Source organism: Cetorhinus maximus, chromosome 24, assembly GCF_964194155.1.
Source record: "Cetorhinus maximus chromosome 24, sCetMax3.hap1.1, whole genome shotgun sequence".
NCBI classification, from domain to species: Eukaryota; Metazoa; Chordata; class Chondrichthyes; order Lamniformes; family Cetorhinidae; genus Cetorhinus; species Cetorhinus maximus.
In genome coordinates, this window is record NC_135902.1 from 1,613,293 (window position 1) to 1,677,918 (window position 64,626).

Consider the following 64,626-nt stretch of genomic DNA (forward strand, 5'->3'; position numbering starts at 1 on the left):
ATTTTACAGAGAGAGAGGGTTAGACTGGGTAATTACAGAGAGGGTTAGACCTAGTTATTACAGAGAGGGTTAGACTGGGTTATTACAGAGAGGGTTAGACTGGGTTATTACAGAGAGGGTTAGACTGGGTTATTACAGAGAGGGTTAGACTGGGTTATTACAGAGAGGGTTAGACTGGGTTATTACAGAGAGGGTTAGACTGGGTTATTACAGAGAGGGTTAGACTGGGTTATTACAGAGAGGGTTAGACTGGGTTATTACAGAGAGGGTTAGACTGGGTTATTACAGAGAGGGTTAGACTGGGTTATTACAGAGAGGGTTAGACTGGGTTATTACAGAGAGGGTTAGACTGGGTTATTACAGAGAGGGTTAGACTGGGTTATTACAGAGAGGGTTAGACTGGGTTATTACAGAGAGAGGGAGGGTTAGACTGGGTTATTACAGAGAGAGGGAGGGTTAGACTGGGTTATTACAGAGAGAGGGAGGGTTAGACTGGGTTATTACAGAGAGAGGGAGGGTTAGACTGGGTTATTACAGAGAGAGGGAGGGTTAGACTGGGTTATTACAGAGAGAGGGAGGGTTAGACTGGGTTATTACAGAGAGGGGGAGGGTTAGACTGGGTTATTACAGAGAGAGGGAGGGTTAGACTGGATTATTACAGAGAGAGGGAGGGTTAGACTGGGCTATTACAGAGAGAGGGAGGGTTAGAGCGGGCTATTACAGAGAAAAAGCGTTAACCTGGGTTATTACAGAGAGAGAGGGTTAGACTGGGAGATTACAGACAGAGGGAGAGAGAGAGAGAGAGAGAGAGAGGGTTAGACTGGGTTATTACAGAGAGGGTTAGTCTGGGTTATTACAGAGAGAGAGAGGGTTAGACTGGGTTATTACAGAGAGAGAGGGTTTGACTGGGTTATTACAGACAGAGATGGGGTTAGACTGGATTTTACAGGGAGAGAGGGTTAGACTGGGTTATTACAGAGGGGGTTAGTCTGGGTTATTACAGAGAGAGAGGGTTAGACTGGGTTATTATAGAGAGAGAGTGTTTGACTGGGTTATTACAGAGAGACATGGGGTTAGACTGGATATTACAGAGAGAGGGGGTTAGACTGGCTTATTACAGAGAGGGTTAGACTGGGTAATTACAGAGAGAGAGAGCGTTAGACTGGGTTATTACAGAGAGAGAGGGTTAGACTGGGTAATTACAGAGAGGGTTAGTCTGGGTTATTACAGAGAGAGAGAGAGAGGGTTTGACTGGGTTATTACAGAGAGAGATGGGCTTAGACTGGATTTTACAGAGAGAGAGGGTTAGACTGGCTTATTACAGAGAGGGTCAGACTGGGTTATTACAGAGAGAGAGAGCGTTAGACTGGGTTATTACAGAGAGAGGGAGTGTTAGACCAGGCTACTACAGAGAAAAAGCGTTAACCTGGGTTATTACAGAGCGTGGGGGTTAGACTGGGTTATTACAGAGAGACAGAGGGTTAGATTCGGTTATTACAGAGACAGACGGTTAGACTGGGTTATTACAGAGAGAGGGAGAGAGAGAGAGAGGGTTAGACTGGGTTATTACAGAGAGTGAGGGGGTTAGACTGGGTTTTTACAGACAGAGAGAGAGGGTTAGACTGGGCTATTACAGACAGAGAGGTTTGAACTGGGCTATTACAGAGAGAGAGGGTTCGACTGGGCTATTACAGAGAGAGATGGGGTTAGACTGGATTTTACAGAGCGAGAGGGTTAGACCGGGTTATTACAGAGAGGGTTAGACCGGGTTATTACAGAGAGGGGTTAGACCGGGTTATTACAGAGAGGGTTAGACCGGGTTATTACAGAGAGGGTTAGACCGGGTTATTACAGAGAGGGTTAGACCGGGTTATTACAGAGAGGGTTAGACCGGGTTATTACAGAGAGGGTTAGACCGGGTTATTACAGAGAGGGTTAGACCGGGTTATTACAGAGAGGGTTAGACCGGGTTATTACAGAGTGGGTTAGACCGGGTTATTACAGAGAGGGTTAGACCGGGTTATTACAGAGAGGGTTAGACCGGGTTATTACAGAGAGGGTTAGACCGGGTTATTACAGAGAGGGTTAGACCGGGTTATTACAGAGAGGGTTAGACCGGGTTATTACAGAGAGGGTTAGACCGGGTTATTACAGAGAGGGTTAGACCGGGTTATTACAGAGAGGGTTAGACCGGGTTATTACAGAGAGGGTTAGACCGGGTTATTACAGAGAGGGTTAGACTGGGTTATTACAGAGAGGGTTAGACTGGGTTATTACAGAGAGGGTTAGACTGGGTTATTACAGAGAGGGTTAGACTGGGTTATTACAGAGAGGGTTAGACTGGGTTATTACAGAGAGGGTTAGACTGGGTTATTACAGAGAGGGTTAGACTGGGTTATTACAGAGAGGGTTAGACTGGGTTATTACAGAGAGGGTTAGACTGGGTTATTACAGAGAGGGTTAGACTTGTTATTACAGAGAGGGTTAGACTGGGTTATTACAGAGAGGGTTAGACTGGGTTATTACAGTGAGGGTTAGACTGGGTTATTACAGAGGGTTAGACTGGGTTATTACAGAGAGGGTTAGACTGGGTTATTACAGAGAGGGTTAGACTGGGTTATTACAGAGAGTGTTAGACTGGGTTATTACAGAGAGTGTTAGACTGGGTTATTACAGAGAGGGTTAGACTGGGTTATTACAGAGAGGGTTAGACTGGGTTATTACAGAGAGGGTTAGACTGGGTTATTACAGAGAGGGTTAGACTGGGTTATTACGAGAGGGTTAGACTGGGTTATTACAGAGAGGGTTAGACTGGGTTATTACAGAGAGGGTTAGACTGGGTTATTACAGAGAGAGTTAGACTGGGTTATTACAGAGAGAGTTAGACTGGGTTATTACAGAGAGAGGGAGGGTTAGACTGGGTTATTACAGAGAGAGGGAGGGTTAGACTGGGTTATTACAGACAGAGGGAGGGTTAGACTGGGTTATTACAGAGAGAGGGAGGGTTAGACTGGGTTATTACAGAGAGAGGGAGGGTTAGACTGGGTTATTACAGAGAGAGGGAGGGTTAGACTGGGTTATTACAGAGAGGGGGAGGGTTAGACTGGGTTATTACAAAGAGAGGGAGGGTTAGACTGGATTATTACAGAGAGACAGAGGGTTAGATTCGGTTATTACAGAGACAGACGGTTAGACTGGGTTATTACAGAGAGAGGGAGAGAGAGGGTTAGACTGGGTCATTACAGAGAGTGAGGGGGTTAGACTGGGTTTTTACAGACAGAGAGAGAGGGTTAGACTGGGCTATTACAGAGAGAGAGAGGGTTGAACTGGGCTATTACAGAGAGAGAGGGTTCGACTGGGCTATTACAGAGAGAGATGGGGTTAGACTGGATTTTACAGAGCGAGAGGGTTAGACCGGGTTATTACAGAGAGGGCTAGTCTGGGTTATTACAGAGAGAGACAGGGTTAGACTGGGTTATTACAGAGAGACATGGGGTTAGACTGGATTTTACAGAGAGAGAGGGTTAGACTGGGATATTACAGAGAGAGAGGGTTAGACTGGGATATTACAGAGAGGGTTAGTCTGGGTTATTACAGAGAGAGACAGGGTTAGACTGGGTTATTACAGAGAGAGAGGGTTAGACTGGGTTATTACAGAGAGAGAAGGTTAGACTGGGTTATTAAAGAGAGAGAGGGTCAGACTGGGTTATTACAGAGAGAGAGGTTTAGGCTGGGTTATGACAGAGAGAGAGGGTTATACTGGGTTATTACAGAGAGAGAGGGTTATACTGGGTTATTACAGAGAGAGAGGTTTAGGCTGGGTTATGACAGAGAGAGAGGGTTAGACTGGGTTATTACAGAGAGAGAGGGTTAGACCGGGTTATTACAGAGAGGGTTAGACCGGGTTATTACAGAGAGGGTTAGACCGGGTTATTACAGAGAGGGTTAGACCGGGTTATTACAGAGAGGGTTAGACTGGGTTATTACAGAGAGGGTTAGACTGGGTTATTACAGAGAGGGTTAGACTGGGTTATTACAGAGAGGGTTAGACTGGGTTATTACAGAGAGGGTTAGACTGGGTTATTACAGAGAGGGTTAGACTGGGTTATTACAGAGAGGGTTAGACTGGGTTATTACAGAGAGGGTTAGACTGGGTTATTACAGAGAGGGTTAGACTGGGTTATTACAGAGAGGGTTAGACTGGGTTATTACAGAGAGGGTTAGACTGGGTTATTACAGAGAGGGTTAGACTGGGTTATTACAGAGAGGGTTAGACTGGGTTATTACAGAGGGTTAGACTGGGTTATTACAGAGAGGGTTAGACTGGGTTATTACAGAGAGGGTTAGACTGGGCTATTACAGAGAGTGTTAGACTGGGTTATTACAGAGAGGGTTAGACTGGGTTATTACAGAGAGGGTTAGACTGGGTTATTACAGAGAGGGTTAGACTGGGTTATTACAGAGAGGGTTAGACTGGGTTATTAAGAGAGGGTTAGACTGGGTTATTACAGAGAGGGTTAGACTGGGTTATTACAGAGAGGGTTAGACTGGGTTATTACAGAGAGAGTTAGACTGGGTTATTACAGAGAGAGGGAGGGTTAGACTGGGTTATTACAGAGAGAGGGAGGGTTAGACTGGGTTATTACAGAGAGAGGGAGGGTTAGACTGGGTTATTACAGAGAGAGGGAGGGTTAGACTGGGTTATTACAGAGAGAGGGAGGGTTAGACTGGGTTATTACAGAGAGAGGGAGGGTTAGACTGGGTTATTACAGAGAGAGGGAGGGTTAGACTGGGTTATTACAGAGAGGGGGAGGGTTAGACTGGGTTATTACAATGAGAGGGAGGGTTAGACTGGATTATTACAGAGAGACAGAGGGTTAGATTCGGTTATTACAGAGACAGACGGTTAGACTGGGTTATTACAGAGAGAGGGAGAGAGAGGGTTAGACTGGGTCATTACAGAGAGTGAGGGGGTTAGACTGGGTTTTTACAGACAGAGAGAGAGGGTTAGACTGGGCTATTACAGAGAGAGAGGGTTCGACTGGGCTATTACAGAGAGAGATGGGGTTAGACTGGATTTTACAGAGCGAGAGGGTTAGACCGGGTTATTACAGAGAGGGCTAGTCTGGGTTATTACAGAGAGAGACAGGGTTAGACTGGGTTATTACAGAGAGACATGGGGTTAGACTGGATTTTACAGAGAGAGAGGGTTAGACTGGGATATTACAGAGAGAGAGGGTTAGACTGGGTTATTACAGAGAGGGTTAGTCTGGGTTATTACAGAGAGAGACAGGGTTAGACTGGGTTATTACAGAGAGAGAGGGTTAGACTGGGTTATTACAGAGAGAGAGGGTTAGACTGGGTTATTAAAGAGAGAGAGGGTCAGACTGGGTTATTACAGAGACAGAGGGTTAGACTGGGTTATTACAGAGAGAGAGGTTTAGGCTGGGTTATGACAGAGAGAGAGGGTTAGACTGGGTTATTACAGAGAGAGATGGTCAGACTGGGTTATTACAGAGACAGAGGGTTAGACTGGGTTATTACAGAGAGAGAGGTTTAGGCTGGGTTATGACAGAGAGAGAGGGTTAGACTGGGTTATTACAGAGAGAGATGGTTAGACTGGGTTATTACAGAGAGAGAGGGTTAGACTGGGTTATTACAGAGAGAGAGGGTTAGACTGGGTTATTACAGAGAGAGAGGGTTAGACTGGGTTATTACAGAGAGAGATGGTCAGACTGGGTTATTACAGAGACAGAGGGTTAGACTGGGTTATTACAGAGAGAGATGGTCAGACTGGGTTATTACAGAGACAGAGGGTTAGACTGGGTTATTACAGAGAGAGAGGTTTAGGCTGGGTTATGACAGAGAGAGAGGGTTAGACTGGGTTATTACAGAGAGAGATGGTTAGACTGGGTTATTACAGAGAGAGAGGGTTAGACTGGGTTATTACAGAGAGAGAGGGTTAGACTGGGTTATTACAGAGAGAGAGGGTTAGACTGGGTTATTACAGAGAGAGAGGGTTAGACTGGGTTATTACAGAGAGAGAGGGTTAGACTGGGTTATTACAGAGAGAGAGGGTTAGACTGGGTTATTACAGAGAGAGAGGGTTAGACTGGGTTATTACAGAGAGAGAGGGTTTGACTGGGTTATTACAGAGAGAGAGGGTTAGACTGGGTTATTAAAGAGAGAGATGGCGTTAGACTGGGTTATTACAGAGAGGGTTAGACTGGGTTATTACCGAGCGTGGGGGTTAGACTGGGTTATTACAGAGAGACAGAGGTTTAGATTCGGTTATTACAGAGAGAGACGGTTAGACTGGGTTATTACAGAGAGAGGGAGGGTTAGACTGGGTTATTACAGAGAGAGGGAGGGTTAGACTGGGTTATTACAGAGAGAGGGAGGGTTAGACTGGGTTATTACAGAGAGAGGGAGGGTTAGACTGGGTTATTACAGAGAGGGGGAGGGTTAGACTGGGTTATTACAGAGAGAGGGAGGGTTAGACTGGATTATTACAGAGAGAGGGAGGGTTAGACCGGGCTATTACAGAGAGAGGGAGGGTTAGAGCGGGCTGTTACAGAGAAAAAGCGTTAACCTGGGTTATTACAGAGAGAGAGGGTTAGACTGGGTTATTACAGACAGAGGGAGAGAGAGAGAGAGAGAGAGAGAGGGTTAGACTGGGTTATTACAGAGAGGGTTAGTCTGGGTTATTACAGAGAGAGAGAGGGTTAGACTGGATTATTACAGAGAGAGAGGGTTTGACTGGGTTATTACAGACAGAGATGGGGTTAGACTGGATTTTACAGGGAGAGAGGGTTAGACTGGGTTATTACAGAGGGGGTTAGTCTGGGTTATTACAGAGAGAGAGGGTTAGACTGGGTTATTATAGAGAGAGAGGGTTTGACTGGGTTATTACAGAGAGACATGGGGTTAGACTGGATATTACAGAGAGAGGGGGTTAGACTGGCTTATTACAGAGAGGGTTAGACTGGGTAATTACAGAGAGAGAGCGTTAGACTGGGTTATTACAGAGCGAGAGGGTTAGACTGGGTTATTACAGAGAGGGTTAGTCTGGGTTATTACAGAGAGAGAGAGAGGGTTTGACTGGGTTATTACAGAGAGAGATGGGCTTAGACTGGATTTTACAGAGAGAGAGGGTTAGACTGGCTTATTACAAAGAGGGTCAGACTGGGTTATTACAGAGAGAGAGAGCGTTAGACTGGGTTATTACAGAGAGAGGGAGGGTTAGACCAGGCTACTACAGAGAAAAAGCGTTAACCTGGGTTATTACAGAGCGTGGGGGTTAGACTGGGTTATTACAGAGAGACAGAGGGTTAGATTCGGTTATTACAGAGACAGACGGTTAGACTGGGTTATTACAGAGAGAGAGAGGGTTAGACTGGGTTATTACAGAGAGTGAGGGGGTTAGACTGGGTTTTTACAGACAGAGAGAGAGGGTTAGACTGGGCTATTACAGACAGAGAGAGGTTTGAACTGGGCTATTACAGAGAGAGAGGGTTCGACTGGGCTATTACAGAGAGAGATGGGGTTAGACTGGATTTTACAGAGCGAGAGGGTTAGACCGGGTTATTACAGAGAGGGTTAGACCGGGTTATTACAGAGAGGGTTAGACCGGGTTATTACAGAGAGGGTTAGACCGGGTTATTACAGAGAGGGTTAGACCGGGTTATTACAGAGAGGGTTAGACCGGGTTATTACAGAGAGGGTTAGACCGGGTTATTACAGAGAGGGTTAGACCGGGTTATTACAGAGAGGGTTAGACCGGGTTATTACAGAGAGGGTTAGACCGGGTTATTACAGAGAGGGTTAGACCGGGTTATTACAGAGAGGGTTAGACCGGGTTATTACAGAGAGGGTTAGACCGGGTTATTACAGAGAGGGTTAGACCGGGTTATTACAGAGAGGGTTAGACCGGGTTATTACAGAGAGGGTTAGACCGGGTTATTACAGAGAGGGTTAGACCGGGTTATTACAGAGAGGGTTAGACCTGGTTATTACAGAGAGGGTTAGACCTGGTTATTACAGAGAGGGTTAGACCGGGTTATTACAGAGAGGGTTAGACCGGGTTATTACAGAGAGGGTTAGACCGGGTTATTACAGAGAGGGTTAGACCGGGTTATTACAGAGAGGGTTAGACCGGGTTATTACAGAGAGGGTTAGACCGGGTTATTACAGAGAGGGTTAGACTGGGTTATTACAGAGAGGGTTAGACTGGGTTATTACAGAGAGGGTTAGACTGGGTTATTACAGAGAGAGTTAGACTGGGTTATTACAGAGAGAGGGAGGGTTAGACTGGGTTATTACAGAGAGAGGGAGGGTTAGACTGGGTTATTACAGAGAGAGGGAGGGTTAGACTGGGTTATTACAGAGAGAGGGAGGGTTAGACTGGGTTATTACAGAGAGAGGGAGGGTTAGACTGGGTTATTACAGAGAGAGGGAGGGTTAGACTGGGTTATTACAGAGAGGGGGAGGGTTAGACTGGGTTATTACAGAGAGGGGGAGGGTTAGACTGGATTATTACAGAGAGGGTTAGTCTGGGTTATTACAGAGAGACAGAGGGTTAGATTCGGTTATTACAGAGACAGACGGTTAGACTGGGTTATTACAGAGAGAGGGAGAGAGAGGGTTAGACTGGGTCATTACAGAGAGTGAGGGGGTTAGACTGGGTTTTTACAGACAGAGAGAGAGTGTTAGACTGGGCTATTACAGAGAGAGAGAGGGTTGGACTGGGCTATTACAGAGAGAGAGAGGGTTCGAATGGGCTATTAGAGAGAGAGGGTTGGACTGGGCTATTACAGAGAGAGAGGGTTGGACTGGGCTATTACAGAGAGAGAGGGTTCGACTGGGCTATTACAGAGAGAGATGGGGTTAGACTGGATTTTACAGAGAGAGAGGGTTAGACTGGGCTATTACAGAGAGAGAGAGGGTTGGACTGGGCTATTACAGAGAGAGAGGGTTCGACTGGGCTATTACAGAGAGGGCTAGTCTGGGTTATTACAGAGAGAGACAGGGTTCGACTGGGTTATTACAGAGAGACATGGGGTTAGACTGGATTTTACAGAGAGAGAGGGTTAGACTGGGATATTACAGAGAGAGAGGGTTAGACTGGGATATTACAGAGAGGGTTAGTCTGGGTTATTACAGAGAGAGACAGGGTTAGACTGGGTTATTACAGAGAGAGAGGGTTAGACTGGGTTATTACAGAGAGAGAGGGTTAGACTGGGTTATTAAAGAGAGAGAGGGTCAGACTGGGTTATTACAGAGACAGAGGGTTAGACTGGGTTATTACAGAGAGAGAGGTTTAGGCTGGGTTATGACAGAGAGAGAGGGTTAGACTGGGTTATTACAGAGAGAGATGGTTAGACTGGGTTATTACAGAGAGAGAGGGTTAGACTGGGTTATTACAGAGAGAGAGGGATAGACTGGGTTATTACAGAGAGAGAGGGTTAGACTGGGTTATTACAGAGAGGGTTAGACTGGGTTATTACCGAGCGTGGGGGTTAGACTGGGTTATTACCGAGCGTGGGGGTTAGACTGGGTTATTACAGAGAGACAGAGGTTTAGATTCGGTTATTACAGAGAGAGACGGTTAGACTGGGTTATTACAGAGAGAGGGAGAGAGAGAGAGAGAGGGTTAGACTGGGTTTTTACAGACAGAGAGAGAGGGTTAGACTGGGCTATTACAGAGAGAGAGAGGGTTGGACTGGGCTATTACAGAGAGAGAGAGGGTTCGAATGGGCTATTAGAGAGAGAGAGGGTTGGACTGGGCTATTACAGAGAGAGAGGGTTGGACTGGGCTATTACAGAGAGAGAGGGTTGGACTGGGCTATTACAGAGAGAGAGGGTTAGACTGGGCTATTACAGAGAGAGAGGGTTGGACTGGGCTATTACAGAGAGAGAGGGTTCGACTGGGCTATTACAGAGAGAGATGGGGTTAGACTGGATTTTACAGAGAGAGAGGGTTAGACTGGGCTATTACAGAGAGGGTGAGACTGGGTTATTACAGAGAGGGTTAGACTGGGTTATTACAGAGAGGGTTAGACTGGGTTATTACAGAGAGGGTTAGACTGGGTTATTACAGAGAGGGTTAGACTGGGTTATCACAGAGAGGGTTAGACTGGGTTATCACAGAGAGGGTTAGACTGGGTTATCACAGAGAGGGTTAGACTGGGTTATCACAGAGAGGGTTAGACTGGGTTATTACCGAGAGGGTTAGACTGGGTTATTACAGAGAGGGTTAGACTGGGTTATTACAGAGAGGGTTAGACAGGGTTATTACAGAGAGGGTTAGACTGGGTTATTACAGAGAGGGTTAGACTGGGTTATTACAGAGAGGGTTAGACTGGGTTATTACAGAGAGGGTTAGACTGAGTTATTACAGAGAGGGTTAGACTGGGTTATTACAGAGAGGGTTAGACTGGGTTATTACAGAGAGGGTTAGACTGGGTTATTACAGAGAGGGTTAGACTGGGTTATTACAGAGAGGGTTAGACTGGGTTATTACAGAGAGGATTAGACTGGGTTATTACAGAGGGGGTTAGACTGGGTTATTACAGAGAGGGTTAGACTGGGTTATTACAGAGAGGGTTAGACTGGGTTATTACAGAGAGGGTTAGACTGGGTTATTACAGAGAGGGTTAGACTGGGTTATTACAGAGAGAGGGTTAGACTGGGTTATTACAGAGAGAGGGAGGGTTAGACTGGGTTATTACAGAGAGAGGGAGGGTTAGACTGGGTTATTACAGAGAGAGGGAGGGTTAGACTGGGTTATTACTGAGAGAGGGACGGTTAGACTGGGTTATTACTGAGAGAGGGAGGGTTAGACTGGGTTATTACTGAGAGAGGGAGGGTTAGACTGGGTTATTACTGAGAGAGGGAGGGTTAGACTGGGTTATTACAGAGAGAGGGAGGGTTAGACTGGGTTATTACAGAGAGAGGGAGGGTTAGACTGGGTTATTACAGAGAGAGGGAGGGTTAGACCGGGCTATTACAGAGAGAGAGGGTTTGACTGGGTTATGACAGAGAGAGATGGGGTTAGACTGGATTTTACAGAGAGAGGGAGGGTTAGACTGGGTTGTTACAGAGAGAGGGAGGGTTAGACTGGGCTATTACAGAGAAAAAGCGTTAACCTGGGTTATTACAGAGCGTGGGGGTTAGACTGGGTTATTACAGAGAGACAGAGGGTTAGATTCGGTTATTAGAGAGAGGGTTAGACTGGGTTATTACAGACAGAGGGACAGAGAGAGAGAGAGAGAGAGAGAGAGGGTTAGACTGGGTTATTACAGAGAGAGAGAGGGTTAGTCTGGGTTATTACAGAGAGAGAGGGTTTGACTGGGTTATTACAGAGAGACATGGGGTTAGACTGGATTTTACAGAGATTGAGGGTTAGACTGGGATATTACAGAGAGGGTTAGTCTGGGTAATTACAGAGAGAGACAGGGTTAGACTGGGTTATTACAGAGAGAGAGGGTTAGACTGGGTTATTACAGAGAGAGAGGGTTAGACTGGGTTAATACAGAGAGAGAGGGTTAGACTGGGTTATTACAGAGAGAGAGGGTTAGACTGGGTTATTACAGAGAGAGAGGGTTAGACTGGGTTATTACAGAGAGAGAGGGTTAGACTGGGTTATTACAGAGAGAGAGGGTTAGACTGGGTTATTACAGAGAGAGGGGGTTAGACTGGGTTATTACAGAGAGAGAGGGTTAGACTGGGTTATTACAGAGAGAGAGGGTTAGACTGGGTTATTACAGAGAGAGAGGGTTAACCTGGGTTATTACAGAGCGTGGGGGTTAGACTGGGTTATTACAGAGAGACAGAGGGTTAGATTCGGTTATTAGAGAGAGAGAGGGTTAGACTGGGTTATTACAGAGAGAGTGGGTTAGTCTGGGTTATTACAGAGAGTGTTTGACTGGGTTATTACAGAGAGAGATGGGGTTAGACTGGATTTTACAGAGAGAGAGGGTTAGACTAGGTTATTACAGAGAGGGTTCGTCTGTGTTATTACAGAGAGAGAGAGGGTTAGTCTGGGTTATTACAGAGAGAGAGGGTTTGACTGGGTTATTACAGAGAGACATGGGGTTACACTGGATTTTACAGAGATTGAGGGTTAGACTGGGATATTACAGAGAGGGTTAGTCTGGGTTATTACAGAGAGAGACAGGGTTAGACTGGGTTATTACAGAGAGAGAGGGTTAGACTGGGTTATTACAGAGAGAGAGGGTTAGACTGGGTTATTACAGAGAGAGAGGGTTAGACTGGGTTATTACAGAGAGATAGGGTTAGACTGGGTTATTACAGAGAGAGAGGGTTAGACTGGGTTATTACAGAGAGAGAGGGTTAGACTGGGTTATTACAGAGACAGATGGCGTTAGACTGGATTTTACAGAGAGAGAGGGTTAGACTGGGTTATTACAGATTGGGTTAGACTGGCTTATTACAGAGATGGTTAGTCTGGGTTATTACAGAGAGAGAGAGCGTTAGACTGGGTTATTACAGAGAGTGAGGGGGTTAGACGGGGTTTTTACAGACAGAGAGAGAGGGTTAGACTGGGCTATTACAGAGAGAGAGAGGGTTGAACTGGGCTATTACAGAGAGAGAGGGTTCGACTGGGCTATTACAGAGAGAGATGGGGTTAGACTTGATTTTACAGAGCGAGAGGGTTAGAGCGGGTTATTACAGAGAGGGTTAGAGCGGGTTATTACAGAGAGGGTTAGAGCGGGTAATTACAGAGAGGGTTAGAGCGGGTAATTACAGAGAGGGTTAGAGCGGGTTATTACAGAGAGGGTTAGACCGGGTTATTACAGAGAGGGTTAGACCGGGTTATTACAGAGAGGGTTAGACCGGGTTATTACAGAGAGGGTTAGACCGGGTTATTACAGAGAGGGTTAGACCGGGTTATTACAGAGAGGGTTAGACCGGGTTATTACAGAGAGGGTTAGACCGGGTTATTACAGAGAGGGTTAGACCGGGTTATTACAGAGAGGGTTAGACTGGGTTATTACAGAGAGGGTTAGACTGGGTTATTACAGAGAGGGTTAGACTGGGTTATTACAGAGACGGTTAGACTGGGTTATTACAGAGACGGTTCGACTGGGTTATTACAGAGAGGGTTAGACTGGGTTATTACAGAGAGGGTTAGACTGGGTTATTACAGAGAGGGTTAGACTGGGTTATTACAGAGAGGGTTAGACTGGGTTATTACAGAGAGGGTTAGACTGGGTTATTACAGTGAGGGTTAGATTGGGTTATTACAGAGAGGGTTAGACTGGGTTATTACAGAGAGGGTTAGACTGGGTTATTACAGAGAGGGTTAGACTGGGTTATTACAGAGAGGGTTAGACTGGCTTATTACAGAGAGGGTTAGGCTGGGTTATTACAGAGAGGGTTAGACTGGGTTACTACAGAGAGGGTTAGACTGGGTTATTACAGAGAGGGTTAGACTGGGTTATTACAGAGAGGGTTAGACTGGGTTATTACAGAGAGGGTTAGACTGGGTTATTACAGAGAGGGTTAGACTGGGTTATTACAGAGAGGGTTAGACTGGGTTATTACAGAGAGGGTTAGACTGGGTTATTACAGAGAGGGTTAGACTGGGTTATTACAGAGAGGGTTAGACTGGGTTATTACAGAGAGGGTTAGACTGGGTAATTACACAGAGGGTTAGTCTGGGTTATTACAGAGAGAGAGAGGGTTAGACTGGGTTATTATAGAGAGAGGGTTTGACTGGGTTATTACAGAGAGACATGGGGTTAGACTGGGTTATTACAGAGAGAGAGAGGGTTAGACTGGGTTATTACAGAGAGAGAGGGTTAGACTGTGTTATTACAGAGAGAGAGGGTTAGACTGGGCTATTACAGAGACAGAGGGTTAGACTGGGTTATTACAGAGAGGGTTAGACCGGGTTATTACAGAGAGGGTTAGACCGGGTTATTACAGAGAGGGTTAGACCGGGTTATTACAGAGAGGGTTAGACCGGGTTATTACAGAGAGGGTTAGACTGGGTTATTACAGAGACGGTTAGACTGGGTTATTACAGAGAGGGTTAGACTGGGTTATTACAGAGAGAGAGGGTTAGACTGGGTTATTACAGAGAGAGAGGGTTAGACTGGGTTATTACAGAGAGAGAGGGTTAGACTGGGTTATTACAGAGAGAGAGGGTTAGACTGGGTTATTACAGAGAGAGAGGGTTAGACTGGGTTATTACAGAGAGGGTTAGACTGGGTTATTACAGAGAGAGATGGGTTTAGACTGGATTTTACAGAGAGAGAGCGTTAGACTGGGTTATTACAGAGAGAGGGAGGGTTAGACCGGGCTACTACAGCGAAAAAGCGTTAAACTGGGTTATTACAGAGCGTGGGGGTTAGACTGGGTTATTACAGAGAGACAGAGGGTTAGATTCGGTTATTACAGAGAGAGACGGTTAGACTGGGTTATTACAGAGAGAGGGAGAGAGAGAGAGAGAGAGAGAGAGGGTTAGACTGGGTTTTTACAGACAGAGAGAGAGGGTTAGACTGGGCTATTACAGAGAGAGAGAGGGTTGGACTGGGCTATTACAGAGAGAGAGAGGGTTCGACTGGGTTATTTCCGAGAGAGAGGGTTAGACTGGGTTATTACAGAGAGAGAGGGTTAGACTGGGTTTTACAGAGAGAGAGGGTTAGATTGGCTTATTACAGAGAGGGTTAGACTGGGTTATTACAGAGAGAGAGAGCGTTAGACTGGGTTATTACAGAGAGAGGGAGGGTTGGACCAGGCTACTACAGAGAAAAAGCGTTAACCTGGGTTATTACAGAGCGTGGGGGTTAGACTGGGCTATTACAGAGAGACAGAGGGTTAGATTCGGTTATTACAGAGAGAGACGGTTAGACTGGGTTATTACAGAGAGAGGGAGAGAGAGAGAGGGGGTTAGACTGGGTTATTACAGAGAGTGAGGGGGTTAGACTGGGTTTTTACAGACAGAGAGAGAGGGTTAGACTGGGCTATTACAGAGAGAGAGAGGGTTGGACTGGGCTATTACAGAGAGAGAGGGTTCGACTGGGCTATTACAGAGAGAGATGGGGTTAGACTGGATTTTACAGAGAGAGAGGGTTAGACTGGGTTATTACAGAGAGGGTTGGACTGGGTTATTAGAGAGAGGGTTGGACTGGGTTATTAGAGAGAGGGTTAGACTGGGTTATTAGAGAGAGGGTTAGACTGGGTTATTAGAGAGAGGGTTAGACTGGGTTATTAGAGAGAGGGTTAGACTGGGTTATTACAGAGAGGGTTAGACTGGGTTATTACAGAGAGGGTTAGACTGGGTTATTACAGAGAGGGTTAGACTGGGTTATTACAGAGAGGGTTAGACTGGGTTACTACAGAGAGGGTTAGACTGGGTTATTACAGAGAGGGTTAGACTGGGTTATTACTGAGAGAGGGAGGGTTAGACTGGGTTATTACAGAGAGAGGGAGGGTTAGACTGGGTTATTACAGAGAGAGGGAGGGTTAGACTGGGTTATTACAGAGAGAGGGAGGGTTAGACTTGGTTATTACAGAGAGAGGGAGGGTTAGTCTGGGTTATTACAGAGAGAGGGAGGGTTAGACTGGGTTATTACAGAGAGAGGGAGGGTTAGACTGGGTTATTACAGAGAGAGGGAGGGTTAGACTGGGTTGTTACAGAGAGAGGGAGGGTTAGACCGGCTATTACAGAGAGAGGGAGGGTTAGACCGGGCTATTACAGAGAAAAAGTGTTAACCTGGGTTATTACAGAGCGTGGGGGTTAGACTGGGTTATTACAGAGAGAGCGGGTTAGACTGGTTTATTACAGACAGAGGGAGAGAAAGAGAGAGAGTGAGGGTTAGACTGGGTTATTACAGAGAGGGTAAGACCGGGTTATTACAGAGAGGGTAAGACCGGGTTATTACAGAGAGGGTAAGACCGGGTTATTACAGAGAGGGTAAGACCGGGTTATTACAGAGAGGGTTAGACCGGGTTATTACAGAGAGGGTTAGACCGGGTTATTACAGAGAGGGTTATACCGGGTTATTACCGAGAGGGTTAGACCGGGTTATTACAGAGAGGGTTAGACCGGGTTATTACAGAGAGGGTTAGACCGGGTTATTACAGAGAGGGTTAGACCGGGTTATTACAGAGAGGGTTAGACCGGGTTATTACAGAGAGGGTTAGACCGGGTTATTACAGAGAGGGTTAGACTGGGTTATTACAGATAGGGTTAGACTGGGACTGGGTTATTACAGATAGGGTTAGACTGGGACTGGGTTATTACAGAGAGGGTTAGACTGGGTTATTACAGAGAGGGTTAGACTGGGTTATTACAGAGAGGGTTAGACTGGGTTATTACAGAGAGGGTTAGACTGGGTTATTACAGAGAGGGTTAGACTGGGTTATTACAGAGAGGGTTAGACTGGGTTATTACAGAGAGGGTTAGACTGGGTTATTACAGAGAGGGTTAGACTGGGTTATTACAGAGAGGGTTAGACTGGGTTATTACAGAGAGGGTTAGACTGGGTTATTACAGAGAGGGTTAGACTGGGTTATTACAGAGAGGGTTAGACTGGGTTATTACAGAGAGGGTTAGACTGGGTTATTACAGAGAGGGTTAGACTGGGTTATTACAGAGAGGGTTAGACTGGGTTATTACAGAGAGGGTTAGACTGGGTTATTACAGAGAGGGTTAGACTGGGTTATTACAGAGAGGGTTAGACTGGGTTATTACAGAGAGGGTTAGACTGGGTTATTACAGAGAGAGAGGGTTAGACTGGGTTATTACAGAGAGAGAGGGTTAGACTGGGTTATTACAGAGAGGGTTAGACTGGGTTATTACAGAGAGAGATGGGTTTAGACTGGATTTTACAGAGAGAGAGCGTTAGACTGGGTTATTACAGAGAGAGAGCGTTAGACTGGGTTATTACAGAGAGAGGGAGGGTTAGACCGGGCTACTACAGCGAAAAAGCGTTAACCTGGGTTATTACAGAGCGTGGGGGTTAGACTGGGTTATTACAGAGAGACAGAGGGTTAGATTCGGTTATTACAGAGAGAGACGGTTAGACTGGGTTATTACAGAGAGAGAGAGAGAGAGAGAGAGAGAGAGAGGGTTAGACTGGGTTTTTACAGACAGAGAGAGAGGGTTAGACTGGGCTATTACAGAGAGAGAGAGGGTTGGACTGGGCTATTACAGAGAGAGAGAGGGTTCGACTGGGCTATTAGAGAGAGAGGGTTCGACTGGGTTATTTCCGAGAGAGAGGGTTAGACTGGGTTATTTCCGAGAGAGAGGGTTAGACTGGATTTTACAGAGAGAGAGGGTTAGATTGGCTTATTACAGAGAGGGTTAGACTGGGTTATTACAGAGAGAGAGAGCGTTAGACTGGGTTATTACAGAGAGAGGGAGGGTTGGACCAGGCTACTACAGAGAAAAAGCGTTAACCTGGGTTATTACAGAGCATGGGGGTTAGACTGGGCTATTACAGAGAGACAGAGGGTTAGATTCGGTTATTACAGAGAGAGACGGTTAGACTGGGTTATTACAGAGAGAGGGAGAGAGAGAGAGGGGGTTAGACTGGGTTATTACAGAGAGTGAGGGGGTTAGACTGGGTTTTTACAGACAGAGAGAGAGGGTTAGACTGGGCTATTACAGAGAGAGAGAGGGTTGGACTGGGCTATTACAGAGAGAGAGGGTTCGACTGGGCTATTACAGAGAGAGATGGGGTTAGACTGGATTTTACAGAGAGAGAGGGTTAGACTGGGTTATTACAGAGAGGGTTGGACTGGGTTATTACAGAGAGGGTTGGACTGGGTTATTAGAGAGAGGGTTAGACTGGGTTATTACAGAGAGTGTTAGACTGGGTTATTACAGAGAGGGTTAGACTGGGTTATTACAGAGAGGGTTAGACTGGGTTATTACAGAGAGGGTTAGACTGGGTTATTACAGAGAGGGTTAGACTGGGTTATTACAGAGAGGGTTAGACTGGGTTATTACAGAGAGGGTTAGACTGGGTTATTACAGAGAGGGTTAGACTGGGTTATTACAGAGAGGGTTAGACTGGGTTATTACTGAGAGAGGGAGGGTTAGACTGGGTTATTACAGAGAGAGGGAGGGTTAGACTGGGTTATTACAGAGAGAGGGAGGGTTAGACTGGGTTATTACAGAGAGAGGGAGGGTTAGACTTGGTTATTACAGAGAGAGGGAGGGTTAGACTGGGTTATTACAGAGAGAGGGAGGGTTAGACTGGGTTATTACAGAGAGAGGGAGGGTTAGACTGGGTTATTACAGAGAGAGGGAGGGTTAGACTGGGTTGTTACAGAGAGAGGGAGGGTTAGACCGGCTATTACAGAGAGAGGGAGGGTTAGACCGGGCTATTACAGAGAAAAAGTGTTAACCTGGGTTATTACAGAGCGTGGGGGTTAGACTGGGTTATTACAGAGAGAGAGGGTTAGACTGGGTTATTACAGACAGAGGGAGAGAAAGAGAGAGAGTGAGGGTTAGACTGGGTTATTACAGAGAGGGTAAGACCGGGTTATTACAGAGAGGGTAAGACCGGGTTATTACAGAGAGGGTAAGACCGGGTTATTACAGAGAGGGTTAGACCGGGTTATTACAGAGAGGGTTAGACCGGGTTATTACAGAGAGGGTTAGACCGGGTTATTACAGAGAGGGTTAGACCGGGTTATTACAGAGAGGGTTAGACCGGGTTATTACAGAGAGGGTTAGACCGGGTTATTACAGAGAGGGTTAGACCGGGTTATTACAGAGAGGGTTAGACCGGGTTATTACAGAGAGGGTTAGACTGGGTTATTACAGAGAGGGTTAGACTGGGTTATTACAGAGAGGGTTAGACTGGGTATTTACAGAGAGGGTTAGACTGGGTATTTACAGAGAGGGTTAGACTGGGTATTTACAGAGAGGGTTAGACTGGGTATTTACAGAGAGGGTTAGACTGGGTTATTACAGAGAGGGTTAGACTGGGTTATTACAGAGAGGGTTAGACTGGGTTATTACAGAGAGGGTTAGACTGGGTTATTACAGAGAGGGTTAGACTGGGTTATTACAGAGAGGGTTAGACTGGGTTATTACAGAGAGGGTTAGACTGGGTTATTACAGAGAGGGTTAGACTGGGTTATTACAGAGAGGGTTAGACTGGGTTATTACTGAGAGAGGGAGGGTTAGACTGGGTTATTACAGAGAGAGGGAGGGTTAGACTGGGTTATTACAGAGAGAGGGAGGGTTAGACTGGGTTATTACAGAGAGAGGGAGGGTCAGACTTGGTTATTACAGAGAGAGTGAGGGTTAGACTGGGTTATTACAGAGAGAGGGAGGGTTAGACTGGGTTATTACAGAGAGAGGGAGGGTTAGACTGGGTTGTTACAGAGAGAGGGAGGGTTAGACCGGCTATTACAGAGAGAGGGAGGGTTAGACCGGGCTATTACAGAGAAAAAGTGTTAACCTGGGTTATTACAGAGCGTGGGGGTTAGACTGGGTTATTACAGAGAGAGAGGGTTAGACTGGGTTATTACAGAGAGAGAGGGTTAGACTGGGTTATTACAGAGAGAGAGGGTTAGACTGGGTTATTACAGAGAGAGAGGGTTAGACTGGGTTATTACAGAGAGAGAGGGTTAGACTGGGTTATTACAGAGAGAGAGGGCGTTAGACTGGGTTATTACAGAGAGAGAGGGCGTTAGACTGGGTTATTACAGAGAGAGATGGCGTTAGACTGGGTTATTACAGAGAGAGATGGCGTTAGACTGGGTTATTACAGAGAGAGATGGCGTTAGACTGGGTTATTACAGAGAGGGTTAGACTGGGTTATTACAGAGAGGGTAAGACTGGGTTATTACAGAGAGGGTAAGACTGGGTTATTACAGAGAGGGTTAGACTGGGTTATTACAGAGAGGGTTAGACTGGGTTATTACAGAGAGGGTTAGACTGGGTTATTACAGAGAGGGTTAGACTGGGTTATTACAGAGAGGGTTAGACTGGGTTATTACAGAGAGGGTTAGACTGGGTTATTACAGAGAGGGTTAGACTGGGTTATTACAGAGAGGGTTAGACTGGGTTATTACAGAGAGGGTTAGACTGGGTTATTACAGAGAGGGTTAGACTGGGTTATTACAGAGAGGGTTAGACTGGGTTATTACAGAGAGGGTTAGACTGGGTTATTACAGAGAGGGTTAGACTGGGTTATTACAGAGAGGGTTAGACTGGGTTATTACAGAGAGGGTTAGACTGGGTTATTTCAGAGAGGGTTAGACTGGGTTATTACAGAGAGGGTTAGACTGGGTTATTACAGAGAGGGTTAGACTGGGTTATTACAGAGAGGGTTAGACTGGGTTATTACAGAGAGGGTTAGACTGGGTTATTACAGAGAGGGTTAGACTGGGTTATTACAGAGAGGGTTAGACTGGGTTATTACAGAGAGAGATGGGGTTAGACTGGATTTTACAGAGAGAGAGCGTTAGACTGGGTTATTACAGAGGGAGATGGCGTTAGACTGGGTTATTACAGAGAGGGTTAGACTGGATTATTACAGAGAGGGTTAGACTGGGTTATTACAGAGAGGGTTAGACTGGGTTATTACAGAGAGGGTTAGACTGGGTTATTACAGAGAGAGATGGGGTTAGACTGGATTTTACAGAGAGAGAGCGTTAGACTGGGTTATTACAGAGGGAGATGGCGTTAGACTGGGTTATTACAGAGAGGGTTAGACTGGATTATTACAGAGAGGGTTAGACTGGGTTATTACAGAGAGGGTTAGACTGGGTTATTACAGAGAGGGTTAGACTGGGTTATTACAGAGAGAGATGGGGTTAGACTGGATTTTACAGAGAGAGAGCGTTAGACTGGGTTATTACAGAGAGAGGGAGGGTTAGACCGGGCTACTACAGCGAAAAAGCGTTAACCTGGGTTATTACAGAGCGTGGGGGTTAGACTGGGTTATTACAGAGAGACAGAGGGTTAGATTCGGTTATTACAGAGAGAGACGGTTAGACTGGGTTATTACAGAGAGAGGGAGAGAGAGAGAGAGAGAGAGAGGGTTAGACTGGGTTTTTACAGACAGAGAGAGAGGGTTAGACTGGGCTATTACAGAGAGAGAGAGGGTTGGACTGGGCTATTACAGAGAGAGAGTGGGTTAGACTGGGTTATTACAGAGAGAGAGGGTTAGACTGGATTTTACAGAGAGAGAGGGTTAGATTGGCTTATTACAGAGAGGGTTAGACTGGGTTATTACAGAGAGAGAGAGCGTTAGATTGGGTTATTACAGAGAGAGGGAGGGTTAGACCAGGCTACTACAGAGAAAAAGCGTTAACCTGGGTTATTACAGAGCGTGGGGGTTAGACTGGGCTATTACAGAGAGACAGAGGGTTAGATTCGGTTATTACAGAGAGAGACGGTTAGACTGGGTTATTACAGAGAGAGGGAGAGAGAGAGAGGGGGTTAGACTGGGTTATTACAGAGAGTGAGGGGGTTAGACTGTGTTTTTACAGACAGAGAGAGAGGGTTAGACTGGGCTATTACAGAGAGAGAGAGGGTTGGACTGGTCTATTACAGAGAGAGAGGGTTCGACTGGGCTATTACAGAGAGAGATGGGGTTAGACTGGATTTTACAGAGAGAGAGGGTTAGACTGGGTTATTACAGAGAGGGTTAGACTGGGTTATTACAGAGAGGGTTGGACTGGGTTATTAGAGAGAGGGTTAGACTGGGTTATTAGAGAGAGGGTTAGACTGGGTTATTACAGAGAGGGTTAGACTGGGTTATTACAGAGACGGTTAGACTGGGTTATTACAGAGAGGGTTAGATTGGGTTATTACAGAGAGGGTTAGACTGGGTATTCACAGAGAGGGTTAGACTGGGTATTTACAGAGAGGGTTAGACTGGGTATTTACAGAGAGGGTTAGACTGGGTTATTACAGAGAGGGTTAGACTGGGTTATTACAGAGAGGGTTGGACTGGGTTATTAGAGAGAGGGTTAGACTGGGTTATTAGAGAGAGGGTTAGACTGGGTTATTACAGAGAGGGTTAGACTGGGTTATTACAGAGACGGTTAGACTGGGTTATTACAGAGAGGGTTAGATTGGGTTATTACAGAGAGGGTTAGACTGGGTATTCACAGAGAGGGTTAGACTGGGTATTTACAGAGAGGGTTAGACTGGGTATTTACAGAGAGGGTTAGACTGGGTATTTACAGAGAGGGTTAGACTGGGTTATTACAGAGAGGGTTAGACTGGGTTATTACAGAGAGGGTTAGACTGGGTTATTACAGAGAGGGTTAGACTGGGTTATTACAGAGAGGGTTAGACTGGGTTATTACAGAGAGGGTTAGACTGGGTTATTACAGAGAGGGTTAGACTGGGTTATTACAGAGAGGGTTAGACTGGGTTATTACTGAGAGAGGGAGGGTTAGACTGGGTTATTACAGAGAGATGGTGGGTTAGACTGGGTTATTACAGAGAGAGGGAGGGTTAGACTGGGTTATTACAGAAAGAGGGAGGGTTAGACTGGGTTATTACAGAGAGAGGGAGGGTTAGACTGTGTTATTACAGAGAGAGGGAGGGTTAGACTGTGTTATTACAGAGAGAGGGAGGGTTAGACTGTGTTATTACAGAGAGAGGGAGGGTTAGACTGTGTTATTACAGAGAGAGGGAGGGTTAGACTGGGTATCTACAGAGAGGGTTAGACCGGGTTATTACAGATAGGGTGAGACTGAGACTGGGTTATTACAGAGAGGGTTAGACTGGGTTATTACAGAGAGGGTTAGACTGGGTTATTACAGAGAGGGTTAGACCGGGTTATTACAGATAGGGTGAGACTGAGACTGGGTTATTACAGAGAGGGTTAGACTGGGTTATTACAGAGAGGGTTAGACTGGGTTATTACAGAGAGGGTTAGACTGGGTTATTACAGAGAGGGTTAGACTGGGTTATTACAGAGAGGGTTAGACTGGGTTATTACAGAGAGGGTTAGACTGGGTTATTACAGAGAGGGTTAGACTGGGTTATTACAGAGAGGGTTAGACTGGGTTATTACAGAGAGGGTTAGACTGGGTTATTACAGAGAGGGTTAGACTGGGTTATTACAGAGAGGGTTAGACTGGGTTATTACAGAGAGGGTTAGACTGGGTTATTACAGAGAGGGTTAGACTGGGTTATTACAGAGAGGGTTAGACTGGGTTATTACAGAGAGGGTTAGACTGGGTTATTACAGAGAGGGTTAGACTGGGTTATTACAGAGAGGGTTAGACTGGGTTATTACAGAGAGGGTTAGACTGGGTTATTACAGAGAGGGTTAGACTGGGTTATTACAGAGAGGGTTAGACTGGGTTATTACAGAGAGGGTTAGACTGGGTTATTACAGAGAGGGTTAGACTGGGTTATTACAGAGAGGGTTAGACTGGGTTATTACAGAGAGGGTTAGACTGGGTTATTACAGAGAGGGTTAGACTGGGTTATTACAGAGAGGGTTAGACTGGGTTATTACAGAGAGGGTTAGACTGGGTTATTACAGAGAGGGTTAGACTGGGTTATTACAGAGAGGGTTAGACTGGGTTATTACAGAGAGGGTTAGACTGGGTTATTACAGAGAGGGTTAGACTGGGTTATTACAGAGAGGGTTAGACTGGGTTATTACAGAGAGGGTTAGACTGGGTTATTACAGAGAGGGTTAGACTGGGTTATTACAGAGAGGGTTAGACTGGGTTATTACAGAGAGGGTTAGACTGGGTTATTACAGAGAGGGTTAGACTGGGTTATTACAGAGAGGGTTAGACTGGGTTATTACAGAGAGGGTTAGACTGGGTTATTACAGAGAGGGTTAGACTGGGTTATTACAGAGAGGGTTAGACTGGGTTATTACAGAGAGGGTTAGACTGGGTTATTACAGAGAGGGTTAGACTGGGTTATTACAGAGAGGGTTAGACTGGGTTATTACAGAGAGGGTTAGACTGGGTTATTACAGAGAGGGTTAGACTGGGTTATTACAGAGAGGGTTAGACTGGGTTATTACAGAGAGGGTTAGACTGGGTTATTACAGAGAGGGTTAGACTGGGTTATTACAGAGAGGGTTAGACTGGGTTATTACAGAGAGGGTTAGACTGGGTTATTACAGAGAGGGTTAGACTGGGTTATTACAGAGAGGGTTAGACTGGGTTATTACAGAGAGGGTTAGACTGGGTTATTACCGAGAGAGAAGGTTAGACTGGGTTATTACAGAGAGGGTTAGACTGGGTTATTACAGAGAGGGTTAGACTGGGTTATTACAGAGAGGGTTAGACTGGGTTATTACAGAGAGGGTTAGACTGGGTTATTACAGAGAGAGAAGGTTAGACTGGGTTATTACAGAGAGAGAAGGTTAGACTGGGTTATTACAGAGAGAGAGGGTTAGACTGGGTTATTACAGAGAGAGAAGGTTAGACTGGGTTATTACAGAGAGAGAAGGTTAGACTGGGTTATTACAGAGAGAGAGGGTTAGACTGGGTTATTACAGAGAGAGAGGGTTAGACTGGGTTATTACAGAGAGAGGGTTAGACTGGGTTATTACAGAGAGAGAGGGTTAGACTGGGTTATTACAGAGAGGGTTAGACTGGGTTATTACAGAGAGGGTTAGACTGGGTTATTACAGAGAGGGTTAGACTGGGTTATTACAGAGAGGGTTAGACTGGGTTATTACAGAGAGGGTTAGACTGGGTTATTACAGAGAGGGTTAGACTGGGTTATTACAGAGAGGGTTAGACTGGGTTATTACAGAGAGGGTTAGACTGGGTTATTACAGAGAGGGTTAGACTGGGTTATTACAGAGAGGGTTAGACTGGGTTATTACAGAGAGGGTTAGACTGGGTTATTACAGAGAGGGTTAGACTGGGTTATTACAGAGAGGGTTAGACTGGGTTATTACAGAGAGGGTTAGACTGGGTTATTACAGAGAGGGTTAGACTGGGTTATTACAGAGAGGGTTAGACTGGGTTATTACAGAGAGGGTTAGACTGGGTTATTACAGAGAGGGTTAGACTGGGTTATTACAGAGAGGGTTAGACTGGGTTATTACAGAGAGGGTTAGACTGGGTTATTACAGAGAGGGTTAGACTGGGTTATTACAGAGAGGGTTAGACTGGGTTATTACAGAGAAGGTTAGACTGGGTTATTACAGAGAAGGTTAGACTGGGTTATTACAGAGAGGGTTAGACTGGGTTATTACAGAGAGGGTTAGACTGGGTTATTACAGAGAGAGGGAGGGTTAGACTGCGTTATTACAGAGAGAGGGAGGGTTAGACTGCGTTATTACAGAGAGAGGGAAGGTTAGACTGGATTATTACAGAGAGAGCGAGGGTTATACCGGGTTATTACAGAGAGAGGGAGGGTTAGACCGCGTTATTACAGAGAGAGGGAGGGTTAGACCGGGTTATTACAGAGAGAGGGAGGGTTAGACCGGGTTATTACAGAGAGAGGGAGGGTTAGACCGGGCTATTACAGAGAGAGGGAGGGTTAGACCGGTCTATTACAGAGAAAAAGCGTTAACCTGGGTTATTACAGAGCGTGGGGGTTAGACTGGGTTATTACAGAGAGGGTTAGTCTGGGTTATTACAGAGAGAGAGAGGGTTAGACTGGGTTATTATAGAGAGAGAGGGTTAGACTGGGTTATTACAGAGAGAGATGGCGTTAGACTGGGTTATTACAGAGAGAGATGTTTAGACTGGGTTATTACAGAGAGGGTTAGACTGGGTTATTACAGAGAGGGTTAGACTGGGTTATTACAGAGAGAGATGGGGTTAGACTGGATTTTACAGAGAGAGAACGTTAGACTGGGTTATTACAGAGAGAGGGAGGGTTAGACCAGGCTACTACAGAGAAAAAGCGTTAACCTGGGTTATTACAGAGCGTGGGGGTTAGACTGGGCTATTACAGAGAGACAGAGGGTTAGATTCGGTTATTACGGGGAGAGAGGGTTAGACTGGATTATTACAGGGAGAGGGAGAGAGAGAGAGGGGGTTAGACTGGGTTATTACAGAGAGTGAGGGGGTTAGACTGGGTTTTACAGAGAGAGAGGGTTAGACTGGGCTATTACAGAGAGGGAGAGGGTTGGACTGGGCTATTACAGAGAGAGAGGGTTCGACTGGGCTATTACAGAGAGAGAGGGTTCGACTGGGCTATTACAGAGAGAGATGGGGTTAGACTGGATTTTACAGAGAGAGAGGGTTAGACTGGGTTATTACAGAGAGGGTTAGACTGGGTTATTAGAGAGAGGGTTGGACTGGGTTATTAGAGAGAGGGTTGGACTGGGTTATTAGAGAGAGGGTTAGACTGGGTTATTACAGAGAGGGTTAGACTGGGTTATTACAGAGAGGGTTAGACTGGGTTATTACAGAGAGGGTTAGACTGGGTAATTACAGAGAGGGTTAGACTGGGTAATTACAGAGAGGGTTAGACTGGGTATTTACAGAGAGGGTTAGACTGGGTATTTACAGAGAGGGTTAGACTGGGTATCTACAGAGAGGGTTAGACTGGGTTATTACAGAGAGGGTTAGACTGGGTTATTACAGAGAGGGTTAGACTGGGTTATTACAGAGAGGGTTAGACTGGGTTATTACAGAGAGGGTTAGACTGGGTTATTACAGAGAGGGTTAGACTGGGTTATTACAGAGAGGGTTAGACTGGGTTATTACTGAGAGAGGGAGGGTTAGACTGGGTTATTACAGAGAGAGGGAGGGTTAGACTGGGTTATTACAGAGAGAGGGAGGGTTAGACTGGGTTATTACAGAGAGAGGGAGGGTTAGACTGGGTTATTACAGAGAGAGGGAGGGTTAGACTGGGTTATTACAGAGAGAGGGAGGGTTAGACTGGGTTATTACAGAGAGAGGGAGGGTTAGACTGGGTTATTACAGAGAGAGATGGCGTTAGACTGGGTTATTACAGAGAGGGTTAGACTGGGTTATTACAGAGAGAGGGAGGGTTAGACCGGCTATTACAGAGAGAGGGAGGGTTAGACCGGGCTATTACAGAGAAAAAGTGTTAACCTGGGTTATTACAGAGCGTGGGGGTTAGACTGGGTTATTACAGACAGAGGGAGAGAGAGAGAGAGAGAGAGGGTTAGACTGGGTTATTACAGAGAGGGTAAGACCGGGTTATTACAGAGAGGGTAAGACCGGGTTATTACAGAGAGGGTTAGACCGGGTTATTACAGAGAGGGTTAGACCGGGTTATTACAGAGAGGGTTAGACCGGGTTATTACAGAGAGGGTTAGACCGGGTTATTACAGAGAGGGTTAGACCGGGTTATTACAGTGAGGGTTAGACCGGGTTATTACAGAGAGGGTTAGACCGGGTTATTACAGAGAGGGTTAGACCGGGTTATTACAGAGAGGGTTAGACCGGGTTATTACAGAGAGGGTTAGACCGGGTTATTACAGAGAGGGTTAGACCGGGTTATTACAGAGAGGGTTAGACCGGGTTATTACAGAGAGGGTTAGACCGGGTTATTACAGAGAGGGTTAGACCGGGTTATTACAGAGAGGGTTAGACCGGGTTATTACAGATAGGGTGAGACCGGGTTATTACAGATAGGGTGAGACTGGGACTGGGTTATTACAGAGAGGGTTAGACTGGGACTGGGTTATTACAGAGAGGGTTAGACTGGGACTGGGTTATTACAGAGAGGGTTAGACTGGGACTGGGTTATTACAGAGAGGGTTAGACTGGGTTATTACAGAGAGGGTTAGACTGGGACTGGGTTATTACAGAGAGGGTTAGACTGGGTTATTACAGAGAGGGTTAGACTGGGTTATTACAGAGAGGGTTAGACTGGGTTATTACAGAGAGGGTTAGACTGGGTTATTACAGAGAGGGTTAGACTGGGTTATTACAGAGAGGGTTAGACTGGGTTATTACAGAGAGGGTTAGACTGGGTTATTACAGAGAGGGTTAGACTGGGTTATTACAGAGAGGGTTAGACTGGGTTATTACAGAGAGGGTTAGACTGGGTTATTACAGAGAGGGTTAGACTGGGTTATTACAGAGAGGGTTAGACTGGGTTATTACAGAGAGGGTTAGACTGGGTTATTACAGAGAGGGTTAGACTGGGTTATTACAGAGAGGGTTAGACTGGGTTATTACAGAGAGGGTTAGACTGGGTTATTACAGAGAGGGTTAGACTGGGTTATTACAGAGAGGGTTAGACTGGGTTATTACAGAGAGGGTTAGACTGGGTTATTACAGAGAGGGTTAGACTGGGTTATTACAGAGAGGGTTAGACTGGGTTATTACAGAGAGGGTTAGACTGGGTTATTACAGAGAGGGTTAGACTGGGTTATTACAGAGAGGGTTAGACTGGGTTATTACAGAGAGGGTTAGACTGGGTTATTACAGAGAGGGTTAGACTGGGTTATTACAGAGAGGGTTAGATTGGGTTATTACAGAGAGGGTTAGACTGGGTTATTACAGAGAGGGTTAGACTGGGTTATTACAGAGAGGGTTAGACTGGGTTATTACAGAGAGGGTTAGACTGGGTTATTACAGAGAGGGTTAGACTGGGTTATTACAGAGAGGGTTAGACTGGGTTATTACAGAGAGGGTTAGACTGGGTTATTACAGAGAGGGTTAGACTGGGTTATTACAGAGAGGGTTAGACTGGGTTATTACAGAGAAGGTTAGACTGGGTTATTACAGAGAGGGTTAGACTGGGTTATTACAGAGAGGGTTAGACTGGGTTATTACAGAGAGGGTTAGACTGGGTTATTACAGAGAGGGTTAGACTGGGTTATTACAGAGAGGGAGGGTTAGACTGGGTTATTACAGAGAGAGGGAAGGTTAGACTGGGTTATTACAGAGAGAGGGAGGGTTATACTGGGTTATTACAGAGAGAGCGAGGGTTAGACCGCGTTATTACAGAGAGAGGGAGGGTTAGACCGGGTTATTACAGAGAGAGGGAGGGTTAGACCGGGTTATTACAGAGAGATGGAGGGTTAGACCGGGTTATTACAGAGAGATGGAGGGTTAGACTGGGTTATTACAGAGAGAGGGAGGGTGAGACTGGGTTATTACAGAGAGAGGGAGGGTTAGCCTGGGTTTTTACAGAGAGAGGGAGAGTTAGACTGGGTTTTTACAGAGAGAGGGAGGGTTAGACTGGGTTATTAAAGAGAGAGGGTTAGACTGAGTTATTACAGAGAGAGAGGCGGTTAGACAGGGTTATTACAGTGTGAGAGAGGGATAGATTGGGTTATTGGAGAGAGAGAGAGGGTAGACTTGTTTATTAGAGAGAGAGAGAGACGGTTAGACTGGGTTATTACAGGGAGAGAGAGGGATAGACTGGGTTATTAGGGAAATAGTGAGAGTTGGACAGGGTTATTACAGAGAGGGGGTTGAACTGGGTTATTACAGAGAGAGAGACAGGGTTAGATTGGGTTATTACAGAGGGAGTGGGGGTTGGATTGTGTTATTACTGAGGGAGAGGGAGTTAGACTGGGTTATTACAGAGAGATGGGTTAGACTGGGTTGTTACAGAGAGAGAGGGTTAGACTGGGTTATTACAGAGGGAGAGGGGGTTGGATTGGATTATTACTGAGGGTGAGGGGATTAGGCTGGGTTATTACAGAGAGAGAGAGGGTTAGACTGGGTTATTACAGGGAGACAGGGTTAGACTGGGTTATCACAGAGAGAGAGGCAGGGTTAGACTGGGTTATTACAGAGAGAGAGGGACTTTCACTGGGTTATGACAGAGAGAGAGAGGGTTAGACTGGGTTATAACAGAGAGAGAGAGAGGGTTAGACTGTGTTATTACAGGGAGAGAGAGGGATAGACTGGGTTATTAGGGAGATAATGAGAGTTAGACAGGGTTATTAGAGAGAGTTGGGGTTAGACTGGGTCATTACATAGAGATAGGGAGATATAGGTTGGGTGATTGCAGAGAGAGAGAGGGTTACTCTGGGTTATTAGAGAGAGAGAGAGGGTTAGACTGGGTTATTACAGAGAGAAAGAGAGGGAAAGACTGGGTGATTACAGAGAGGGAGGGGCTTAGACTGGGTTATTACCGAGAGAGACAGAGGGTTAGACTGGGTTATGACAGAGACAGAGGGGGTTAGACTGGGTTATTACAGAGTGATAAAGGTTTAGACTGGGTTATTAGAGAGAGAGAGAGGGTTAGACTGGGTTATTACAGAGAGAAAGAGAGGGAAAGACTGGGTGATTACAGAGAGGGAGGGGCTTAGACTGGGTTATTACCGAGAGAGACAGAGGGTTAGACTGGGTTATGACAGAGACAGAGGGGGTTAGACTGGGTTTTTACAGAGTGATAAAGGTTTAGACTGGGTTATTACAGAGAGAGAGAGGGTTAGACTGGGTTATTAAAGAGAGAGAGAGAAGATTATACTGGGTTATTACAGAGAGAGAGTGGGCTCTACTGGGTTATGACCGAGAGAGACAGAGGGTTAGACTGGGTTATGACAGAGACAGAGAGAGAGAGAGAGAGGGTTAGACTGGGTTATTACAGAGAGAAAGAGTTAGACTGGGTTATTACAGAGAGAGGGGGTTCAACTGGGTTATTACTGAGAGCGAGAGAGGGTTAGACTGGGTTATTACAGAGAGAGAGGGTTAGTTTGGGTTATTACAGAGAAAGAGAGAGATGGTTAGACTGGGTTATTACAGAGAGATAGAGAGAAAGAAGATTAGACTGGGTTATTACAGAGAGAGAGGATTAGACTCGGTTATTACAGAGAGAGAGGGAGGGTTAGACTGGGTTGTTACAGAGACAGAGAGGGTTAGACTGGGTTATTACAGAGAGAGAGGGTTAGACTGGGTTATTACAGAGAGAGAGAGAGTGAGAGAGGGTTAGATTGATTAATTACAGAGGGAGAGGGGGTTAGACTCGGTTATGACAGAGAGAGAGGGGGTTGGACTAGGTTATTACAGAGAGAGAGGGCTAGACTGGGTTATTACAGAGAGAGAGGGTTCGATTGGGTTATTACAGAGGGAGAGGGGGTTAGACTGGGGTATGACAGAGAGAGAGAGGTTAAGACTGGGTTATTACAGAAACAAGTGGGTTACACTGGGTTATTATAGAGAGAGAGAGAGAGGGTTAGACTGGGTTATTACAGAAAGAGAGAGGGTTAGACTGGGTTATTACAGAGAGAGAGCAACAGAGGGTTAGATTGATTAATTACAGAGGGAGAGGTGGTTAGACTAGGTTATGGCAGCGAGAGAGGGGGTTAAACTGGGTTATTACAGAGAGAAAGAGAGAAAGTTTGACTGGGTTATTTGAGAGAGAGAGAGGGTTAGACTGGGTTATTACAGAGAGAGTTGGACTGGGTTATTACAAAGAGAGAGAGGGTTAGACTGGGTTATTACAGAGTGATAAAGGGCTAGACTGGGTTATTACAGAGGGAGAGGGGGTTAGACGGCTATTACAGACAGAGAGAGGGCTATACTGGTTTATTACAGAGGGAGGGAGGGTTACACTGGGTTATTACAGAGACAGAGAGGGTTAGACTGGGTTATTACAGAGAGAGAGGGTTAGACTGTTATTACAGAGTGAGAGCAAGGGTTAATCTGGGCTATTACAGAAAGAGAGAGGGTTCTTCTGGGATATTAGAGGGAGAGAGGCAGAGTTAGACGGGGTTATTACAGAGAGAGAGGGTTAGACTGGGTTATGACAGAGAGAGATGGGTTAGACTGGGTTGTTACAGAGAGAGAGAGGGTTAGATTGGGTTATTACAGAGAGAGAGGGTGTTAGTCTGGGTTATTACAGGAGAAAGAGGGTTAGACTGGGCTATTACAGAGACAGAGGGGGCTCGATTGGGTTATTACAGAGGGAGAGAGGGTTATTCTGGGTTATTACAGAGAGAGAGGGGTTTAGACTGGGTTATGACAGAGACAGAGGGGATTAGCCTGGGTTATTACAGAGAGAGAGAGAGAGGGTTCGATTGGGTTATTACAGAGGGAGAGGGGGTTAGACAGGGCTATTACAGTGAGAGGTGGTTAGACTGGGTTATTACAGAGAGAGAGAGAGAGGGTTCGATTGGGTTATTACAGAGGGAGAGGGGGTTAGACAGGGCTATTACAGAGACGGGGTTAGACTCGGTCATTACAGAGAGAGAGAGAGAGAGGGTTCGATTGGGTTATTACAGAGGGAGAGGGGGTTAGACAGGGCTGTTACAGAGAGAGAGGGGGTTAGACTCGGTTATGACAGAGAGAGAGGGGGTTGGACTAGGTTATTACAGAGAGAGGGGGCTAGACTGGGTTATTACAGAGAGAGAGAGAGGGTTCGATTGTGTTATTACAGAGGGAGCGAGTGTTAGGCAGGGCTGTTACAGACAGAGAGAGGGCTATATTGGGTTATTACAGAGGGAGGGAGGGTTAGACTGGGGTATTAGAGAGAGAGAGAGGTTAAGACTCGGTTATTACAGAAACAAGTGGGTTCGACTGGGTTATTATAGAGAGAGAGGGTTAGACTGGGTTATTACGGAAAGAGAGAGGGTTAGACTGGGTTATTACAGAGAGAGAGAGCGACAGAGGGTTAGATTGATTAATTACAGAGGGAGAGGTGGTTAGACTAGGTTATGACAGAGAGAGAGGGGGTTAGACTGGGTTATTACAGAGAGAGAGAGAGAGAGAGAGGGTTGGACTGGGTTATTACAGAGTGATAAAGGGTTATACTGGATTATTGCAGAGAAGGAGGGTGTTAGCCTGGGTTATTACAGGGAGAAAGAGGGTTAGACTGGGCTATTACAGAGACAGAGGGGGTTAGACTGGGTTATTACAGAGTGATAAAGGGTTAGACTGGGTTATTACAGAGAGAGAGAGGGTTAGACTGAGTTATTACAGAGACAGAGAGCGAGAGAGGGTTAGATTGATTAATTACAGAGGGAGAGGGGGTTAGACTAGGTTATGACAGAGAGAGACGGGGTTAAACTGGGTTATTACAGAGAGAAAGAGAGAAGGTTTGACTGGGTTATTTGAGAGGGAGGGGGTTAGACTGGGTTATTACAGAGAGAGAGAGGGTTGGACTAGGTTATTACTGAGAGAGAGAGAGAGAGGGTTAGACTGGGTTATTACAGAGTGATAAAGGGTTAGACTGGGTTATTACAGAGAGACAGGGTTAGACTGGGTTATTAGAGAGAGAGAGAGGGTTCGATTCGATTATTGCAGAGGGAGCGGGGGTTAGACAGGGCTATTACAGACAGAGAGAGGGGGATACTGGGTTATTACAGAGGGAGGGAGGGTTAAACTGGATTATTAAAGGGAGAGAGAGGGTAAGACAGCTTATTACAGACAGTGAGGGTTAGACTCGGTTAATACAAAGGGAGAGGGTTAGACTGGATTATTACAGAGATAGAGAGGGTTAGACTGGGTTATTACAGAGAGAGAGGGTTAGTCTGGGTTATTACAGCGAGAGAGGATTAGACTGGATTATTACAGAGATGGAGAGAGAGAGGGTTCGTTTGGGTTATTACAGAGAGAGAGGGGTTTAGACAGGGCTATTACAGAGAGAGGGGGTTAGACTGCTTTATTACAGAGCGAGAGAGGGGGTTAGACTGGGTTATTACAGAGAGAGAGGGTTAGACTGGGTTATTACAGATAGAGAGGTTTAGACTGGTTTATTACAGGGAGAGAGAGTGGGTTAGATTGGGTTATTACCGAGAGTGAGGGTTAGATTGGGTCATTACAGAGAGAGGGTTAGACTGGGTTATTACAGAGAGAGAGAGGGTTAGACGGAGTTATTACACAGAGAGAAGGGGTTAGTTTGGGTTATGACAAAGACAGAGATTGGTTTAGACTGGGTTATTACAGAGTGATAAAGGGTTAGACTGGGTTATTACAAAAAAAGAGAGGGTTCGATTGGGTTATTACAGAGAGAGAGGGTTAGACTGGGTATTGGAGAGAGAGAGCGCTAAACTGGGTTATTACAGAGCGAGAGTCGGTTAGTCTGTGTTACTACAGAGAGAGGGAGATAGGTTTAGATTGATTAATTACAGAGAGAGAGGGGGTTAGTCTGGGTTATTACAGAGAGAGAGAGAGGGGTTCGAATCGATTATTACAGAGAGGGAGGGTGTTAGCCTGGGTTATTACAGGGAGAAAGAGGGTTAGACTGGGCTATTACAGAGACAGAGGGGGTTAGACTGGGTTATTACAGAGTGATAAAGGGTTAGACTGGGTTATTACAGAGAGAGAGAAAGAGAGAGAGGGTTAGACTGGGTTATTACAAAGAGAGAGAGAAGGTTCGACAGGGTTATTTGAGAGAGGGGGTTAGACTGGGTTATTACAGAGAGACAGGGTTAGACTGGGTTATTACAGAGAAAGAGGGTTAGACTGGGTTTTTACAGAGAGAGAGAGGGTTAGACTGGGTTATTACAGGGAGAGAGAGGGATAGACTGGGATTATTAGGGAGATAGTGAAAGTTAGACAGTGTTATTACAGAGAGAGAGGGGGTTGAACTGGGTTATTACAGAGAGAGAGAGACAGGGTTAGATTGGGTTATTAGAGAGGGAGAGAGGGTTGGATTGGGTTATTACTGAGGTAGAGGGAGTTAGACTGGGTTATTCCAGAGAGAGATGGGTTAGACTGGGTTGTTACAGAGAGAGGGAGGGGGTTAGACTGGGTTATTACAGAGAGAGAGAGAGGGTTAGACTGGGTTATCACAGAGAGAGAGAGGGGTTAGACTGGGTGATTACAGAGAGGGAGGGGCTTAGACTGGGTTATTACCGAGAGAGACAGAGGGTTAGACTGGGTTATGACAGAGACAGAGGGGGTTAGACTGGGTTATTACAGAGTGATAAAGTTTTAGACTGGGTTATTACCGAGAGAGAGGGTTAGACTGAGTTATTACAGAGAGAGAGGGTTAGACTGGGTTATTACAGAGGGAGTGAGAGGGACAGAGGTTTAGATTGATTAATTACAGAAGGAGAGGGGGTTAGACTGGGTTATGACAGAGAGAGAGAGAGAGAGAGAGGGGGTTTGACAGGGTTATTATAGAGAGGGAATGGATTAGACTGGGTTATTACAGAGAGAGGGTTAGTCTGGGTTATGAGAGAGAGAGGGAGAGGGTTATACTGGGTTATTACAGAGAGAGAGGGGTTGTGACAGGGTTATGACAGAGAGAGAGAGAGAGAGAGGTGGTTAGACTGGGTTATTACAGAGACGGAGGGGGTTAGACTGGGTTATTACAGAGTGAGAGAGGGATAGACTGGGTTATTGGAGAGAGAGATAGAGGGTAGACTGGTTTATTAGAGAGAGAGAGAGGTACGGTTAGACTGGGTTATTACAGGGAGAGAGAGGGATAGACTGGGTTATTACAGAGTGAGAGAGGGATAGGCTGGGTTATTGGAGAGAGAGAGGGTAGATTGGTTTATTAGAGAGAGAGAGGTACGGTTAGACTGGGTTATTACAGTGAGAGAGAGGGATAGACTGGGTTATTAGGGAGATAGTGAGAGTTAGACAGGGATATTACAGAGAGAGAGGGGGTTGAACTGGGTTATTGGGTTATTACAGAGGGAGATGGGGTTGGATTGTGTTATTACTGAGGGAGAGGAAGTTAGACTGGGTTATTACAGAGAGATGGGTTAGACTGGGTTGTTACAGAGAGAGAGGGTTAGACTGGGTTATTACAGAGAGAGATGGGGTTAGACTGGATTTTACAGAGAGAGAGAGAGGGTTATACTGGGTTATTACAGAGAGAGAGTGGGCTCTACTGGGTTATCACAGAAGGAGAGTGGGTTAGTCTGGGTTACTACAGAGAGAGAGAGAGGGTTAGACTGGGTTATTCCAGAGAGAGAGGGTTAGACTGGGTTATTCCAGAGAGAGAGGGTTAGACTGGGTTATTCCAGAGAGAGAGGGGTTTAGACTGGGTTATTCCAGAGAGAGAGGGTTAGACTGGGTTATTCCAGAGAGAGAGAGGGTTAGACTGGGTTATTCCAGAGAGAGAGGGGTTTAGACTGGGTTATTCCAGAGAGAGAGGGGTTTAGACTGGGTTATTCCAGAGAGAGAGGGGTTTAGACTGGGTTATTCCAGAGAGAGAGGGGTTTAGACTGGGTTATTCCAGAGAGAGAGGGGTTTAGACTGGGTTATTCCAGAGAGAGAGGGGTTTAGACTGGGTTATTCCAGAGAGAGAGGGGTTTAGACTGGGTTATTCCAGAGAGAGAGGGGTTTAGACTGGGTTATTCCAGAGAGAGAGGGGTTTAGACTGGGTTATTCCAGAGAGAGAGGGGTTTAGACTGGGTTATTCCAGAGAGAGAGGGGTTTAGACTGGGTTATTCCAGAGAGAGAGGGGTTTAGACTGGGTTATTCCAGAGAGAGAGGGGTTTAGACTGGGTTATTCCAGAGAGAGAGGGGTTTAGACTGGGTTATTCCAGAGAGAGAGGGGTTTAGACTGGGTTATTCCAGAGAGAGAGGGGTTTAGACTGGGTTATTCCAGAGAGAGAGGGGTTTAGACTGGGTTATTCCAGAGAGAGAGGGGTTTAGACTGGGTTATTCCAGAGAGAGAGGGGTTTAGACTGGGTTATGACAGAGAGAGAGGGGTTTAGATTGGGTTATTCCAGAGAGAGAGGGGTTTAGACTGGGTTATTCCAGAGAGAGAGGGGTTTAGACTGGGTTATTCCAGAGAGAGAGGGGTTTAGACTGGGTTATTCCAGAGAGAGAGGGGTTTAGACTGGGTTATTCCAGAGAGGGAGGGGTTTAGACTGGGTTATGACAGAGAGAGAGGGGTTTAGACTGGGTTATGACAGAGAGAGAGGGGTTTAGACTGGGTTATGACAGAGAGAGAGAGAGGGGTTTAGACTGGGTTATGACAGAGAGAGAGGGGTTTAGACTGGGTTATTCCAGAGAGAGAGGGGTTTAGACTGGGTTATGACAGAGAGAGAGGGGTTTAGACTGGGTTACGACAGAGAGAGAGGCGGTTAGACTGGGTTATTCCAGAGAGAGAGAGGCGGTTAGACTGGGTTATTCCAGAGAGGGAGAGGGATAGACTGGGTTATTGCAGAGTGAGAGAGGGATAGACTGGGTTATTGCAGAGTGAGAGAGGGATAGACTGGGTTATTGCAGAGTGAGAGAGGGATAGACTGGGTTATTGCAGAGTGAGAGAGGGATAGACTGGGTTATGACATAGAGAGAGAGAGAGGCGGTTAGACTGGGTTATGACATAGAGAGAGAGAGAGGCGGTTAGACTGGGTTATGACATAGAGAGAGAGAGAGGCGGTTAGACTGGGTTATGACATAGAGAGAGAGAGGCGGTTAGACTGGGTTATTACAGAGTGAGAGAGGGATAGACTGGGTTATTGCAGAGTGAGAGAGGGATAGACTGGGTTATTGCAGAGTGAGAGAGGGATAGACTGGGTTATTGCAGAGGGATAGACTGGGTTATTGCAGAGAGAGAGAGGGATAGACTGGGTTATTAGGGAGATAGTGAGAGTTGGACAGGGTTATTACAGAGAGATAGGGGGTTGAACTGGGTTATTACAGAGAGAGAGACAGGGTTGGATTGGGTTATTACAGAGAGAGAGAGGGTTGGACTGGATTATTATAGAGAGAGGGGGAGGATTAGACTGGGTTCTTACAGAGAGAGAGAGCGTTAGCCTGGGTTGTTACAGAGAGACAGGGTTAGACTGGGTTATCACAGAGAGAGAGGCAGGGTTAGACTGGATTATTACAGAGAGAGAGGGACTTTGACTGGGTTATGACAGAGAGAGAGAGAGGGTTAGACTGGGTTATAACAGAGAGAGAGAGAGAGGGTTAGACTGTGTTATTAGAGAGAGAGAGGGTAGACCGGTTTATTAGAGAGAGAGAGAGAGAGAGAGAGAGACGCTTATACTGGGTTATTACAGGGAGAGAGAGGGATAGACTGGCTTATTAGGGAGATAGTGAGAGTTAGACAGGATTATTAGAGAGAGGTGGGGTTAGACTGGGTCATTACATAGAGATAGGGAGGTATAGGTTTGGTGATTGCAGAGAGAGAGAGAGGGTTACTCTGGGTTATTTCAGAGAGAAAGGGGGTTAGACTGGGTTATTACACAGAGAGAGAGAGAGGGACAGAGGTTTAGATTGATTAATTAGAGGAGAGGGGGTTAGACTGGGTTATGACAGAGAGAGAGAGAGAGGGGGGGTTTGACTGGGTAACTACAGAGAGAGGGTTAGTCTGGGTTATGAGAGACAGAGGGAGAGGGTTATACTGGGTTCTTACAGAGACAGGGGGTTGAACTGGGTTATTACAGAGAGAGAGAGAGACAGGGTTAGATTGGGTTATTACAGAGAGAGAGGGTTAGACTGGGTTATTACAGAGAGAGAGGGTTAGACTGGGTTATTACAGAGAGAGGGTTAGACTGGGTTATTACAGAGAGAGGGTTAGACTGAGTTATTACAGAGAGAGAGGCGGTTAGACTGGGTTATTACAGTGTGAGAGAGGGATAGACTGGGTTATTAGGGAGATAGTGAGAGTTGGACAGGGTTATTACAGAGAGAGGGGGTTGAACTGGGTTATTACAGAGAGAGAGACAGGGTTAGATTGGGTTATTACAGAGGGAGTGGGGGTTGGATTGTGCTATTACTGAGGGAGAGGGAGTTAGACTGGGTTATTACAGAGAGATGGGTTAGACTGGGTTGTTACAGAGAGAGAGGGGGTTAGATTGGATTATTGCTGAGGGTGAGGGGGTTAGGCTGGGTTATTACAGAGAGAGAGAGGGTTAGACTGGGTTATTACAGAGAGACAGGGTTAGACTGGGTTATCACAGAGTGAGAGGCAGGGTTAGACTGGGTTATTACAGAGAGAGAGGGACTTTGACTGGGTTATAACAGAGAGAGAGAGAGGGTTAGACTGTGTTATTAGAGAGAGAGAGAGAGAGGGTAGACCGGTTTATTAGAGAGAGAGAGAGAGAGAGAGAGACGCTTAGACTGGGTTATTACAGAGAGAGAGAGGGTTAGACTGGGTTATTACAGAGAGACAGGGTTAGACTGGGTTATCACAGAGTGAGAGGCAGGGTTAGATGGGTTATTACAGAGAGAGAGGGACTTTGACTGGGTTATAACAGAGAGAGAGAGAGGGTTTGACTGTGTTATTAGAGAGAGAGAGAGAGGGTAGACCGGTTTATTAGAGAGAGAGAGAGAGAGAGAGAGACGCTTAGACTGGGTCATTACAGGGAGAGAGAGGGATAGACTGGGTTATTAGGGAGATAATGAGAGTTAGCCAGGGTTATTACAGAGAGAGAGGGGGTTGAACTGGGTTATTACAGAGAGAGAGAGAGAGACAGGGTTAGATTGGGTTATTACAGAGGGAGAGAGGGTTGGATTGGGTTATTACTGAGGTAGAGGGAGTTAGACTGGGTTATTCCAGAGAGAGATGGGTTAGACTGGGTTGTTACAGAGAGAGGGAGGGGGTTAGACTGTGTTATTACAGAGAGATAGGAGGTTAGACTGCGTTGTTAAGAGGTAGAGGAGGTTGGATTGGGTTATTATAGAGATAGAGGGGGGAATGAGACTGGGTTCTTAGAGAGAGAGAGAGAGAGGGTTAGACTGGGTTATTCCAGAGAGAGAGGGGTTTAGACTGGGTTATTCCAGAGAGAGAGGGTTAGACTGGGTTATTCCAGAGAGAGAGAGGGTTAGACTGTGTTATTCCAGAGAGAGAGGGGTTTAGACTGGGTTATTCCAGAGAGAGAGGGGTTTAGACTGGGTTATTCCAGAGAGAGAGGGGTTTAGACTGGGTTATTCCAGAGAGAGAGGGGTTTAGACTGGGTTATTCCAGAGAGAGAGGGGTTTAGACTGGGTTATTCCAGAGAGAGAGGGGTTTAGACTGGGTTATTCCAGAGAGAGAGGGGTTTAGACTGGGTTATTCCAGAGAGAGAGGGGTTTAGACTGGGTTATTCCAGAGAGAGAGGGGTTTAGACTGGGTTATTCCAGAGAGAGAGGGGTTTAGACTGGGTTATTCCAGAGAGAGAGGGGTTTAGACTGGGTTATTCCAGAGAGAGAGGGGTTTAGACTGGGTTATTCCAGAGAGAGAGGGGGTTAGACTGGGTTATTACAGAGAGACAGAGGGTTAGATTGGGTTATTACAGAGAGAGAGAGGGTTAGACTGGGTTATTACAGAGAGAGAGAGGGTTAGACTGGGTTATTACAGAGAGAGAGAGGGTTAGACTGGGTTATTACAGAGAGAGAGAGGGTTAGACTGGGTTATTACAGAGACGAGTGGGTTAGACTGGGTTATTACAGAGAGAGGGTTAGTCTGGGTTATTACAGAGAGAGAGAAAGAGAGAGAGGGTTAGACTGGGTTATTACAGAGATAGAGAGAGAGAGAGGGTTCGTTTGGGTTATTACAGAGGGAGAGGGGGTTAGACAGGGCTATTACAGAGAGAGGGGGTTAGACTGGTTTATTACGAGGACAGAGAGAGGGTTAGACTGTGTTATTTTAGAGAGAGAGGGTTAGACTGCTTTATTACAGAGCGAGAGAGGGGGTTAGACTGGATTATTACAGTGAGAGAGAGAAAGAGTGAGGGTTAGACTGGGTTATTACAGAGAGAGAGGGTTAGACTGGGTTATTACAGATAGAGACGGTTAGACTGGTTTATTACAGAGAGAGAGAGGGGGTTAGACTGGGTTATTACAGAGAGAGAGGGTTAGATTGGGTTATTACACAGAGAGAGAGAGGGTTAGACTGGGTTATTACAGAGAGAGAGAGGGTTAGACTGGGTTATTACAGAGAGAGAGGGGGTTAGACTGGGTTATTACAGAGAGAGAGGGTTAGACTGGGTTATTACAGAAAGAGAGAGGGTTAGACGGAGTTATTACAGAGACGAGTGGGTTAGACTGGGTTATTACAGAGAGAGGGTTAGTCTGGGTTATTACAGAGAGAGAAAGAAAGAGAGGGTTAGACTGGGTTATTACAGAGAGAGAGGATTAGACTGGATTATTACAGAGATAGAGAGAGAGGGTTCGTTTGGGTTATTACAGAGGGAGAGGGGGTTAGACAGGGCTATTACAGAGAGAGGGGGTTAGACTGGTTTATTACGAGGACAGAGAGAGGGTTAGACGGTGTTTTTTTAGAGAGAGATAGTTAGACTGCTTTATTACAGAGCGAGAGAGGGGGTTAGACTGGATTATTACAGATAGAGATGGTTAGACTGGTTTATTACAGAGAGAGAGAGGGTTAGATTGGGTTATTACAGAGAGAGAGAGGGTTAGACTGGGTTATTACAGAGAGAGAGAGGGTTAGACTGGGTTATTACAGAGAGAGAGAGGGTTAGATTGGGTTATTACAGAGAGAGGGTTAGACTGGGCTATTACAGAGAGAGAGGGTTAGACGGAGTTATTACACAGAGGGGGTTAGTTTGGGTTATGACAGAGAGAGAGAGTGGTTTAGACTGGGTTATTACAGAGTGATAAAGTGTTAGACGGGGTTATTACACAGAGAGAGGGTTAGACTGGGTTATTACAAAAAGAGAGAGAGGGTTTGATTGGGTTATTACAGAGGGAGAGAGGGTTTGACAGGGCTATTACAGAGAGAGAGGGTTAGACTGGGTATTGCAGATACGAGTGGGTTAGACTGGGTTATTACAGAGAGAGAGAGAGAGAGGGTTAGACTCAGTTATTATAGAGTGATAAAGGGTTAGACTGGGTTATAACAGAGAGAGGGTGTTCAACTGGGTTATTACAGAGAGAGAGGGTTCGACTCGGTTATTATAGAGGGTTAAACTGGATTATTACAGAGAGGGAGGGCGTTAGTCTGGGTTAATACAGAGACGAGGGGGTTAAACTGGGTTATTACAGAGAGAGAGAGGGTTAGACTGGGTTATTACAGAGAGAGAGACGGTTCGATTGGGTTATTACAGAGAAAGAGAGAGGGTTAGACTGGATTATTATAGAGAGAGAGGGGATTGAACTGGGTTATTATAGAGAGAGAGAGACAGGGTTGGATTGGATTATTACAGAGAGAGAGGGGGTTATACTGGGTTATCACAGAGAGAGAGGGTTAGACTGGGTTATTACAGAGAGAGAGAGAGAGAGAGGGTTAGATTGATTAATTACAGAGGGAGAGCGGGTTAGACTGGATTATGACAGAGAGAGGGTTAGACTGGGTTATTACAGAGAGAAAGAGGGTTAGACGGAGTTATTACAGAGAGAGGGGGTTAGTTTGGGTTATGACAGAGGGAGAGAGTGGTTTAGACTGGGTTATTACAAAAAGAGAGAGAGGGTTCGATTGGGTTATTACAGAGGGAGAGCGGGTTTGACAGGGCTATTACAGAGAGAGAGGGTTAGACTGCATTGCAGAGAGAGAGCGCTATACTGGGTTATTACAGAGCGAGAGTCGGTTACTCTGTGTTACTACAGAGAGAGGGAGAGAGGTTTAGATTGATTAATTACAGAGAGAGAGGGGGTTAGTCTGGGTTATTACAGAGAGAGAGGGTTCGACTGGATTATTACAGAGAGGGAGGGTGTTAGCCTGGTTTATTACAGGGAGAAAGAGGGTTAGACTGGGCTATTACAGAGACAGAGGGGGTTAGACTGGCTTATTACCGAGTGATAAAGGGTTAGACTGGGTTATTACATAGAGAGAGAGAGAGGGTTCGATTGATTAATTACAGAGGGAGAGGGGGCTAGACTAGGTTATTACAGAGAGAGAGAGGGGGTTAGACTGGGTTATTACAGAGAGAGAGAGAAGGTTCGACTGGGTTATTTGAGAGAGAGGGGGTTAGACTGGGTCATTACAGAGAGAGAGAGGGGGTTAGACTGGTTTATTACAGAGAGAGAGAGGGGGTTAGACTGGTTTATTACAGAGAGAGCGGGGGTTAAACTGGATTATTACAGAGAGGGAGGGTGTTAGACTTGGTTATTACAGGGAGAGAGAGGGACAGAATGGGCTATTACAGTGGCTGAGGGGGTCAGACTGAGTTATTACAGAGAGAGAGGGTTAGGCTGGGTTATTACAGAGAGAGAGGGTCAGACTGGGTTATTATAGAGAGACAGGGTTAAACTGGGTTATTACAGAGAGAGAGAGAGGGGGTTAAACTGGGTTATTACAGAGAGAGAGAGGGGGTTAAACTGGGATATTACCGAGAGAGAGAGAGTGTTAGACTGGGATATTACAGAGAGAGAGAGATGGTTAGACTGGGATATTACAGAGAGAGAGAGATGGTTGGACTCGGTTATTACAGAGAGAGTGAGGGTTAGACTGGGTTATTACAGAGTGATAAAGGGTTTGACAGGGCTATTACAGAGTGAGAGAGGGCTATACTGGGTTATTACAGAGGGAGGGAGGGTGAAACTGGGTTATTACAGAGAGAGAGAGATGGTTAGACTGAGTTATTACAGAGAGAGAGATGGTTAGACTGGGTTATTACAGAGAGAGAGGGTTAGACTGGGTTATTACAGAGAGAGAGAGAGAGAGGGTTAGACTGGGTTATTACAGAGAGAGAGAGCGGGTTAGACTGGGTTGTTACAGAGAGAGAGAGGGTTAGACTGGGTTATGACAGAGAGAGATGGGTTAGACTGGGTTGTTAGAGAGAGAGAGAGAGGGTTAGATTGGGTTATTACAGAGAAAGCGGGGGTTAAACTCGATTATTACAGAGAGGAAGGGTGTTAGACTGGGTTATTACAGGGAGAGGGTCAGACTGGGCTATTACAGAGGCTGAGAGTGTTAGACTGAGTTATTACAGAGTGATAAATGGTTAGACAGGGCTATTACAGAGAGAGAGGGGGTTAGACTGGGTTATTACAGAGACGAGGGGGTTAGACTGGGTTATTACGGATAGAGAGAGGTTTAGACTGAGTTATTATGGAGAGAGAGAGGGTTAGACTCAGTTATTACAGAGAGAGAGAGCTATAGAGGGTTAGATTGATTAATTACAGAGGGAGAGGGGGTTAGACTGGGTTATTACAGAGAGATAGGAGGTTAGACTGGGTTATGACAGAGAGAGAGGGGTTAGACTGGGTTATTAGAGAGAGAGGCTTAGACTGGATGATTACAGTGAGAGTGGGGGTTAGACTGGGCTATTACAGAGAGAGAGGGGGTTAAACTGGGTTATCAGAGAGAGAGAGAGAGGGGGTTAGACTAGGTTATTACAGGGAGAGAGAGAGTTTCACTGGGTTATTAAAGAGAGAGAGAGAGATGGTTTGAATGGGTTACTCCAGACAAAGGGTTAGACTGGGTTATTACAGAGAGAGCCGGTTAGACTGGGTTATTACAGGGAGAGAGAGTGTTAGACTGGGTTATTACAGAGAGAGAGGGTTCAACTAAGTTATTACAGAGAGAGAGCTACACTGGGTTATTACAGAGAGAGTGAGAGAGAGAGAGGGTTTGAATGGGTTATTCCAGAGAAAGGGTTAGACTGGGTTATTACAGAGAGAGAAAGGGGGGGTTAGACTGGATTATTACAGAGAGAGAGAGAGAGAGAGGGGGGGTTAAACTGGGATATTACCGAGAGAGAGAGTGTTAGACTGGGATATTGCAGAGAGAGGGGGGCTCGTACTGGGTTATTACAGAGAGAAGGAGCTCGTACTGGGCTGGTACAGAGAGAAGGGGCTCGTACTGGGTTAGTACAGAGAGAAGGGGCTTGCAATGGGTTCGTTGCAGGGGGCTCGTACTGGGCTAGTACAGAGAGAAGGGGCTCGTACTGGGCTGGTAGAGAGAGAAGGGGCTCGTACTGGGCTGGTACAGAGAGAAGGGGCTCGTACTGGGTTAGTACAGAGAGAAGGGGCTTGCAATGGGTTCGTTGCAGGGGGCTCGTACTGGGATATTGCAGAGAGAGGGGGGCTCGTACTGGGTTATTACAGAGAGAAGGAGCTCGTACTGGGCTGGTACAGAGAGAAGGGGCTCGTACTGGGTTAGTACAGAGAGAAGGGGCTTGCAATGGGTTCGTTGCAGGGGGCTCGTACTGGGCTAGTACAGAGAGAAGGGGCTCGTACTGGGCTGGTAGAGAGAGAAGGGGCTCGTACTGGGCTGGTACAGAGAGAAGGGGCTCGTACTGGGTTAGTACAGAGAGAAGGGGCTTGCAATGGGTTCGTTGCAGGGGGCTCGTACTGGGCTAGTACAGAGAGAGGGGGGCTTGTACTGGGTTATTAGAGAGAAGGAGCTCGTACTGGGCTGGTACAGAGAGAAGGGGCTCGTACTGGGCTAGTACAGAGAGAAGGGGCTCGTACTGGGCTAGTACAGAGAGAAGGGGCTCGTACTGGGCTAGTACAGAGAGAAGGGGCTCGTACTGGGCTAGTACAGAGAGAAGGGGCTCGTACTGGGCTAGTACAGAGAGAAGGAGCTCGTACTGGGCTAGTACAGAGAGAAGGGGCTCGTACTGGGCTGGTACAGAGAGAAGGGGCTCGTACTGGGTTAGTACAGAGAGAAGGGGCTTGCAATGGGTTCGTTGCAGGGGGCTCGTACTGGGCTAGTACAGAGAGAAGGGGCTCGTACTGGGCTGGTACAGAGAGAAGGGGCTCGTACTGGGTTAGTACAGAGAGAAGGGGCTTGCAATGGGTTCGTTGCAGGGGGCTCGTACTGGGCTAGTACAGAGAGAGGGGGGCTCGTACTGGGTTATTACAGAGAGAAGGGGCTCGTACTGGGCTAGTAGAGAGAGAAGGGGCTCGTACTGGGCTAGTAGAGAGAGAAGGGGCTCGTACTGGGTTAGTACAGAGAGAAGGGGCTCGTACTGGGCTGGTACAGAGAGAAGGAGCTCGTACTGGGCTAGTACAGAGAGAAGGGGCTCGTACTGGGCTGGTAGTGAGGGAAGGAGCTCGTACTGGACTGGTACAGAAAAAAGCAGCTCGTACTGGGCTAGTACAGAGAGAAGGAGCTCGTACTGTGCTGGTACAGAGAGAAGCAGCTCGTACTGGGCTAGTACAGAGAGAAGGGGCTCGTACTGGGCTGGTACAGAGAGAAGGAGCTCGTACTGTGCTGGTACAGAGAGAAGCAGCTCGTACTGGGCTAGTACAGAGAGAAGGGGCTCGTACTGAGCTCGTACTGGGCTAGTACAGAGAGAAGGAACTCGTACTGGGCTAGTACAGAGAGAAGGAGCTCGTACTGGGCTAGTACAGAGAGAAGGGGCTCGTACTGGGCTAGTACAGAGAGAAGGGGCTCGTACTGGGCTAGTACAGAGAGAAGCAGCTCGTACTGGGCTGGTACAGAGAGAAGGGGCTCGTACTGGGCTAGTACAGAGAAAAGGAGCTCGTACTGGGCTGGTACAGAGAGAAGGAGCTCGTACTGGGCTGGTACAGAGAGAAGGAGCTCGTACTGTGCTGGTACAGAGAGAAGGGGCTCGTACTGGGCTAGTACAGAGAGAAGGAGCTCGTACTGGGCTAGTACAGAGAGAAGCAGCTCGTACTGGGCTGGTACAGAGAGAAGGGGCTCGTACTGTGCTGGTACAGAGAGAAGGGGCTCGTACTGGGCTAGTACAGAGAGAAGCAGCTCGTACTGGGCTAGTACAGAGAGAAGGGGCTCGTACTGGGCTAGTACAGAGAGAAGCAGCTCGTACTGGGCTGGTACAGAGAGAGGGGGCTCGTACTGTGCTGGTACAGAGAGAAGGGGCTCGTACTGGGCTAGTACAGAGAGAAGGAGCTCGTACTGTGCTGGTACAGAGAGAAGCAGCTCGTACTGGGCTAGTACAGAGAGAAGGGGCTCGTACTGGGCTGGTACAGAGAGAAGGGGCTCGTACTGGGCTGGTACAGAGAGAAGCAGCTCGTACTGGGCTAGTACAGAGAGAAGGAGCTCTTACTGTGCTGGTACAGAGAGAAGCAGCTCGTACTGGGCTAGTACAGAGAGAAGGGGCTCGTACTGTGCTGGTGCAGAGAGAAGCGGCTCGTACTGGGCTAGTACAGAGAGAAGGAGCTCGTACTGTGCTGGTACAGAGAGAAGCAGCTCGTACTGGGCTAGTACAGAGAGAAGGGGCTCGTACTGTGCTGGTACTGAGAGGAGCTCATACTGGGCTAGTACAGAGAGAAGCAGCTCGTACTGGGCTAGTACAGAGAGAAGGGGCTCGTACTGTGCTGGTACAGAGAGAAGCGGCTCGTACTGGGCTAGTACTGAGAGAAGGGGCTCGTACTGTGCTGGTACTGAGAGAAGGAGCTCGTACTGGGCTGGTACAGAGAGAAGGAGCTGGTACTGAGCTCCTACTGGGCTAGTACAGAGAGAAGGAGCTCGTACTGGGCTAGTACAGAGAGAAGGAGCTCGTACTGGGCTAGTACAGAGAGAAGGGGCTCGTACTGGGCTAGTACATAGAGAAGGAGCTCGTACTGGGCTAGTACAGAGAGAAGGAGCTCGTACTGGGCTAGTACAGAGAGAAGGGGCTCGTACTGGGCTAGTACAGAGAGAAGGGGCTCGTACTGGGTTAGTACAGAGAGAAGGAGCTTGTACTGGGTTAGCACAGAGAGAAGGAGCTTGTACTGGGCTAGTACAGAGAGAAGGAGATCGTACTGGGTTAGTACAGAGAGAAGGAGCTCGTACTGGGTTAGTACAGAGAGAAGGAGCTCGTACTGGGCTAGTACAGAGAGGAGGGGCTCGTACTGGGCTGGTACAGAGAGAAGGGGTTCTAGTGGGTTAATACAGAAAAGGGGTTCGAGTGGTTTAGCCCTGATGAGAGGGCTTTAGACTGGGTTAGCACAGATGACATGGAGTTTCGCTGGATTATTACAGAGAAAGATGGAGTTAGACGGTGTTATTACAGTGAGAGATCGCAAGCAGGCAGATTGCATTTCAGTTTAATTTTTCATACATAAGACAGCACCTCCAGCAGTGCAGCACTCTGCATCCTGTTTCAATTCTGTGCTCAGTCCCTGGAGTGGGACTTCAATGCACCCCTGTCCAACTCCGAGGTGAGAGTGCTAACAACTGAGGCACTGCTGGTGCTTAGTTTTCAGATCATTCCATCACCTCATCCATCCCTATTTCTGTAACCTTCTGCTGTCTCAGAATCTCCATCATAACTGCGCTCCTCTAATTCTGGTCTCCTGAGCATACCTGATTGTAACCACTCCACCATTGGTTACCCTACCCTCGACTGCCAAGGCCCTCAGCTCTGGAATTCCCTCCTGAAATTCCTCTGCCTATTTTTCCTCCTTAAAACCTATCTCTTTGATCAAGCTTTTGACCTCCTGCCCCAATATTGCTTTATGAGGCTCTGTGTCAAACTTTGCTTTATAATGTCCTGCGAAGCTTCTTCAGGTATTTGTTGTGTTGAAGTTGCTCTATAAATACAAGCCGTGGTTAAATTGGAATTTGCAGTACATCTCTGTTTCGCCATATAAAAACAGAAAGTTATGGCAATACTCAGTAGGTTTCGGTAGCATCTCTGGGGAGAGAAAAACCGAGTGTATGTCCCAGCTCTGTGACCTTTCTTCAGTCATCGACAGCTGTACCTCGATGACTCAGGGCCGCGAGTTCCTGTAGGCCAAATCTTGACCGCAGATCTTTCGGGTTAGAGCAGGTTGTCCCCCATGAGGTAGTGGGATCCAGATTACAGGATTTGATTACGTTCGTTACCATTCTGAACGGATTGGTAGCAAGTTCCTCCCTGTCATTAATGTCAACGCTGACACGCCTCAAGCGCAGCTGGAGTGTCTTTTTCAGCATTTTCTTTATCCTCCCTTGGAACGCGGGCCATTTGGGAGAACAGGACCAGGCGGGGGGGGGGGGAGAAGGTGTTTGTCGGCCGCCAGCGTCCACTCCGTCCAGGCTGATATTTCGGGAGTTTTGGCTGAATGCTTGTTGCCAGACACATCTGTAGAAAACGTGGAGGACGGCAGCAGGAACTCCATCGCGTTCGGCAACCCGACTCAAGCACTTGACTCAGTGAATCGTGAGGCTCTGCGGATTGAGCTCCGAGGAACTTCTTCAGGATCCTGCGGCCCTGCCTGATTGATGATGAGGAGGATGAGGATGAGGATGAGGTGGTGACTGTGTTGAGTGAGAGATCTCTGCTGAATGGTGTCATCACCCCCCCCCCCTACTCTTCACCTGACAATGACTATTCACCTCATCAAAGAACAACTGCCCTCTGCTGCCAGTGTCAACCACCGTCCACATGGTAAACTCTGTCACCTCAGGCCCCCTGAGCAGCTCAGCTGGGAGGAGCTGCACTTGGAGGTCCCACCCCCCCCTCCCAGCCACTGACATGGCGGCTCCAGCCAGGTTACAACAACAACCCGTCCCCCCGCCCCCCAGCCTCCCACAGCCTGAAACCGAAATCCCTTTTTGAATGAAAATGCTCGCGCGCGACGGCGGTCACGTGGGCAGCGCCAGGTTTTTGGGGGCGGGGTGTGGCGGTGTTAGAATGACATCAGCAGCCATGGGGCGGGGCTCGGGTCACATCACACGGGCAGCGAAGGGGATCAGGTGGGCAAACATTGGGCGTGGGGCGGGTTACGCGGGGCCGCGAATGGGCGGGGCGGCAGGTCGCCTAGGCGACGAAGGGCGTGGTTGTCGATCACGTGCCCAGCGCGGCGCTCGTCCATTGGGCGGTTGGCATGAATGACGGGCCCCGCCCTCTGGAAGTTTCCGTGTGGTGGCTGTGGCGGTGGCGGCGGCGCCTGGTTTCCCCCCCCCCTCACCCCCGGGCCGAGGCTGCTGGAGGGTTACCTACCGGGCCCGGGCTGCTGGAGGCGGAAGCTGGCCGGTTGTGAGCTGGGCCGCAGGAGGAGCAGCCGAGTGAAGCGGTGACCGGATGAGGAAGAAGAGTTTATTTATGTGAATGTTTCCTCATAGCTGGAGCTGCGGTTCGGTGATGAGCCCCGTGTCCATAAACCTCCCTCAGGTTCAGCACTGAAGACCCAGGCTCGGTGAGGAGGGGGTGGAGGGGATTAGGAGGGGGTGAGGAGGGGGTGGAGGGGCTCACCTTCAATACAACAACAACCGGCATTTGTGTCGCGCCTGGAACATCCCAGTGAGCTTCACACAGGCAAAAGTGACCAGAAGAGGGGGGAGGGGTGAGCGAGAGTTTGGCTGGAAGTTGGTTTAAAGGGAGTGATCTGATCAGCAGGAGAGGCGGGGGAGGAAGGAGAGTTCTGGTGGAGGTGGCAAAGATTGGGAGGCTTTAAACATGAGGATGGGATTTTTAAATCTGAGGCATTGAGAGGGGAGCAGGAGGCCACGAGCCAGCAAAATAGAGTGAGAAGCATTGGTGCAGGAGAGTTCAGGCTGAGCTGAGGTTTCCAGAGGTTAACTAGGGAAGCACTGGTGCTGAAGCATAAATGAGGATTTCAGTGACAGAGGGCAGGGGGTAGCTGATGCTGCACACATGGAGATCCGTGGTGTCCTGACAGAGAGGAATGTGGGGTTGGAAGCTCAATTCAAGATGGATGGGACATGCATTGAAGGAGAATGCTGTGTTTAGCTTAGTTAAAACATGCAGGTTGCTTGTGAGGGGGTTAATAATGCAGCATAATCACAGATTACTTTATTCCGGTCTATTTTAGTGCTGTGACAAGAGGCAGAAACTTGACTGAAAAGGTTCCAGTGGACACGTGGGAGATTTTTGTAAGGAAAGATTAGTCCAGGGTGGGCTTTTTTGAGGAGAGGGATAGTGATGACATTTTAAAACAAGAGGGTCAGTAAATAAGGGGAAGAAACTTTCACAATGTCAGTCAGTATGCAGGACCAGAAAGGGAATTTGAGTGGTTTGCAGTTTAGTGGGAATGGGGTCAAGGGAGTAGTAGTTATCTCATGGGCGAGAGCTTGTATAGGCCATAGCAGCATAAAGGAAAGGAATCGGAGAAAACCAGGAGGCTGGGGCAGGGGAGCCTGGAGGAGGTTTTGCTTAGAGAAGGACCTGGTAAACAGTTAAATAAATGGTCTTATTCATAGTGCTGAAGACCTACTCTCACTTGGTGGTGGAGGAGGCAGGGCATAGGGTTAAAGGATATGGCTGGCAGTGGAGAAAAGAATCTGGGGGTTATTGCTGCTCTCCAAGGCAGCCCAAATATAGTATGCCAACAAAGTTTCAACATCTTTCAGGCAGGCTTTTCATAATTTAATGAGGAACATTCTGTTGTGTAATCTGAAAGATTTATTCTTCACACACACCTTGTATTAAATGCATCTTGTTGCCTAATACAAGTTTTTGGTTGTTTTTCAGATTGTTAATTGGCAATGTTTGCTAGAAGATGAAACCAAAAACCATGAAGAGAAATAAACAGTGGAATGTCAGCAAAGCGCTGGCTCTTGCCAGCCTCTATCACTTTCTTCACTGTGCAGCAACAGCTTGTATAATTCCATTCCTTACCATATACTTCAGACAGCTTGGATTAACTGCGCCATTTGTCGGCATTGTCATGGGGGCAAAGTATTTTATTTCCCTGCTTTGTACTCCCTTTTGGTCTTACTGTGCCGGACGTCATAACAAAAGAAGAATTCTTGTGCTTGGCTCCCTGTTGTCATCAATAGGAGCAGGCCTTTTGCTCACACTCATTCCACCCGGAGATAAAGAAGTAGAATACAAATTCTGCAACACTAGTATATTTGCAAAAAACAGTTGGAATCAAAATATAAGACCAGAAGACAAAGACCATGTTGGTGATTTTAAGATGAATAAAATTGCACAGACCATTCTTCCCACAATATTGAATGCTGCTCTAACAGGCCATCCTCGTTCAACATTCCAAATGAAAGAAAACCTCCAGTTGCCGACCACTGCTGAACCATCTGCCATGAGCAACATAACCAAACCTCTAACCAAACATCCAGACAAGACTGAGCTGAGTAATGTTACAAATTCAAAATTCTCAGCTCTGTCAAAAGATGTGGGTAGCGCACAAAATGCAAATGATCATCTTCAATCAAAGCAGAACCAATTTCTGCCAATTGAAGACTCTGGCCAGGCAAGAACTATGGGAGAAGCTGCCAAGCACCTTCCTGTTAAAGAAAATAACAAAGAGGAAAACGACAGTTTAGATGTTTATTCTAGTACAGTAAACAGTCATGTCATGAAAAGGAATGTTGCTTTGAAGATCAGCTCTGATGACAGAAAAGAAAAGCAACGCATCAACACTGAGCCTAATCACAGTTTTAAAATTCTGGATAACCAGCACCAGACATTTGTGCTTATTTTACTAGCTATATCTTTATGGGAGGTTTTAGCATCAGCTCTGGATTGGGTTGCAGATGATGGGCTGTATGACTACCTGGACTTTGTTGACTCTGTTGATCGCTATGGTAAACAGTGGATTTGGGGTTACTTGGGCACAGCTGGAGCAGCTTTTAGTATCGGCGTCCTCGTGGACAGGCTGAATTGTTTCCTCAATGCACATACTCCTAGAATTGCCGTGCACTTTTATGGCTATGCAGTGCTGATTACATTGACACTTCTTGTTGGTGTGTTCTATCCAATTCACACTGCTAAGAAAAATGACATGGTAAACCGCACTGTCAAAGGATTGCACCTGTTGGGAAGTGATGGAAGGGCCATCTTGTATGTGATCACTGTCTTCATCACAGGAGCTATCGGATCAACAATAAACAACTTCCTCTTTTGGCAAATGCAGAACAAGGGAAGCAGCGAGGCTTTTATGGGAGCTGCAGTTGCAATTGGCTTTATAGCTGAAGTTCTACTTTTTCTTTTTAAGGACAGAGTGCTAAAGATCCTTTCACTTTCTGGAACAGTGGCTTTGGGATTAATTTGCCTTGCGACTCAGCTGCTCTACTATTCGTTCCTCTGGTCCTCTTGGGCAGTTTTGCCTGTTCAAGTCTTGAATGCTTTTAGCAATGGTGCCTTGTGGTGGGCTGTTTGGAGTCAATGTAATGATCTAGCTACCCCTGGTACAGAAAGAACACTCCATAAAATCTACCATGGGCTTTCTTTTGGTCTAGGTGCAAGTTTTGGCAGTTTTTGCAGTGGCTTCATTGTGAATAGTTTTGGCATAGAAAGACTTTACCAAGCATGTTCTGCTACTGCAATGCTTTGGGCAGTGGTGTTCCTCATTGCACAGTCTAAGATTCCTCGGCAAAAGAGGTTAAACTACTCACGACTGTTAGCGGCTGATACCAGTGATATGAGTGACTCAGATGATGAGCAAGATAAAGATTGGCTTGTTACAGCCCTGAAAAATGAAAACTTTTTACAGAAATAGCTAGTTTTCTAAGCTCATCTCTCTAAGGTGTTCCCTGTTGAATATATAAGACATCCTCATGTTTGGCACAAATGCTCTGGTTGTTGCTTTAAAATTCAAGCCAAAGTATATAATAAACATCTGGAATACAAATTTTCAGGTGACAATTTAGTAATCAGGTTAAGATTAAATGATGTGCTATTAAATACTGTATACCAGTTCTACTTTAGTGTGGTTTTTTTGACTCTTTTTGGCTCTTTTAGCTACGAAATGTAGGATTGAGATTTTTTAAAAAAAGGCAAATTATGGGAATTTAATTTTTGAATAAAATAGAATATTTGTTTTGAAATGGAAATGTCCCTTTAATAGTTGTTAGGCCGTAACTATGATGACTGGATGTTATTGCTGTGGTGTCTTCAGCTAATTGAATATAAAGCTGTTTATGGTATTCTTCTATACCTACTCATTAAAATACAGTGAACACTTGGAGGGCAAGAAATGACCTAGACTGACTGTTTTCTCATTTACCATTCCACTGTTTAGATGAGAAAAGAAAGTGCTACCGAGGGCCCACTTCTGGACTTAATATGCAAAAATAATTTAAACAGAAAAACTGCATTCATGTAACATCTCTACCTTATCATGCTCTTGTTCGTTCCTTGTCTCCATAGCCTTAATGAGACCGTTGGCATTTTCTTGCTTCGTCTCTGGTTTTCTTCAACCCTCCCTTAGTCCATGTCTTGATGTTATCCACCCGTCCGATCTTTCTTCCTCCTCTTCTGTTTTTACCCTCAATTTCTCCTTCAATTATTGCTAGGACAAGGTTGTGGGGTCTTCATTTCCAGTGTCTGTACTTGACTATCTTTCTTTCTCTAACTGTACTGAACAGCCCTTTTGATTCCTGAACTTCTATCCTCGATCTAACCCGCATATTTTGTCTTTCTGTCCTTCCAGCTGATCATAAGCATCCTCCTCCATGCCCACATTTCAAAAGCTGTTCTCCTCCTCTCATCGTTTTTTTCAGGGTCCAACTCATTCATAGAGTGTAACACTCCATACTAGTGACTGTACTGGACGTTGTTTTTCAGCTTCATGCTATTGCTTTTGGACGTGTAGTTCCAGACACCACTTAAGTCACTGGTCACACCTCTTGCTGTAGTTAATCTAACCTGGATCTTCCATTTAGAGCCACAATGTTGGTCTTTGCCTCAATTATGTTCAGCGCAGAACACTCACTGTGTCTTTTGACTAGGCCTGCCGTGGTCTCTAGCTCTTCCTTTGTTCTGATGATGAGCGTGAATCTACATGTTCCGACCTCCTATGATGCAGCCAAATCTCTGGTAACTCTTCCTGTGCCATCTTCATTACCTTCTCTCATTGGCATGCTCTCTTCACTTCACAAAAAATGTCTCCTATCCAACAAACTACATGTGTTGTCTTTGTACTCATCTTTTCATGTTTTTCTTCCCTCTTATTTTTCTCTTTTTACCACACTCCTCAACATCAATGGATGCTTTTCAAAGCCGTATTCATATACTCCCCCTTGTTTAGCTTAAAGTATTACTGGCATGAATTTGCATCAAGTTCCCTGTTTACTCTTTTTTTTGGTGAGAAATAGTAAATGGCATGGAGAGACATAAAGGGATATGGAGACACATTCTTATTTTAAAAACTGAAGTATGAGCAATTATTTCATAATTCATGTTCTTTAACTTTGTATTTTAAAAATTTCTACGCTATAGAAAATTTAGAAATCTTAGAGAGATTACAGTATCACGTGTTCCTCGTTCTAGATTTTTGTCTCATTAAGGGTTCCGATCAGCAGCAATTAAACTCAGGTTTAGATTTGAAATAAAAATGGAAAGTGTTGGAGATACAGTACGAGTCTGTTAGCATTTGAAAAGAAAAGGTAAAGGTGTTTTAGGTGGAAGTGTTTGTCAGAATTGAAGACACTGATGCAGCATTACAGTGGAGGAGAAACACATGTAAAAGTCAAGTACAGAAATGCTAACTGCAGCTATGAACAGGCAGCTACTAGTTTTTTTACATATATAAACTAGAAAGTGATTAAAAATCGCTGGATAATTTTCCATACTAAGCATTAATACTACTTTATGCTGCACCAGATGTTTTCTCTGTCATGCCAAACATACAGTTAAGTCAGTCAACCAACAGGTCAATTAGTGTGTTTAGCATTTGCAGATTAGTTTAAAATGGATTTATTCTTCTAGCAAAATACCTGCTTAATAGGTTTGTTGGTGACTCCATTTGTAAAGCTAGTGTATAGCAGCCGTACAAGCAAAATGTTCCCATGTTTAATATCTGGCCTTTCCTGAATTAGCTGATTAAAACTACACCTGTTCTCAAGAAAAGCTGAAGTTGAGGAACCCGGCCTGACATTTCCAGTTCTTGACTGATTCAGTGATATCCTGCTAAATAGGGCATGAGTGAATGTTTGGTGAGGATGGGATTGACCTAGGCTGTGATGCCCTCTTCCCATGCCTCATTCCCACCCCAAGCCTCTTCATGGTGAGATAACGTGAGTAGTGTGACATGAAGAATGTCTGCTTGGATGAGGTTCCAGACGGAGACAAGTTACCCTTCATACTGACCCACAGCAGGAATGATTGATTTCCAGATAGGAAGGCAATTAAAAAAAAATGTAACTGAGAACTTCAGTAAAAACACAACCTTCTGAAGACTTGCACGACACATTTTGAGGTTGGAAACTCTTCATGAAATAGGTACAAATGGAGAATCATGCAACGCACAGTGAGGCCATTCATCCCATTGTGCATGTGCTGGCTCTTTGAAGGAGCTATCCAATTAGCTCACTATACTGAACATTTTCTATTTTCCTACTAGACTCCTTTGTCATTCAAGCTTGTAGAATTTGAAGTGAGGAACAATTTTATTTTTGTGATATTTTTGTTCATGCTTTCCATTTTCATTTGAAAAAACCTGCAGATGTTCCACTGCCTTCCCAGTCCAATTGAACATAAGCTGTTTCTCAGCTGGTAGGTCAGGCAATGAGCTGATCTGCTTCAAGGACCAATATCACTTCAAAACCAGGTGCAGGGTGCTTCACTCCACGTACCTCAGCTATGAACCCTCCATACTGCAGTACTGTATGTTAGTACACTAATAAAATCTGACAATTACACTAACAATAATTGTTTGTGAAGTAAGTTAAGCATAGCTATACCGTGAAGCTCTTTTGTTAGCTACTTAAGGTGGGACGGAGGAGGGAATTTTCTTGATTTACAAAATTAAATATGTAGAATTTGTTTAGAGAAGTTTTGTATGCAAATTGGAACAAAATCTTTGCACACGCATCTTACTCCTCTGCCTATTAGCATGCAAAGTAATTGCATGGTTTTGTGGAGTGAAGAATTTCATTCGTACTTCCTCAAAAGAATTAACATTCCAGTGTAAGCACATTGAAGTATACTGTACCATTGTAGTTGCATTTGAAAACAAAATACTGTGAATGTCAATTATATGTGTCTCATGCAGACCATTTGCACTGTGGTGGTGTTCCATTATGAAATCAATGCTGAATGCACTGTTTTCTTTTTGGGGGAAAAGAGTGTTTTACATTTTGATAGGACTTTGTTTGAATATATAAAAAAATTCCCTTTGGAAAAAGAGAACAATGAAGGTAAAATAAGTGTGGATGTTTCCTTAAAGAAGAAAAATCTTAATTCCTGGAGCTAATTGGCTCCTTTTCTTGAAGTTAGCTAGTAGAACTAGATGAAACCCTGGTTTCACTTTCCTTTTCTGGAATTTAAATTATTTTTAAAAAGTGGCACTATTTTTAGGGTTCTCCAGACTTTTGGATGAAACTGGTCAATCTTTTTTCCATTGTTGCACTTATTGCTAATAAGAGGAATAACCATTGTTATTTTTTAATTGTTAGGAAATGCGTGAAAAATCAGAAAATATCATTTGTTTGAGATTTGCTACCGCTTATATGGGAAGGATGTGGGGATAAGGTTATAAACAAATATTCTTTGTGCTTAGATATTGATTTGAGACATTCTTGCACTTGTAAAATAAAACGGAATGTGCCTTGTTCAGGGAGGGGTGCTATGTTTCTGTCTTCAGGCAATATTACAAATTGTGCAGTGGGTAATTGAAATTGCACTTTTTAATTGGTAACCACTGCTGTATGATGGTGTATTTGGTTGTATACTAAAGCTCTGCAAATATTGAAAAATATATTAAATGTCTCTATTAGTAAATGTACTTGTAGCTTATTTATTGGACTGGTGACTGGACATATTGATTTTAAATAAATTATTTTATTGAAACCTGGTCAATTCTGTCGTTTTTGCCTAGTTTGTCAGTTTCATTGTTAACTCATAGATAATACATTTTTGGTGAATAAACATAAGCCAAGTTCTGTCTCAGGTCAATGTTGGAAGCCAAAAGAGAGAGACATCAATTGTAATTATTCCTGTATTATATCCTTTTTAAACTTTTCTCATTTGAAATTATAAATATAGATCATTTTGCTATAATTAAAACCCAATTAGTTTTGCACTAAATTTGAATTATTCTAAAATAAAAGTGCAGCTTTGATTAACAGCATTGTTTAGTCACCAACTGGGAAGCTTATTAAATTATTACAATTTATTTTGTTATTTTTGTTTCCAACATTGTAGTTGTTGGCATATAAATTGACCTTTGAAGCCTCAAAAAATCCCTCCAAAAAGTGGGGGGTTGATTTATACGCCAGGTATAAAAGTGAACCACTGGTGTGAGTAGTCGCCATTTTGAAATGTCATCAGCACCCAACACAGAATGGACGTGTCTTACGACTCCCACGCATCTCTTGCAACCCAGCCCTTATTGACTGCTTGATCCATTGCATCCAGTTATGAGGTACGTAGGAATATTTTTTTTCTGTCTGTTCGCATAAATACCGGTCAGTAAAACATGCATTTGTGGGATGAAAAATTGAGGCTGACTATTAATGCATGTATTGCATGTTGTGGCTAAAAAGGGAGATTCAACTTATACACCAAGTATATGCAAAAACATGATTTTGGGGCTAGAAAAATGGGATTGTCTTATACACTGAGTTGACTTGTATGCTGTGATTTACAATCTTGCCATCCGTCTCGCTTGAGACGCAATGGACTGTGCCCAGGGTGTATGACACTTCTGTTTTGAACATTGGTTTGTTGTGGCTGCAGAGTCTGATTCCTGAGTGGCAGACCCTTTCACAGCTGAGATAGATGAATAGCGCTGACCCGAGGTCGACTGATTTTTTTTTCTCTTTCCGGCGGGCTCTCTCTTCTACCATCTGATCATTCCTTTCATCCTCTCCTTTTTCCACGCCCTTCACTGCTTATCTCCAGGCATTTTGGTCAACAGCAAGGACTTCCCATGCATCAACTCCAATCCTGGTAAACGCGAGGTCTCGCCTGGAGACATCCTTTTATTGCAGACGTGGGCGACCTGGTGGTCTCATGCCAATGGCAAGCTCGCTCTAGAGCATGACTTTGGAATGTGGCTGTCATCCATTCAGCTCATGGGCCCAGACAAGGGAGTCACCTCTGACTTGCGGGCAAACCTGCTGGGGATCCCTGTGCGCTGATGTACTTCCATATTTGGCAATCTGTCTTGCCAGGAGATGCCCAATGTTTGTGTCCGGCAGCGGATCTGGAAGCTGTTCAGCCACTTTTCTTGGCTCACAAGTTGTCCATGCCTCGTTACTGTGAAGGAGGGAGCTGAGAAGACAAGCTTCATATTTTCAGTTTGCTGTTGGGACACTCAGCTTCTCAACCTTGACCTGACAGCTGCGACCCTGGCAATCCTGGTGCTGATTTCGGCATCAAGGGACAGGTTGCTGGTAATTGATCCAAGGAATGTGAAGCTGTTGACGACCGCCAGAGTGAGGATGTCAGTGTTGATGGAAGCTGGAGTCTCTACGCCTTGGCCCATAACTTTGGTCTTCCTGATGCTGATTGGCTCTCCTGGGCCTGCAAGGAGTTCGGACTGACAATCTACAAGCTGCTGCAAGTGAGATTCAGTATGGGATCCCAGCACAGCATCATCAACAACTCACTAACTTGGACAATACGCATTTTGGTCTTGGTGTGCAGTCTTGCCAAGTTGAACAGCTTGCTGTCAGTTCTGGCATGCAGGTAGACACCCTCATTTGAGTTGCTGAAAGTGTACAATAGTATGGAGAAAAATAATGCCAAAGAGGACACAGCCCTGCTTTACCCTGCTCTGATGATGCTCCATTGTAACTGAAATCGCATCTCCTCGTGGAAAGAAGAAATGATGCCCGGGACTCCAGGCGGGCAGCCTATTTTCCACAGCAGTTTAAAAAGCCTGTCTCTGCTGACAAGGCCAAAGGTCTTTGTGAGGTCTATGAAGGCAATATAGACTGGTCTGCACTAACTGTGGCATTTCTGTAACTGCCAATGTGAGAAAATCATGCAGATCAACAATCGGCCAGTTCTGAAGTTGCACTGAGACACAGGATAGATGTGCGATGCCAGGGTCTGCAATCTAGTCAGAACAACGCAAGCAAAGACCTTCCCCACAATACATAACAAGGAGATGCCTCAATAATTGTTGCAACCACTGCGATCCCCTTTTTGTACAAGGTGACTATTCTTTTGAGGCACAAATCTTTCCTTCCAGCAGACACAAAAATTCATGAGATGCTGTAGCAGTGCTGGTTTTCCGTTTTTGATGAATTCAGGCAGAATGCCATTGTTCCTGAGGCTTTATCACTGGCAGGATGGCCAATGGCCTGGTTGAGCCCCACAAAGTGGGCTTGCTGCCCAGCTCCTCCATGACTGGAAAATCTGGAGTGGCATTGAATGCTTCTTCAGCGACAACATTCTCCATTGCATCAGTCTACACTTACTCGGCAGTATAGTGATGGAAGGGGTCATCAACAGTGCTATCAAGCGGCACTTGCTTAGCAATAACCTGCTCACTGATGCTCAGTTTGGGTTCCGCCAGGGTCACAAAGCCCCTGACCTCATTACAGCCTTGGTTCAAACATGGACAAAAGAGCTGAACTCCCAAGGTGAGGTGAGAGTGACTGCCCTTGACATCAAGGCAGGATTTGACCGAGTGTGGCATCAAGGAGCCCTAGCAAAACTGAGAGTCAATGGGAATCAGGAGGGAAAACTCTCCGCTGGTTGGAATCATACCGAGCACAAAGGAAGATGGCTGTGGTTGTTGGAGGTCAGTCATCTCAGTTCCAGGGCATCACTGCAGGAGTTCCTCAGGGCAGTGTCCTAGGCCCAACCATCTTCAGCTGCTTCATCAATGACCTTCCTGATGACTGTGTAATCATGTTCAACCCATTTGCGACTCTTCAGATACTGAAGCAGTTCATGTCCAAATACAGCGGGACCTGGACAATATCCAGGCTTGGGCTGACAAGTGGCAAGTAACATTCGCACCACACAATTGTCAGGCAATGACCATCTCCAACAAGAGAGAATCTAACCACTGCCCCTTAACATTCAATGGCATTACCATTGTTGAATCCCCCACTATCAACATGGGTTATGATTGACCAGAAACTGAACTGGACTAACCATAATAAATAATATGGCTACAAGTGCAGGTCAGAGGCTAGGAATCCTGCAGCAAGTAGCTCACCTCCTGACACCCCAAAGCCTATCTGCCAACTACAAGGCACAAGTCAGGAGTGTGGTGGAATTCTCCCCACTTGCTTGGATGAGTGTAGCTCCAACAATGCTCAAGCTTAACACCATCCAGGATAAAGCAGCCTGCTCGAGTGGCACTCAATCCACATTCACTGCCTCCACCACCGACGCACAGTAGCAGCAGTGTGTACCATCTACAAGATACACTGCAGGAACTCACCAAGGCTTCTTAGGCAACACCTTCCGAACCAACGGCCGCTACTATCTAGAAGGACAAAGGTTTAGGCAGAAGGGAACACCACCAGCTGGAAGTTCCACTCCAAGCCACTCACCAACCTGACTTCACTGTCGTGGACCAAAATCCTGGAATTCCCTCCCTAACAGCACTGTGGGTGTACCTACCCCACATAGACTACAGTGATTCAAGAAGGCAGCTCACCACCACCGTGAGCAATAAGTGATGGGCAATAAATGCTGGCCTAGCCAGTGATACCCATATCCCATGAATGAATTTTTTAAAAAAGCTTGAGAGAGTACTCTGCTCACCTTTCCATCTGCTTGCTAGGTTCAGTGACAATCATCCCTGTCTGTGTTTCCAAGGGGGCTGATGCTTTCTTGATTCCTTCATACATCGCTGCAGCATCCCAGGTTTCAGCAGCAGATTGTATACCTTTGCAGAATTTGAACCAGTATTAATTGGCGCAGAGCCAAACAGCATGAGGAGACTTGATTCTGGCAGCTCTGAGAGTATCTAGATTTTGTTTGCTGGGTACTTGCTTGTAGTTCATGAGGGCTCTCAGTTGCAATAGCTGGCTCCATTTCAGCCTAATAAGCCTCAGACCAGTCAGCCTTCCGCTGGTCTCTTCACGTATGTAGAGAGGTGCAGGGCTATAGATGGTGTTGCTCAGATGATCTCACTTTGAAGTTGCACTCTGGCCTGGGGCGTTGTTGTACAGCAGAGCCTGTTCGAGGATGTTGAGGAGCTCCTGGGTCCTTTCTGGGTCAGTGGCGGTAAGTGTTGATCCAAGGATAACCTTTCTTTTTGGAGTGGTTTAGTTTCCTTGTCTGAGGCCTGACCTGGCTACACATCAGGGAGTGGTCAGTGTCACAGTCAGTGCTGTGATAGTTACAAGTGATGAGGACACTTCTTGAGGGAGGTACGCCTGGTGATGTTGAGATCTAGCTGGTGCCAGTGGCATGACCTCGAATGTCTCCTGCACACCCTGTGGCACGGCTTTGTTTGGAAGTAGCTATTCATTACAGATTCCATGGTAACTGCATAGCTCCAGCAACCTCTGTCCATTTCTGTTCAGTTTGCCAATTCCCTGTGCACATTGGCCAAGCTGCGTAGTCGGTACCCGTCCTTGTGTTGAAGTCCCCCAGAAGGTTCAGTCCCTCGGTACTGGGAATTCTGCTGATGGCAGCATCAAGTGCCTCATAGAATTGACCCTTGACACCTGGGGTGACGGTGAGTGTCAGCGCACAGCTACACATGAGCTTAACTGGGTCTGCGCTTGTTGACAAGTGAAGAGTAGAAGTTCTTCTGTGGAGAGGTTCAATCACTGCAAGTGGAGTTATTTTTTTACTGCGAAACCCACTCCATGCTCATATGTTACCTCGTGGGTTTTGCCTGCTAGAAGAACGTGTAGTGTCTCTTTAAGGGATCCACTTTGAACCAGCCGAGCTTGTTGCAGTGCAGCAGTGTCCATATTGAGCCTTGTTAGTTCTCCGTCGATCACGGCTGTCTTGTCTGCATCGTCAAGCAGCAGAAGGTCGTTGGTAAGACCAGCACACATGGTCCTTACGTTCCAACTTGCAATGCAAAAGACTGGTGTTGTCTTTGTTGAGTTTGTGTTGCCTGGTGCATAGATTAGCAAACCTGCCTGTCGAGAGATGACTTTTTAAGCTCCAAGCACCCACTGGAGCAAGCAGGCTGTGGTGAGGCAGCACCTAACTGACTGGGGGGCTGGCTGCCAAGCTTGAAGTGAGCAGTAGCTATCCAATGAGACGTGATGATATCTCCCACAGTTAGAAGTCACACTGACACGCATGCTTTACGCCAGTTGAGTGAGAGATTTACAGTATTCGTTACATACCAGAAGAAAACACTGGGATGTTTAGCCCTGTAAGAGATTTCTTTGCTAGAGCTATATCATTCAATTTCTGTACCATTTTATCCTTTTCGTTTTGTCTACTGGTTACTACTATGAGGCAAGATGGCTTTTAATATGTTCATGCGATTTAATAGTCAGCTTATTAAAGTTGTTGCCATCTGATATCGACCTGATTTGTTTTCATTGACTGGGATGTGCAGTAAAGTGATAAACAGATTCGTGTCTGATGTTTATTTGCAGACACCCACTGCATCATAAATATCTGGTAACTTTGAGTTTGAAATCTAATTTTTTGATCACCTCGTTGAATGCCAACAGGCATGCCTTCAGGAAAGGTTTTATTAAAGAATCCAATTTATATTCAGGGCTTAATTTTGTGATTAAAAGACAGTTTGCATAATGTGAAATGGGCTATTGGGGGAATGTTGCCAGAAAGCTCAAATCACCAAGACCAAATTTGCAAGTTCTGTCATATAGAACAGCCTTGTGTAAGTCTAATCTTCAAATATGTACATACATATGTAAGGTGACAATATGTTTCATTTTTCTATACTTAAAAGGCCAGTTTTTATTCAGGTCAACTCATTGAAGTGTTGAAGTGTTGAGTTGTTATAAGTTAACTGACTTAAAACCAACTGTGAAGTTCATGGCAAAGGTAATGTTAATGGCCTTTCAGGTAAGTTTAACAATGAAACCATAGTAAGGAAATTAGGAAACATTCAGGAGTTTATTTTTCCAGCAACCAAATTTAACGATTGTAATGTGAGGTCTCTGTTAATCTTTACATTGTCCTGTGTTTTCTGTATCTTTCCCCCTAATAAAATATGTTAAACTAAGACATTGCATTTATAACATATTGCTGGTACAGCTCCAATCAGGTTTCTGTAACTGTAGTATGCATCACCTCAAGTTGGAGTTTTGTTTCTGTTTTCCGTATTTGATGAGGAATAGATAGTTCTGTAAAAACAATGCAAACGGATGAATTACATTTTCCAGTATTTGGTCACTTTTCATAAACCTGTTCTACAGTTTATAGCCCAATGCACAGTATGATTACTTAATCTACTGCCTTTTGAAGTCTAGGCAATTATAAAGGTGCCTGTAACATGTGTAACAAGTGGTTCAGTTTTAATGTGTTTAATGTCCTTTAGGGAAAGATATCTGCTGTCCTTACCCGGTCTGGCTTACATGTGATTCCAGGCCCATAGCATGTGATTGACTCTTAACTGCCCCTGAAATGATCTAGCAAGCCACTCAGCTGTATCAAACTGTTATAAAAAAGTTAAATAAGAATAAAACTGAACTGATCACCCACGTTGGCCTAGGCATCAGAAACAACGATGGCACACCCTGCTCAGTCGGTCCTGCAAAATCCTCTCTAACATCTGGAGATTTGAGCCAAAATTGGGAGAGCTGTCCCATGGACTAGTCAATCTCACTGAGTTATATTTTACAGCCAATATCCCATACTCCTCCATCACCATCCCTGGGAATATCCACTCCCACTAGCAAGAAATACCCAGCAGAGGTGGTGGCACAGTGGTATACAGTCAGGCAAGAGTGGCTCTGGGAGTCCTCAACATTGACTCCAGACCCCATGAAGTCTCATAGCATCAGGTCAAGCATGGGCAAGGAAACTTCTTACTGATGACCAACTACCATCCTCCCTCAGCTGATGAATTGTGCTCCTCAATGTTGGACACTTAATAAAGTTAAAATAAGAAATCTTTTTATTAAGAGTTTTCAACTCACTGAGGAGGTTTCAGGCCAATCCATACCCAACAACCTGCTCTGAAAACACTGCTCAAATTTTGGCAGCAGCAGAGACAATTCACAACATTCTAAAACAATCAACTATATTCTAAATAAGACAACCCACAACATTC

At 45.8% G+C, this 64,626-nt stretch overlaps 1 protein-coding gene across 1 annotated transcript; it reads left to right on the top strand.

Annotated features, from left to right (window-relative positions):
* The first annotated feature begins 49,506 nt into the window (after positions 1–49,506).
* Positions 49,507–53,201, top strand: mfsd6l (major facilitator superfamily domain containing 6-like). The gene is made up of 2 exons (XM_078570655.1): positions 49,507–49,713; positions 51,009–53,201. The coding sequence occupies exon 2, from the start codon at positions 51,037–51,039 to the stop codon at positions 52,996–52,998; it is 1,962 nt and encodes a 653-aa protein (XP_078426781.1). The 5' UTR covers positions 49,507–49,713; positions 51,009–51,036; the 3' UTR covers positions 52,999–53,201.
* The last annotated feature ends 11,425 nt before the right edge of the window (positions 53,202–64,626 follow it).

What these genes read in the sequence shown, in the direction of transcription:
- mfsd6l (XM_078570655.1), top strand. Translation starts at nt 51,037, where the DNA reads ATGAAACCAAAAACCATGAAGAGAAATAAACAGTGGAATGTCAGCAAA.